Source organism: Podarcis liolepis, assembly GCF_965112155.1.
Source record: "Podarcis liolepis genome assembly, chromosome: 15".
NCBI classification, from domain to species: Eukaryota; Metazoa; Chordata; class Lepidosauria; order Squamata; family Lacertidae; genus Podarcis; species Podarcis liolepis.
Genome location: NC_139566.1, coordinates 19,033,542 through 19,102,724, shown reverse-complemented (window position 1 = coordinate 19,102,724; position 69,183 = coordinate 19,033,542). Strand labels below are relative to the sequence as shown.

Here is a 69,183-nt window from a genome sequence, read left to right as displayed (position 1 = left end):
ACACACACACACACACACAGAGTGAGGGGGGAAAGTATTTGATCCCCTGCTAAATTTGCCCGTTTGCCCTCTGACGAAGAAATGACCAGGCCATAATTTTAATGGTAGGTTTATTGTAGCTGCGAGAGACAGAATAACAACAGGAAAAACCCCAGAAACCCAGGCGACAAAAGTCAGAGATTATGGACTGGTCATTTCTTCATCAGAGGGCAAATTTAGCAGGGGGGTCAAATACTCCCCTCCCCCCTATATATATATATGAAAAAGATTTGATGCTAATTATCAATGGTAAATGTTTTGGTTCAAACAGGCAGGAATTCTGGAAAAACTGGGCATCTGCCATAGATTTGCCTTACTCAGGGCCGCGTGCCTGTTCATTCCAGTAAAGAGGGACCCAAAGCTGATCATAAAGGATCTGGATTTTGATGGAGTGCCAGGGAGGGTGTACTGGCCTAAAACATCACCTGCTGGGAAAAGGAGAGGAATCGTCTTTTTTCATGGAGGCTGTGCACTATTTGGAAGCATCCGTAAGTTCTGTGAATTGTTTTTGAAATGGTTCACTATGTTCTTTGAAGAGAATTTGGGGCGCTACTGTAATGTAAAGTTCCTGAAATGTTTGCTATGGAGGGGTGGAGGTGGTTTGTGCTGCCCTCGTATCATTTGAATAAAATATTGCGGGGGGGTCAAGTAAGCCCTGCCCTGCATATTGATCACATGATGTAGTGCACCCACACTATTGGAATGGCAATACCCATCAATTTTGGGGAGACTGGCTCCCCTAAAATATTTTATTGGAGGGACTGTAGCACCCTGCTTGTGGTTAACGCTTAGCTGGAATGAAATATTCAACGCAGCAATAGAGAAATTAAAATAATAATTTATTTGTCAGACAAATAAATGAGAGACACAGTGGTATATGGATACCAAAGCTCTGCCCACTCCAGCCCTGATGGCCAGCACTTATATTTCCTCAGCCCAGCCCCCTTGCTCCTCCTTTGGCTGCCTCTGTCCAATCAGCCTGGTTGAAATTCCTATTGGCTGTTTGCTAGAACCAATCATAAAAGATACACCCATTTCCTATTACCTTTTATGGGAGACAAAGAGCTATATTTCCTTCTATCCATAAATGGCAGACAAGTAGCCATATATCTTACATTTGCCTCGACAAGGCACCTTAATTACCAGATCATCTTTGCCCTATTGCCCTATTCACTCCAAAACAGATGGCTCATGGTTTTAAATTTTATCTTAAACAGAGATCTTGGGTTCACCTTCTCACACACCATCAATGAAATAAGAATCTAACATTTCTTACTTTCTAAATCCTTTGCATAATTACATTTAAGCCAATATATTTCATACATTAACATATATAGCTTTTTAGAACGAAAGGAACTTAGTAAAAACAGTTTCCAAAAGCAACCCCTTAAATTTACACCCCCTTTCAAGCCAGCTGCTGTTCCTATTAGCTCTTGGCCTTTAACCTTATGAAAATATGGCTCAAGTCTAATGGGAGGCACCTGGTATTATTTTAACTCTTAATTAGTGTTTTTGCAGCTTGATTGTATTCTGTAATATGTATGGTCAGTATGGCCTTTTGCTCCTAGCCTGTAATTTCCTTTTACAACTTTGAGAATATATAAAAGGATGTCACATAGAGGAGGGAGAAAGGTTGTTTTCTGCTGCTCCAGAGAAGCGGACACGGAGCAATGGAGCCAAACTACAAGAAAGAAGATTCCACCTAAACATTAGGAAGAACTTCCTGACAGTAAGAGCTGTTCGACAGTGGAATTTGCTGCCAAGGAGTGTGGTGGAGTCTCCTACTTTGGAGGTCTTTAAGCAGAGGCTTGACAACCATATGTCAGGAGTGCTCTGATGGTGTTTCCTGCTTGGCAGGGGGTTGGACTCGATGGCCCTTGTGGTCTCTTCCAACTCTATGATTCTATGATTCTATGATTCTATGAGAAGCGTGTCTCCTGCTACTGCTATAAATCAGAGGGGTCTCTGAGCAGGAAGACAAACAACTGCCAAAGCACCCAGCCAGCTGCTTTATGCCTGGCATGAAACACACAAACATCTGCAAATATATCTTTTAAGCTCATTTTAAAATACAAGTCTTGATCAGATGCCTCAGGCCGAAGGGACCACAGCCCTTAGGTGTTGGCTCCTAGTCCACTCACCCAGGGTTAGTGCTCCTTTTGAGAACTGAAGATATGGAGGAAACTGCCTTATTCACATATTTACACCGTCAGTCTGCATGGAGGGAGTCCAGAACTTACAGCATGGTCATCTGCAGCACTGGAGTCAAAGCCAGTTGGCGATTGTAGTCCTGAGCCATTTCAGGCTTTATAGGTCAAAACCTGTACTTTGGATTGGGACCAGAAACAAATTGGCAGTCAATGTAGTTGGGCAGGCATTTTCATTATATACTCAAACTGTCTTGCTGCCATGAGCAAGCTGGCTGCTGAATTCTGCATCAGCTGCAGTTTCTGAACAGTAGGTAGTGTAAGTTCAATGAACTTGGCAGGATGGGATTGTAAAAAATTAAAATTAAAAATGAGGCTGAGGCTTCCCGTTGTATGGGTGACCAGTTCTGTGGTAATCCTAGCGTCGTGGCCAATGAAAAATCTTTAAATTTTCATAGAAGGCGTTTTTGCTTCATGCGCCAAGGGACTTCTATGAAAAGTATTCCAGAGAAGGTCAGAAATAATGCAGAAAGAAGCTCAGGAATGTGGGTTGAGGTCTGTTTGGTTCTGTTCTAATTTTTACCCATTGACACTGCTTGATCTGAGCTACTGATCAGGAGAGAACAAAATCCACATAATGGTTTTCAGCTGGCGATGCCCCATTTATCAACGGTTCACTCCAACTTAGTTTTTCTCAGAGGAAACCCATTAAAGGTGGTTGTTGTTTTCTACAATCAATATTTTTTTAATAAAAAAAAATAGCAGACCAGAATTAATCATAGCTGTTAATTTCACCAAGTTTACTTTTAGTAGGACTAACACTGGATCCAACTCATAGTGATTTCAATGTGAATTGCTAAGAGCAGGGGTCAGCAAAACTTTCATCAGGGGACCGGTGCACTGTCCCTCAGACCTTGTGGGGGGCCGGACTATATTTTTTTGGGGGGGGGGGGACATGAATGAATTCCTATGCCCCACAAATAACCCAGAGATGCATTTTAAATAAAAGCACACATTCTACTCATGTAAAAACATGCTGATTCCCAAACCATCTGCGGGCCGGATTTAGAAAGTGAATGGGCCAGATCCAGCCCCTGGGCCTTAGTTTGCCTACCCATGGCTAAGAGGTTTTGTAATGGAGCCTATCAAATAATCTCTGATAGTGTCTCTGTGTGTGTTTTGTTCTTTTTTCCAGGAACCACTGAAAGGATCTGCCGTGCCATTGCCCACCAAACTGACTCAGTGGTTATGTGTCCTGAGTAAGTATCTTCACTCTTGTTGTAGCAGAAAAAAAGAGTAATTCTCCTCAGCTTCTAACTCTTCCTAACACCTGAGCTCAGAGAAAGCCTGATAAAGTTTTAACATAGTGATTTTGCCAACCATTGTAATACCTTTGTATTTAGATTTTCATACCTTGGGCCCCAATCCCTCTGGCTTTGAGCATCTCTGCTGGAGCAGGCCCAAAGGGCTCAACATGTGATTGTCATGATGGCTAGCCAGGTTGTCAATGAGAAGACCACAAACAGGTCCCAAGCACTAGACCACTACCCCCAGTTGCAATTTACACCAACTGGTATTCAGAAGCATTACTGCCTGTGATAGTGGAGGGCCACCCCCTTGTGACTAGCAGGGGGGGGTTTCAGCCGGAACTCACCAGAACTCACTTCTTTGTTGCGTTCTGGCACCTGTTTGGTGTGTTCCAGGAGCTCTGTAGTGTTGCAGTACCCTTGGAAAACCGTATCCTCCATGAGAGGATGGTATTGCTTCTAAATCCATCCCCATTTTATCTATCACAATTCTCTATATCCTGCCTTTCAGGACACAACTCCTTCCAAGGCAGCACACAACAAACATTAAACTTCATTTGCAGAAACCACCACATCAGCCACACTTACCTTCCCAAGACAGCAGTGGTAAATTGGGAGAAGTGTCATTTGCCAGAACTTCAGAGCCCTTAACAACGCAAGCCTTCCCCACAGTAATGGCCACCATCTCTCTGCCCTTGCTGCCTGAATGCACCGTTGGTGCATGATCTGAAGCCAAGATGGGCGAACTCGACTTATTGGTTTTAGAGGCCATAAGGGATACGGTGGGCAGAAAGAGAAGCCTGGTGGAACGGAGAGAACCAGTGGCACACAGTTATCTCAGGAAGGCAAGGTGGGACATTCTGGAGATGGTGTCACCCTGCATGTGAAAAAAGGGCATTGAGTCCAGGAAGCAAGAAATCCCAGAAGAGGCAGACTTCTCCACATAATCATTGTGGGTGGTCATACTGGGTCCCAAGAGGGATTTCGTACTGGGGTTGTGTTCCCATCCTCCTTGTGGCAATCACACAGGGTCCCCAGACGTTTGACGGTCTATTGATCCCTGTGCCACCACTGTGATTGCCTCTTCGCTGCCACCAACCCGTTTCTCTCGGGTACACACGGAGTCCAGACAGTTGTTAACATTAACAAATAATTGAGTTTATTTTATAGGCATGAACAACTAACAACTTCAAACTCATTATCCCACTATCTGACTCCACCTAACAGTTCCTCTCACTCTCTCACAACACAACTTGACCAACCCACAGACCTATCCTCCCTCTTCCTTCTCCAACTCCCAACTCTCAACAACCAACTGACTTCCACACACCTCCGACTCTAACTTTTACTCCTCCCCTCAGGTTCCCACTGGCCAATCACCTCACACACATTTAACCCTTTCCTTATGATCCACCTAGGAGGCAAACGCCACACTCCTGATCAAAACGCTCAGGGAGATCCTGAGATGGAAAATGAAATCAAGGAAGCATCCAAAATAGAGAAGCGTTTTAATGGCACGGAGAAAGCGGCTAGGGGAAAGTTTTTATCCCTCTCTCTTAACTCTAGAACATGTGGACATTCAATGAAGCTGAATGCTGGAAAATTCAGATAAAAGAAAGTATGGCTTTAAAAGAGGGTTAAACAAATGCACACAGTATAAGGCTACGAGTGGCTACTAGCCATGATGGCGATAGTCTGCCTCTGCAGTTGGAGGCAGTGTCCTTCTGAAGAACAGTTACAGGAAACTGCGGGAGGGGAAAGTACCACTGTACTCATGTCCTGATTGTGAGTTTCTCCAATGATTGACCAGTGGCCACTGAGAACGGGATGCTCAACTAGCATTTTATCTGGGTTCAGAACCTCAAGCACATTGGCTGGATGCTGCACTCCAGGCCTCTCCATTTCTCCCAGTGAACTCACCCCAACCCCCCACCACACATCATTGCCCCTCTTTTGCACCATCCTTGAGTGGCATCTGCCTGCCTTGCTTGCTTGGGTGGAGGATCGGGAATGGGTGGAGGATAGGGAAGCAGCCCACTTCTCAAATGGGAAAGTTCACATTTGCTTTCCATTTTTGCCTCTTCTCCCATCCACAGTTGGCATGTTGCCCCCTGGAAGGTTACATAGAATGGAAAGTGGCCCTCAGGGTGAGAAAGATTCCCAACCCTTGCAATATGTCATGCAGGAAAATATTCCTTGTTTGTGTTGCTGAATATTGAAGAGTGAGTGCTTGAGGGCCCTGCTCTTGCCACTTACCATCTGGCCTGGGGCGGGGCCTGGGGCCTCACAAGGACTGCCTGCTGCCTGCTGCCCAGGAGGACTCCCCTGTGTGAGTGCTTGAGGGCCCTGCTCTTGCCACTTACCATCTGGCTTGGGGCGGGGCCTGGGGCCTCATAAGGACTGCCTGCTGCTTGCGGCCTGCTGCCCAGGAGGACTCCCCTGAGTGAGTGCTTGAGGGCCCTGCTCTTGCCACTTACCATCTGGCTTGGGGCGGGGCCTGGGGCCTCACAAGGACTGCCTGCTGCCCAGGAGGACTCCCCCGTGTGAGTGCCTGAGGGCCCTGCTCCTTCTTGCCACTTACCACCTGGCCCAGGGAGGGCCTGACAGGCCTCACAAGGACTGCTCCTGCCACCTACTATCTGGCCCAGGGTGGGGCATCACAAGGATGGCTGTTGCCACTGATGCTGCTACTGCCCAGGAGGACCCGTAGGGGTGCAGAGTTCTTTTTAACATTTTTTAAAAAAAATATTTTCCTTTCCTTTTAGATTTTTTATATATGGAGGTGGGATGGATGTTTGGGTGGGCTTGGGAATTTGTTAGATTTTGATGAATTTGTAATTTTGGCAGTTTTATTTGTATTGTTTTATTGCTTTCTGGGTTGTTTTTGTTTTATTGTTTTAAGGTTTTATTGTTTTAGGCTGCGAAAGAATAACATTAATTGCCATCAATGGAGGCCACTATGAGGCCTGGGATTGCTACCGTGGAGGGGCGAGGGAGGTATGGCGGTGGGGGCAGATGTTATAGGCGAAGGGGATCGAGATATGGATACGCTCGTACCCCTTCCAATCTGCGCCCCATCCCGAGGGACGAGGGTAGGGTGAGCAAGGATTACTCACCTCCGTCACTGGTGCTGTGCAATGCCAGGTCTATAGGCAATAAAACCGCCACCCTGCGAGATTTCTTTATCTCGCAGGGGGTCGACCTGGCTTGTGTGACGGAGACCTGGGTGCGCGAAGGGGCAACAGTTACCTTACGAGAGATGGCGCCCCCGGGTTTCTCCGTCCTCCACCAGTCGCGGACTGTGGGCCGGGGGGGGGAGGGGTGGCATTATTAATCCGGGAAGATTGTCCTTTCAGGGCTCTACCATCGCCATCGATCCCCGGCATTGAATGTGTTGGCCTAGTGTGGGGCTCCGAGGAGAGCTTGGCTGTCTGGCTGGTGTACCGGCCACCTAGCGCACCAGCAGCCACCCTGTCAGGCCTATTGGAGGCGGTGGCCGGCTGGGCCTTGGAGTTCCCTAACCTATTGGTACTGGGGGACTTCAACATCCATGCTGATGCCACTCCCTCCTCACAGGCTTTGGACCTGGTGTCTTCCATGGCGACACTAGGGCTCTCCCAGTTTGTTTCGGGCCCCACGCATCAAGCAAGCCACACGCTGGATTTGATCTTTGGCGTAGGTATAGATGTGATCATGTCTCCTTCGATGAAGGTGCCATGGTCTGATCACTACGCTCTGAAAGCCAGGATTGACTTTCCGCCCCCACCCTGCTTAGGTGGCGAGCCGATTTGGGCTCGCCCGCGGAGGCTGATGGACCCTGATAGATTCCGTCAGGCCTTGCGGGACCTTGCTCCCCCTGGCGACTCATTGACTGAGCTTGTTGAGGGCTGGAATATCCAGCTCCTGGCAGCCATCGATGAGATCGCACCTAAGCGCCCTCTGCGACCCCGCAGAAACCGGGCTCCCTGGTTTACCGAGGAGCTCCGGAAAATGAAGCGGGACCTCAGACGGCTAGAGCGAGTATGGCGGGGTGCCCGTGACGGAGCCTCAAGAACATCTTATAGGGCTTTTATGAAAACCTACGAGATGGCGGTGAAGGCTGCTAAGAAGTCATACTTCTCGGCCTCCATTGCATCCGCTAGCTCTCGCCCAGCGCAATTATTTAGTATAATCAGGTCTTTATCGTCCCTTGTGGGACAGCCAAATTTAAATAACAATTTGACACTTAGCTGTGAGGCATTTGCGAGCTTTTTTGCGGAGAAGGTCTTGTTGCTCCGCCATGACCTCCCTGCCAATTTGGATACAATAAAGGAACTGGAGGCCCCTCGACTGTCCTCGGGTCCAGTATTGGACCACTTCGACCGGATATCCCCAGCCGATGTGGACAGACTCCTCCGAGCTGGAAAGCCCACCACCTGTCCTCTCGACCCGTGCCCGTCTTGGCTGATTAGAGCGTGTCCAGACGAGGTGCGGGCCCTCCTGGGGGATATCATCAATTTGTCCCTTGGCACGGGGACATTCCCAGGGGAACTGAAGGAGGCAGTGGTGCGCCCGCTCTTAAAGAAAACATCATTAGAGCCTTTAGATCTATCCAATTACCGCCCGGTTTCGAATCTTCCGTTCCTGGGTAAGGTGATTGAGAGAGCGGTTGCCGAACAGCTTGGTGGGTTTCTGGATGAAACATCGGCTTTGGATCCATTCCAGTCCGGCTTCCGCACTGGTCATGGGACCGAGATGGCTCTGGTCGCCCTAACAGATGATCTTCGTAGACAGCTGGATCGAGGCGGGTCGGGGCTGCTGATTCTTCTAGATCTATCAGCAGCTTTCGACATGGTCGATCACGAACTTCTGGACCACCGCCTTGCCGACGTGGGGATCCAGGGCACAGTCCTTCAATGGCTGCGCTCGTTTCTCTCTGGTCGGGGACAGAGGGTGGCGCTTGGGGGGGAATTGTCATCGCGCCACTCCTTGGTGTGTGGAGTACCTCAGGGTGCGATACTCTCCCCGATGCTTTTCAACATCTTTATGCGCCCCCTCGCCCAGCTTGTTCGGAGTTTTGGGCTGGGTTGCCATCAGTATGCCGATGACACCCAACTCTATCTGTTGATGGATGGCCATCCTGACTCGGCCCCAGACACACTGACCAGATGTTTGGAAGCTGTGGCTGGATGGTTACGTGGGAGCCAGTTGAAGCTAAATCCTTCGAAGACAGAGGTCCTGTGGCTAGGGCGGGGCGATATGGGATTGGGGGGGGCAACTCCCATCTCTTGCGGGGGCGCAATTAGTGCCAGCACCGTCTGTTAAGAGTTTGGGTGTAATCTTCGACGCCTCCCTTTCCATGGAGGCGCAGATTGCAGCTATAACAAAGGCGGCATTTTTCCATCTCTGCCAAGCTAAGCAGTTGGCTCCTTACCTCTCTCGCCCTGACCTAGCCACTGTGATCCACGCGACGGTCACCTCCAGATTGGATTATTGTAACTCGCTCTACGTGGGGCTGCCCTTGAGACTGACCCAGAAACTCCAGCGGGTGCAGAATGCCGCGGCGAGACTCCTTATGGGGTCTTCGCTGCGAGATCACATTCATCCGGTGCTACACCAGCTGCACTGGCTCCCGGTGCTGGTTTTAACCTTTAAAGCCCTATACGGCCTAGGACCCTCGTACCTACGGGACCGCCTCTCCTGGTATGCCCCACAGAGAAACTTACGGTCTTCAAATAAAAACATCTTGAAGGTCCCAGGCCACAGAGAAGTTAGGCTGGCCTCAACTAGAGCCAGGGCTTTTTCGGCTGTGGCTCCGATCTGGTGGAACACTCTGTCACAAGAGACCAGGGCCCTGCGGGACTTGACATCTTTCCGCAGGGCCTGCAAGACAGAGTTGTTCCGCCAGGCCTTTGGCCAGGGCACAGCCTGACTCCCTCCCTCGGCAATCTTCGCGGAGCTCTGGCCCAATGGTTGCCAGTGGCCTGAATTAATTAATTTTACAATGAATGATTTTAGAGTGTTGTTTATGTTATACTTTTATACTGTTTTATTGTTGTTAGCCGCCCTGAGCCCAGCTTCGGCTGGGGAGGGCGGGATATAAATAAAATTTATTATTATTATTATTATTATTCTCTTTAGATTTCGTTTAGGTCCTGAGTATCCATTTCCAGCCGCAGTACAGGACTGCTGTACTGCTGCAATACACTTTCTGAAGAATGCAGAAGAATACGGAGTGGACCCCAGCCGCATTGCCTTTGCAGGGGAGAGTAGTGGAGGCACTTTTACTGCGGCCATTTGTCAAGAACTGGTGACCAGAGAGGACCTCCCAAGAGTGCGAGCTCAGGTCCTCATTTACCCATTCCTCCAAGGAATAGACTTCAATTTGCCATCCTATCAGCAAAACCATTCAGTTCCTCCCTTGTTCCGGAAAAGAGCTGTCAGTCTTGGTTTGACATATCTCACTGGGAAGACAATGAATGTAGATGGAGTTCTGAAAGGCGCCCATGTCCCTCCTGATTTGAGAGAGAAATACCAAAAATGGATCAATGCTGATAACATTCCAGAAGAATTTAAAGCTAAGGGCTATGTTCCTGTAGAACCTGCTCCATTTTCAGAAGAACTTTATGAACAAGTTAAAAGAGCTGGTGAGACAATGTTTGCCCCCCTTTTAGTGGAGGATGACATAATCCGCCAGCTCCCAGAGACTTTCATTCTAACCTGTGAATATGATGTTCTCCGGGATGATGGGCTGTTGTACAAGAAGCGGCTAGAGGACCACGGTGTGCCAGTGACATGGTATCATGTTCAAGATGGATTTCATGGAATAATGGCCATGGCTGGTTTGCAGGCATTTGAATATCCGAGCACACAGAAATGTTTGCAGAGTGTAATACAGTTCTTAAAAGGTTTATAGAAATGAATGATTTTAATAAATTAGACTGAGTAAAACTTTGGATCAGAGTTTTTCTTTTTACTTCAGGATTGTTACAATGAGGAAAAAATATCCTCCCACAAAAGAGGAAGAATCATATCCTCATTTCTCCCTCATTCACTGGAATAAATATCAAATGATATTTGATATGTCATTATAAAATATTGTGGGTCATACCTTGGTTTTTTACCTTGGTTTTTTATCAAATGTTAGTAATACAGTGGTCCCTCGAGTTACAAACACCTCGGGTTACAAACACTTTGGGTTACAGACTCTGCTAACCCGGAAGCAATACCTCGGGTTAAGAACTTTACCTCAGGATGAGAACAGAAATCGTGCAGCGGCAGCGGGAGGCCCCATTAGCTATACTGGTGCTTCAGGTTAAGAACAGTTTCAGGTTAAGAACGGACCTCCAGAACAAATTACCGTAAGTTCGTAGCCAGGGGTACCACTGTACTTGGCCACACCATTTTCCAAAATGCTGTTTCTTTCTCTGATGATGGTTGCTGGTTGCTGTGTTCTACCCCCTGGTGTCACATTTTAATTCTCTCTCCTCCCTCCCTCTGTGTCCTTTGTTACTCCCCCTTGAACATCATTGTGGGTGGGGAACAGAGTTTGGAAGCAGAAAAAAAAGAAAAGTAAAACATTACATAGGGACATGTGAGCAGTATTTCACAAACATATCAGCATAAAATAATTAAAAATTAAGTGATTAAAAATAAAGTAGTAACACATTATGAATGTAAAAAGTTGTGTGTCCATCTATAATTATCAAAACCATTTCTTAACCCTTCCTTTACGTTAAAAACTGTGTGTGTAGATCCGCCCTTAGTTACATCAAAGGAGGCGGTTAGCCTGGAGGGCACGTCGGTGGTATACACTCAGGGTACTGTCAGATACAGCAGTGAACCACTTGGTGTGTAATCTTACAAGACACAGCAGTGATTTTTATTTAACGACTTAAAATATAGAACACCCATGTCCAGCAATGTCGAAACAAAGTTTTATTTCCCCTGAGTCAAATACCCAAATGGCATGCACACCCACACACACACATCCAGACATGTAGACCCAGTATTGATATGAAAGCCCAGTGAGGCCATAAACTTCCACTGCCCCAGATATGGCCACTTCCCAGGCAGGTGCGAGGCCAATTTGGTGTCATGCCAACCCAGGAAAACAACACACCTCCATGTCCCCTGCCATACCTTTTTTTCTTTTGTTTAGTCTGTTTTTTATTGTAATGTATTAATAAAGGTCTCAATAAAATCTTATCGGGGGGAAATGATTCCCCCTCCTTCCATCTTTCCTCTTGCTCTTTGGAGGAGCAGGCAACACACAGACCACTCCCTCAAAGTCTGCTGCATCAAAGCACCTTTGACTGGAGGACCAACAGCAAGTACTAGGAGTTGCGGTCGCGGAGAGCAAAGTGGAGAAAAATAGCAGATCATCTTTTTGGATTCATCAAGGAGGCAGCTTACATTCCAAAGGAGGGAGGTGCCTTGATCCGTTTAGCCAGCATCCCATTGGCCTGATTGAACCCTGCATCAAGGGACCTATCAACTGGGTGTTGTGGCTATCCAATCTTACCCACCCACAACACAGGGTTTGGTTGCCAGGTCCCATTGCAACACGTGCCCTCTTTAAGGGAGGACCTGATTTACATCTCCAGCATAGATTTGAAGGTAATTTATAAATTTTTGCCAATTTAACCGGGGTTATGTACTACCTATAACACATCTCCATGATATTTCTTTAATAATAGCACATGCAGAAAAAATTGTATCATTTTTCCATAACTTTTCCCACCTCTCAAACCAAATTGCATAGCCCAAATCTTGTCCCCATTTTATCATAAATTCTTTTGTTTCTTCATCTTTTAATTCCCACTCAAGTAACAAATTATACATTTTAGAAAGGTTTTTCTTTGTGTTTTGTAGAATTTCTGGTTGGAATTTAGACTCTTCCTTCAAGAAGCCAATTTTCTTATCATGAGCAAATTTATTGTTTAGTTGGTAGTACTGAAGCCAGCTAGTGCAGTATACTTTTAATTCTTCATACGGTTTAAGTTTTAACTGCCCTCCTTCTTCCTCTATTCTCAGTTGTCTATATGTTGCTCCAATTTTACCCATATTTTTCTTTTTGAATGAAAGTATATCAAATGGGGCAGCCCACCATGGGGTTTTGAGTTCCAGAAGCCTATGATATTTCCTCCAGACCTTAATTAATGGATTCCTGAAGATACGGTTAATAAAACCCTGATGTACTTTTGTCTTGTCTTCCAATAAGTAAGCGTGCCATCCATATCTTATGTCATGCCCCTCAAGGTCTAATATATCGGTATTCTCAAGCCGAATCCACTTCTTAATCCAACAGAGGCAGGAGGCCTCAAAGTAGATCTTCAAATCAGGAAGGCCACTCCCACCCTCCATCTGTAAGGAGTTTGAATCTTATACGAGGACTTATTGTTTTTAAATTCAGCGATAGCTGTTGTAGGGCGTAGCAGCAACAATCCTTGAGAGGCCCCTGCTTTGATATCGTGGGTTGGAGGGTCCTACAGTGTTAGGAAGGCTGGGATCCCATTTGAGCCCAAGTGCTGTGTTGGGATTTGTGGGCAGGATTCCATTGCAGCTTGTACCACAGGCCTCACTTGCATCCATCACAAGCATCACAAGCATTTCTGTAGGAGTGAGACAACCGAACATGCCAAGTGGCTTTTTAGATTAGAGCAAAATATATCTGAGGAGGTGGTAAGAGGTTTAAATGAGCTGATGACAGGAGAGAGAGGAATACTTCTTTCATCATGCTAAAACAGGTCACCCAATGTAAATGATAGAGCAGAAGAAGGGGATTTGGACTTTTAACAAACCATATCATTAATGTAGGGAAAATGTGATATGACCATAATAGCAGGGCTAGCAGAAAGCCAATAGCCAAAGTTGACAAATAATAAATCATATAACAATGTGGGTCAATAAAAAGTAAGAAGCGAGCAAGCTCTCTGCTTATCTGCTCATCTGCTTTTGTTTTTTGTTTTTTTAAAATGATATTTATTGAGATTTTACAGACAATAAAAAGTTACAAGATTAAAAATAAAAGATAAAAAGAATGACAATAATAAAAGAAAAAAAGATACAAAAATACAAAAACAAAACACATAAAAAGTAAGAAAAAGTTAAAAAGAAATCAATATTTTCATGTCTTATATTTCATTTGTTCACTTGTTTCCTGACCTCCTCACACCCCCTTTTTTGTATTCCAATTCTCATAATTAATTCAGCAAATCCTTACCCTCTATCATTTATCTTTACTCAATATCTTAACCTATTATGACTATATATTTTAAACCATTGTCAATCCGTATTCACATATTCTTGTTAATCTTTTTACCAATACCGCTTATTTTCAATCCAACATCCCTTTAACATTCATTGATTTTACAGTATTTCTGCAAGTAGACTTTAAATTTCTTCCAGTCTTCTTCCACCACCTCTTCTCCCTTATCTTGGATTCTGCCAGTTCCATATAGTCCATCACCTTCATCTGCCATTCTTCCAGTGTGGGTAAATCTTGTGTCTTCCAGTGCTTTGCAATCAATATTCTTGCTGCTGTTGTTGCATACATAAAAAAGTTCTGTCCTTCTTTGGCACCAATTGGCCAACTGTGCCCAGGAGAAAGGCCTCTGGTTTCTTCAAGAAGGTATATTTAAATACCTTTTTCAATTCATTATAGATCATCTCCCAGAAAGCCTTAATCTTTGGGCACGTCCACCAAAGGTGAAAGAATGTACCTTCAGTTTCTTTACATTTCCAACATTTATTATCGGGCAAATGATAGATTTTTGCAAGCTTGACTGGTGTCATGTACCACCTATATATCATTTTCATAATATTCTCTCTTAAGGCATTACATGCCGTAAATTTCATACCAGTGTTCCACAACTGTTCCCAGTCAGCAAACATAATGTTATGACCCACATCTTGTGCCCATTTAATCTTAGCAGATTTAACCTTTTCATCCTGAGTATTCCATTTTAACAGCAAGTTATACATTCTTGAAAGCGTCTTTGTTTTAGGATCTAACTGTTCTGTTTCCAACTTTGATTTTTCCACCTGGAAGCCAATTTTTTTATCCAAATTATGTACCTCTCTTATTTGGTAGTAATGAAGCCAATCTCACACTCTATCTTTTAGTTTCTCGAAGCTCTGCAATTTCAATTTGTCTCCTTCTTGTTCCAAAATCTCCCAATATTTTGGCCATTTGGCCTCCATATTAAGCTTTTTCTGAGCCTTTGCCTCCATCGGTGACAACAACCTTAGAGTTTTATTTTCAAGTAAGTCTTTATATCTTGTCCAGACATTAAACAATGCTTTCCTGACAATATGGTTTTTAAATGCTTTATGTGCTTTAACCTTGTCGTACCACGTACGTATCGTCGTACCACGTACGTATGCATGCCACCCAAAAACATTGTTAAAACCTTCTAAATCCAAAATGTCTGTGTTCTCAAGAAGCAGCCACACTTTCAACCAGCAAAAAGCTGCTGATTCATAATAGAGTTTAAGGTCTGGCAGGGCAAATCCCCCTCTTTCTTTTGCATCAGTTAGTATTTTTATTCTGGGCTTCTTGCCCTGCCAGACGAATCTAGAAATGTCTCTCTGCCACTTCTTGAAACAGTCCATCTTGTCTAAAATTTGTAATGATTGGAACAGAAACAACATTCTTGGCAATACATTCATCTTTATAACAGCAATTCGACCCAACAAGGAAAGCTTCAGATTTGACCATATTTCTAAATCCTTTTTAACCTCCGACCAACATTATTCATAATTGTCTTTAAATAAGTTCCCATTTTTAGCTGTCATATTAATCCCCAAGTATTTCACCTCTGCTCATCTGCTTTTGTAACTGCAAGCTTCACTTGCACAAAGTAGGCTGTTAGTTAAAAGGAGGTGGGGCGCTTAAAGTCAACAGAAGTTTATAGAGTGGTTAGAATATTTGACAGTGTAATAGATTGTTACATGCAAGTGTGAACTCAAAAACACTCATGGGTCATCATGACCCAGAAAAACAAACCAGAACATTTAGAGGTTTTTGTGGATTTGCATATACTCACAACTCTCCTGCCAACCTAGCAGTTCGAAAGCACGTCCAAGTGCAAGTAAATAAATAGCTACCACTCCAGTGGGAAGGTAAACGGAGTTTCCGTGTGCTGCTCTGGTTCGTCAGAAGCGGCTTAGTCATGCTGGCCACATGACCCGGAAGCTGTACGCCGGCATCCTCGGCCAATAAAGCGAGATGAGCGCCGCAACCCCAGAGTTGGTCACGACTGGACCTAATGGTCAGGGGTCCCTTTACCTTTACTATATACAGTGGTACCTCGCAAGACGAATGCCTCGCAAGACGAAAAACGCGCAAGACGAAAGAGTTTTCCGTTTTTTGAGTCGTTCCGCAAGACGAATTTCCCTATGGGCTTGCGAGTTCTTGCGAGTTTGTTTCCTTTTTCTTAAAGCCGCTAAGCCGTTAATAGCCACTAAGCCGCTAAGCCGTTAATAGCCGCTAAGCCGCTGATAGCCGCTAAGCTGCTAATAGCTGTGCTTCGCAAGACGAAAAAACCGCAAGACGAAGAGACTCGCAGAACGGATTAATTTCGTCTTGCGAGGCACCACTGTACACACAACTACCAAACCTAATGGGGTGACATACTATATAAGGTTTAAAGTAAATAGTGGGTAAAGGTCTGCAAAATGATGGTGAGGGGAGATATCAACAAAGGCAGGCTAATTGCTAATATGCTTAACTGTTGCATCTAAGAGGCTATAGGTGCGAAAACAATTAACCAATAGAAGTAAAGGGGTGGATAAGCTAAGAGCTGAGTTGTGCTTAGCAAAATGTATAAAGATGTGGCCGTCATGTCAATCGGGGCTCTCTCCTACTTTGCAGCATATGCTGAGGAGAGGTGCCCATACAGCGCTGTTTGTGAAATAAAGAAGCTTCGTTTTGCCTGGCAAGTGGTGTTTGGCTCCATCTTTTCACAGAATCCATCTGGGGAAAGATCCGAAGGGGCAAATTTGTCAAATAATTAATTTACAGCATATGTTGCCAAAAAGAGGTATAGTTGCAAAATCACTGGAAATGCTTCACCCAAGGAGTTTAATTATGTGACGTAGGGCATAGTGAGGAGACCTGTAACTGGAGGCGCGAGAAACTGTCTACAGCATTTTGCAGGATGAATCTGGGACCTCTTCCCATTTTGCATTCCATCTCTACAGGCAAACATGCCATATTCTTTCCATGGCAACTGGGTGCCAGAAACACCCACAGTAGCTCTGCAGTCAAGACGAAATAATTCTGCAAATTTGATGGAATTCCAAGTCATAGTATAATCTAATCAACAACAGAGCTACCCATCTTATTTTTCTTGCAAAAAAATAAATAAAACCAATTGAAAAAGCAGAAACCTCAAACACGGAGTGGGGGTGGGGGTTCCCAGAGGATTCCCGCCCCCCTTTGGCCCTTGGTAGGACAATAACATGTTCAGTTTCTGTTAGTTGATTCTCATGGGAACTTACAGATTCTGGCTTCACACAATTAACTCAAGGCAGTGTCAATTTACTCTTGGCAGAAAGCCAAGGTCTGCTTGACCTAGAAACTACTTACTCTGATTGGTTAACGACCAGCACTCAACTCTGTTATCTAGGAATGCTAGCACAGTTTGGTGTTAGGGGTGTGTTAGGAGAAGTGCTGTGTATGGTTATGAGAGAGAAAGAGAAAGAAAGGATTTATTTTGCTTTGTTTTGTATGCAGAAACTCTGCTGGTTTTATTTTTCCTTTTAATAAATCCTGTAAATAGTTATTCTGAGTCTAGCTGACTAGTCATTACCACCTCAACTAGCTTCTTCGCTGTGCAGGAAAAACTCTGCTACGTTTGGGCTAAAGCCATTAGGGCTATGCCTGACACTTCAAAGTTCCATGAGGTTATGGGCATTGTGCTGCCAGCCTGAGTTGTGGTGGTGTCAGCATCAACGGTGTTGGTTCCAGTAGTCCCAGAAGTTGTTGTTCCTGTCGGTGCAGCAGATGGACACTGGCTGGTTCCTGACTGTTGTGAGCTGGTGACGCAGTGGACACAAGGACAACAGCTGCAGCGTGTGAGTGCTGGGTGCTGTGGTTCCTGTTTTCTCTCTCGGTGGTCGTGAGTAGCTGGTTCCGGGTTCCAGGGACATCGCTCTCAAGATGGCCTCACAACCAGTTCAGATGGCTTTTGAGCGTCTGAATGACTCCAATTACTTGCTGTGGTCGGAACGCATGCAGGAAGTGCTGCAGAGGGATCGTCTCTGGCAAGTGGTGAGTAAGTTTCCTACCAAGCCTGATGATGAAGACCTCGATAAAGACCAAAGAGCAAGGGCCACAATTGTCTTGGGGCTGGAAGATTCCCAGTTGCCGTATGTGAGGGGAATCAAGACAGCTAGAGGTGTGTGGCAAGCACTTAAAGAACTCCATGTGCGTGAGACAGCGGTTTCCAAGCTGTTCATTCGCAAGGCATTGTACAAGGCAATGTTACAGCCTGGGGTTACAATGCAGGAACACCTACACAGTTTACAGTTAAAGTTTGCTGCGCTACAGGAAAGAGACTGTGCGCTAGACCAGCAGGAGAAGGTGGCTATTATTTTGAGCTCTCTCCCGGAAAGCTGGGATAATTTAGTTTTGTCTCTAGAAGGCATACAGGAGCATGATTTATCAATCAGTTACGTTACTGGGCGTTTGATTGAAGAATGGCAGAAGAGGCAAGAAAGGTCGTTGGCTGCAGAGACTTCTACTGGCGGGCGGTTTGGAAGGAGTTCTCATGCCGTGCCAGAGGTGAAGCAAAAGCAGCGTACTGGTGAGGAGTCAGCGTTTGCTGTTAGGCGTTGTTTCCGATGTGGGTCTTCAGCGCATCTAAAATGACAATGTCCGGAGTTGGTCAAGTCTCAGTTGCCAGTGCAGGAGCAGAGACGAGATCAGCAGCAGCAGCAGCAGCGTAAAAAGAAATTCTTCAAACAAAAACAGTCGGCTCAGCTGGTGACCACTGAGGTCAAGATTGCTGATGAGAAACAAGCTGTCTGGGTGGTCGATTCGGGAGCATCTCGGCACATCGTAAATTCAGATGAATTGTTTGTTTCCAAGAACTCAGCACAGCGCAGCCAGGTGGCTCTAGCAGATGGAAGTACTTCCGAAGTGATTTCGGGGGGTGCAGTTTTTGTTCCTTGTCTTCGTGAATGCCTGCAAAATGTACTTTGTGTGCCTTCATTAAGGAGCAATCTGATGTCTGTAGATTGTTTGCTAAAGGCTGGGTTTAAAGTGTATTTTGAAGGAGACAGTTGCATTATTAAGAAGGCTGGTGAGATTTTAGGCACTGCTAAGTCAGAGAGAGGCTTGTTTTGGCTTAAAGCAGGATCTCAAGTTGCAGCAGTAGTCAGTAAATCTCAGCCTGCAGTGAATAACAAAGCTATACATGACAACAGTGTGCACTTATTGCATAGGAAAATGGGGCATGCTTGCTGGAAAAGTGTACTAAAAATGTCTGAATTGGCTGATGGGGGTAATTTAAAGAGTTGTAACAAGTACCTTGATTGTAATGTTTGTAAAAAGGTTAAAACCCACAGAGTCTCTTACCCCAGAAGTGACAGAGTTAGTGAGTCACCGCTACAGCTGGTTCACATGGACGTAATTGGTCCATTTGCTGTAAGCAGGGGTGGAGCGCGCTTTTCACTAACAATTGTGGATGACGCCACACGTTACTCTTGGGTTTTTCCCATGAAGAATAAGGGTGACGTGTTCACTAAGTTTAAAGGTTGGGTGGCATCTGTGGAAAGATTTCTGTCCATTAAACTCCGAAGGATTCAGACGGACAGAGGTGGCGAATTTATGTCAAATGCCTTTAGAGATTGGTTACAAAAGCGTGGCATTGGGCATAGGAAAACGAACGTTTTTTCCCCAGAGGAGAATGGCGTTGCAGAGCGAAAAAACAGATCTTTACAAGATATGATGTTTGCCATGCTTGATGATGCTGATTTGCCCATGTCTTATTGGGGGGAGAGCATGCTCACCGCGTGTTATCTCCAAAATAGGCTCTTTCATCAAACAATAGGTACAACTCCGTACTTTAAATTGTTTCAGAAAAAACCTAAAATTGACCATTTGCATGTGTTTGGATCAAAAGCCTGGGTATTAATTCCGAAACAAATGAGAAAGAAGGGAGATCCTAAGACCAAACAGTTAGTGTTTGTGGGTTACCAGGAGCTGGGAAAAGGTTTCCGCTTTGCTGAAGGGACAAATGGCATTGTGATCTCCAGGAATGCCAGTTTTTGTGAACATAGTGGCTGGGAGAGACTACATGCCAATACTGAGGTTTGGTTTGAACCTTCCCAGGAGCTTCATGACTCTGAAGGTAAACACAGAGAATCAGAGTCTGAGGGGGAGGAAAGTTCAGATAAGAGCTCTCAAGAAAGTGGAATTAGCCAGAGACCAGTTGCTAAGCAACAAAAGAGAGGTCGTAGTTCTGAGGAGGAAAGTGGGTCAGAAGAAAAATTTTCTCCCAGAAGATCTAAAAGACAAAACAAAGGAGTGCCTCCGGTGCGTTTTTCTCCAGATACTGCAAATGTGTTTAGTGTAATTGCAGAACCCAAGAGTTTTCAGGAGGTGTTAAAGTTACCAAAAGAGGAGGCAGAGCTCTGGAAACAGGCAATGGAGGAAGAGATGTCCTCTCTGAATGAGCACAAGGTCTTTACACCAGTAGCAGCGCCTGAGGGGGCAAAGATTGTAGGCTGCAGGTGGGTGTACAAACTTAAACCTCTGGTGACAGGAAAGTACAAATACAAAGCTCGTTTAGTGGCTCAAGGATATTCTCAGAGGCCTGGAAAAGATTATGACGAAACTTTTTCCCCTACTGCTAAGGGGGACAGTGTAAGGCTGATTTTAACGCTTGGAGCAAAGAGAAAACTCCTGTTAAACCATTTTGATATCCAGACTGCATATTTACATGCATCAATATCAGAAGACCTGTATCTAGCCGAACCGCCTGGTTATGAGGCAGGTTCCAATAGAGTGTTGAAATTAAACAAAGCTCTATATGGTCTCAAACAGGCTGCAAGATCTTGGAACAAATGTTTCCATGAGGCCTTAGTGTCATTTGGTTTCAAGCAGAGTACAGCTGACAATTGTGTTTATGTACGTGGTACAGGCAGTGATCAAGAGTTTTGTCTGATTTATGTAGATGATGTATTGTATGCTTGCAAAACAGATAAACAAACTAAAAGGTTTGCCAAGCAATTGTCCAGTAAGTTCAAAATGAAAGACTTAGGCCCGTTTAGGACATATCTAGAGTTGGAAGTGTGCTGGGCCCAAGATGGCAGCTGCCTAATTAGTCAGCAGAACAAAGTTAAACAACTACTGACTACATACAGGATGCAGGATTGCAAAGGGGCAGCGGTGCCTATGGATCCAGGTTTCATAAAAACACTTCATATAGATGAGAGTCCTGAATTTGAACATCCTGATGTATATCATTCTGTAATTGGAAGTTTATTGTATCTAGCACAGTGGTCCAGACCTGATATTAGCTACGCAGTAGGCATATTAAGTAGATTGGTCTCAAAACCCACACTAAATGCCTGGAAAGGGGTAAAACAAGTTCTGAGATACCTCAAACAGACAATTGGCTATATGTTACAATTAAATTCTTCCGAGGATGAAATGTTGAGTTGCTACTGTGATAGTGACTGGGGAAATTTGCCAGATAGAAAATCTGTCACAGGACTAGTCATAATGGTCGGTGGAGCTTTAATCAGCTGGCGGTCACGCAAGCAAGACGTTGTAAGTGTGTCATCAACGGAATCTGAGTACGCCGCATTGAGTGAATTGTGCAACGAGGTGATTTATTTCAAGCATTTGTTAGCAGATTTAAATGTAAATTGTGGAGAACCAGTACGAGTTTACATTGATTATCAAGCTTGTATAACCTTAAGTAAAACAGAGGGTTTCAAATCACGTTCCAAACATATCTCTGTAAAATACCAAAATGTACGTTGCTGTGTACAAGACAATATAATCACATGTACTTATGTATCAAGTGAAGAAAATGTAGCAGATGTATTAACTAAACCATTGGCAAAGATAAAGAACAAGCAAATGTGCAAGGGTTTAGGTTTGCTGGAAAAAAAATCTCCTACATAGGTGTTATTTGATGTTCATTGTCCAGCAGAATCTGTGAGGGGGTGTTCAGTTTCTGTTAATTGATTCTCATGGGAACTTACAGATTCTGGCTTCACACAATTAACTCAAGGCAGTGTCAATTTACTCTTGGCAGAAAGCCAAGGTCTGCTTGACCTAGAAACTACTTACTCTGATTGGTTAACGACCAGCACTCAACTCTGTTATCTAGGAATGCTAGCACAGTTTGGTGTTAGGGGTGTGTTAGGAGAAGTGCTGTGTATGGTTATGAGAGAGAAAGAGAAAGAAAGGATTTATTTTGCTTTGTTTTGTATGCAGAAACTCTGCTGGTTTTATTTTTCCTTTTAATAAATCCTGTAAATAGTTATTCTGAGTCTAGCTGACTAGTCATTACCACCTCAACTAGCTTCTTCGCTGTGCAGGAAAAACTCTGCTACGTTTGGGCTAAAGCCATTAGGGCTATGCCTGACACTTCAAAGTTCCATGATAACATTTGTCATTTGTTTATTCATTTGAAATATGTATAAAGTACTAAAGATTGGGTGTATGTGGTGTTAGGGGAGGTTTAGTACCTCTGGTGGGGACGTGTCATGCTCCATGTGTGGCAGTTTATGAGGGCTGTCATACGTCTGAATTTCCCCAGACTTTACTGGGATTTCAAAGGCAGAAATGATGTCGGGGGGGGGGGATTTGTGAAATGTGCTGCTTTGTCTTGTATCCTAGGCAAGTTTTTGTTTTTTAAAAAAAGCTCAACAATAAAATAAACTCAGAAGGAGCAGCTCTCAGCAAAACATTTATTAGATTTCTTAGCTGCCCTTCATAAGATTATCGGGCAGGTCGCAACAAGGAAACCTATAATTGTACAATATCAGTTCCTGCCTACTCAAACTGGGATTTATTTTTGTTGCAGCATCTGCTTGTTATTGAAACCTGTGTAACTTTAGCAGACTATTCACAGGTGCTGAAGGACCTAGTCAGAGCTGCCAAGGCATGGGTAGGCAAACTAAGGCCTGGGGGCCAGATCTGGCCCAATCGCCTTCTAAATCCGGCCCACGGACGGTCTGGGAATCAGCATGTTTTTACATGAGTAGAATGTGTGCTTTTATTTAAAATGCATCTCTGGTTTATTTGTGAGGCATAGGAATTCATTCATTTCCCCCCCTTCATAATATAGTCCGGCCCCTCACAAGGTCTGAGGGACAGGGGACCTGCCCCCTGCTGAAAAAGTTTGCTGACCCCTGTGCCAAGGCATCACAAGGAGATCCCCTGCCTATGATGGCAGTGAACTGGCATGTTTATTGGGCCTAAGGTGCTGCTTCTGCCACCTCAGGACAAGATGGCAGCCCAGGAAGGGACAGGTCAGACCCCAATGGCTTCTTCTCTGACAGGGCCCAGTGTTTTGAGCCAAGGACTTCTCATTCACCCACTTATGCTACACGTGAATAAGGAATGCTTCTTTCTGTGTCAACTGAGTTTTTTCTTCTTCTCATGGGTAAAGCCAGCATTTACAAAGAGGTAAAGGACTCACTCCCTCATAGTAAAGACAAAAGGGGGATGTCCTCTTCATATGGGAAAGAGTTGGCATCATCCAGAAGGCATATGAGAAGGAGATCATGGCTACCCAACATGGCCAGTGCTCAAGGATGATGGGAGTTGTAGTTCAAGAACATCTAGGGACCCAAGGTTGAGACCCAAAGAACACCGAGGGGCCCAAAGTTCTCCTCCCCCCAAACACTGAAATTGAAGAGTGCTAGTAAAACAATCCCCTCTGATTCAAACAAGGCCTGTCACAAGGGAGCTCTTCTTCTGTGCCCTTTCCCCCACAGCAATGTTGGCTTTCCATCCTTGCCCTCATCACCTCCACCCTATGGTGCCATGGCATTAGGTGGTGGCCTGCAGCATTATCTTGAGGACAAATCAACACTTGCAACCTTTCATTTGGGTTACTGCAACATGTTATGCATGGAGGTGAATTTGGAAATGGGCTGGATGTGAAAGGTCAATTAGTGCCAGCAATGACTGTTGGGACATAGATTGGCACTTGACACCATAACAACATCTAATCCATGTCCCAACCTCTTCAGTAGATCCCATTCTGTCAAATGTAATTTATGGAAATCCAAAGGGCTTGGTTTAGCTTATTGCACACATGCTCCTCATTGCTAAATATTCAAACTCAAGCAGATATCATGCAACAACGTCTGCCTGGAGTCATGCTGCAACTATTATTGTAATTCGCATTGAGAGAGAGAATCAGAGAATGTGTTCCACATCCATTGAGCTGTATCCAATGTTAGTCCAACTCAGACATGACCGATTGGGTTCCTATAGCTCCTGCTCCATTTTCAAAAGACCTTTATGAACAAGTTAAAAAAGGTACTGAGGCAATGTTTGCCCCCCTTCTAGCAGAGGATGACATATGCCGCCAGCTCCCGGAGACTTTCATTCTTGTACAAGAAGCAGCTAGAGGACAACGGTGTGCCAGTGACATGGTTTCATGTTCAAGATGGATTCCATGGAATAATGGGCATTGTTTGCTGTTGGCCACTTGAATTTATGAACACACAGAAATGTTTGCAGATTGTAATATAGTTCTTAAAGTGTTTATAGAAATGAATGACTTTCTTTGTCTTCTTATGGCAGTCTTCCCCTTATGTGGGGGAATCCCCCCCCCCAATTGTGCCAATCCTGGCTAAAGGTAAAACCCTGATCCAAAGTTTTACTCAGTCATCTTTCTCCACAAAGCAATAGCTTAACTCCTCAAGAGTGCACTTAATCATATGGGTGTTATGCATAACCGAAAGTGGATGTGGGGAGTGCTTTTTTTTAAGGAAAAAATGGTGCTGGCACTCACCATGAAGTTGTTACAGTAAATGCCAAACTTTTAATACTGGGGGAGGTGCCAGTAGTGCATACTCTTGAGTGCCTCCATTAAAAAAAAGCACTGGATGTGGGGAAATGGATTTATCAGTTCACATTTCAACTCCAAGCCATTCTTAGCGATCTCTCTCTTCCACTTCATGTGTATTATTCATTTGGGGGATATTCTCTGTATGTAAAAGAAAAAGGAAAAAAAGGGGATATAAGAGCAGTTAAAATACCCCAGCCCAAAATCATGTACTGATTGTCAGGAGCTGGTCCTACACTTGAGTAGGACCCTGGCAGAGACACATGCTCTCCCTCCTGGTCATTTGTTCGGGAGCTTCAAAAGCTTTCTTCTGCCCGAACATCACAGCGACCGATGCCAACAGACATTGGCACACTTAGGGATCTGCAGAGTCTTTGCAGCTTGCGTAACAGAACTCAGCAACTCAGCATTTTGGCTAATCTACGTTTATTTACATATAAACACACGCGGAGCACTGCAACATGGCTCCCTCTCTCCCTAGCATCAGACAGCAAAGAGAAAGAACAAAGGACAATAGTTCCACTTCACGGAACACAGTAACACAAACATCCTGTCCCCGTCACTTCCCACTCTGTGGAGTCAAAACATACACCGTCATGTGATAGACAAAAATCCCATGACTGCAATCATGGATCAGGAATTCTAACATCCTCCCCATTTCATGCACTGTGTTGCAGTCATCAATGTAACTGCAACAACCATACAGATGTCATACACACAGTATACCCCTGTATCACCCATTCCACCCTTGGAACTACCTGCAACTGGATTGGCTTTGGGCCTTGTCACGGCTAAAATGGCCGCTGTTTCTTTAATGTGAATAAAGCTGGGTCAGCATGACTCAGCGGCCTGCAGCAGGTTGTATATATAAGTGAGAAATGTTAGTTTGTGCTGAGGCTGGTGTTTGGGTTGGTTGGTGTTGGTGTGTAAAGTTGTTCAGTCGGTTTTGCACAAAGACGTTTAAGAATAAAACTGTGCAAGAATATTCTCGTGGACTCTTTTATGCCGACAAGGGTCCGAGGACCAGGCTGAGGAGACAAAGGGAGGTCAGAACCCTTTCCTCCTTTTTGCTTTTTACAAACACTGACAGGCCTTACCATCTTGCACTGTTGATTAGTCTTGGTGTCATTGCCCTTCTGACTATCAGGAAGCCTGGCTTTGTTGGGATTCAAACCCTAGCCTCGTTCCTCTCTGAGGAATCAGTGTTGGCACACACGGCCTCTGGACGTGGTCCAGCTTCCTTCTCCAAGGAAACAGTGTCTAACCTTACAGCCTTTGGGCGTGGTTTTCCATCCCTCGAGGACAAACTCTGTACCCCTTTCAAGACTCCGGGTTTCAAGACCTGTGTCGAGCCACTAACCACAGCTAAATCTGCAACAGCTGTGTTAGCAAACTCCTGAGCATACCTGGTGGGCTTCTCACCCTTCGTAGCTCCTCCTGATCTGTGCATCTGGCATATCTCCTCCACTGTATCAGTGGAACTCACCTCAGTGCACCTGCTGTTTATAACAGCAACAGACTTAGCATCTAAGTCTCCAGCAATGGGGTAACTTAGGAAAATACACACATTTCAGCAAGTTGTATGTGGATTGGCCGAGCTCTGCTACATACTATAGTATTTACTTGTCTGTGTCTCTGTTACTTGCTGGCAGGCTCTGTAGGAATAGTGAGAGAGATTTGATTAATGGCTTTGTAAAGAGAGTGTACAGTTCTATATGTTTATTACTGCTTATTTTAATAAACACAAGTTGTAGTATTCATGTTGTTTTCCTTCATTGTCTGGAAGACAATATCCAGTCTTCAAACGGCTTCCACGATTTGCGTACTCTGCTAGGCTCGTGCTGAGGAAGCATGTGGGCACAGAGATTTATTAGCAGTCTTCGCTTGTAATAAAACTCTCATAGGTTCTATGCGTGAAAACAGCATATAGTGATATTAATCCCTGTCCACAAATATACTTATGAGGACATGAAAGTCAACTGGGTTTTTAATATTCAAACGAGGAAACTTAACTGTGGTTTGGCACAAAGTCTGGGCAGCAAAAGCAGGACTTGGTGCCATGCTCTATAATCAGTTGGCAATTCAGAAACCATGGTGTGAAGCACATTTCTAAACCATGGTCCATGCTGACTATAGTGTGGCACACCAAGATTGGCAAACTAAGGTTTACAAAACATGATTTGGGTTGGCTGATTTTCAGTGCCTGGGAAGCCTCGCCTGCAACACTTCCAAAAAGGGGCTTTTCAGGCACTGTTTATCAGCACATAAATACAGATACTGATTATCTGAAAAAGTGTGCATGCACACAAAAGCTTATACCAGAACAAACTTTTTTGTTGTTTAGTCGTCTTAGTCGTGTTCGACTCTCTGTGACCCCATGAACCAGAGCATGCCTTGGAGAAACTCACTTTCCTCTCAAAGCTTTTCCTTTTTTATGTCCATGGAGTTTTCTTGGCAGAATACTGAAGTGGTTTGCAAGTTCCTTCTCCAGGTGGATCACATTTAGTCTAAACTCTCAGCTATGACCTGTCCATCTTGGGTGGCCCTGCATGGCATAGCTCATACCTTCTCTGAGTTATTCAAGCCCCTTCAACATGACAAGGCAGTGATCCATGAAGGGGAGAACAAACTTAGTTGGTCTATAAGGTGCTACTGGACAATTTATTTATTTATTTATTTTATTTCGACCACGTCAGACCAGCATGGCTACATACCTGAATCTATTTATCAGCAGGTCATCAGTGCCTGCAAAGCCCCTTTTCATCCAAGCCCCACCTTTACCTACTTCACACCCGATGGCTTCTATGTCATCAGATGTAGGGCAGTTGGTCATGGCTCGGCCAAAACAGCCTGGAGGACCCAGTGAGGCCTGGGCGAGTGCCCTCCCCAAGCCACTAGCCCCAGCAGGAGTGGTCCTTAGTGAGCTGAAGGGTCTTTTTTGCCATCAGCGAGTGCGTTGTTGCTGCCTCAATAGTCTTTATTGGAGGTTTGTCTCTTTTGCCAGCAGCTGCAATTCCCTCTCAGGTGCTTGAGCATTTTATGAGGAGAAAATGCTGCCAGCCTGATGGGGCCTTCGGGGTCACTTTCACTCTCCGAGGCTGGACCGCTTGTATTCCCTTGGTGGCCCTCTCTGGTTGGAGGCTTTGAAGGCCCACATTCAGGAGAGCTCGTGGGGCCGGACCACTCTTCTGGGCTTGCAGGAGGACCAGAAGGCCTGATCTCAGGAGAGTCCCCATTCCCAGCAAGACTTGGAGAACCAGAGCCACCAACCCATCCTTCAAGTGCTGAGCTGTAGTCAGGGGAACTGGCGGCGTCCCTCTCCAATCTTGAGGGACCACTTTCGAAACCTAAGGAGCATTCGCTTAAGGAGCTGATGTGCCTAAAGGCTGAGGGCTCAGGGTGCTCCAAGGAACCTTTCGCCACCAGAGAAGCTGAGGAGGCGCTCCCGTGTCCAGAGCGCGATGGACTGGTGCTGTCTGAGGTGGTGGTGGATTCTGATTCTGAAGAACTGTTGTACTGAAAGCCAGGAGAACTGGCCGATTCCGTGGAGGGTGAGAGACTTGTGTAGTCATAGAAGGAGGCGCTGCTGTATCCAGACGGCTGCCTCGCTGGAGGGAAAGAAGGCACTGGCTGGGCTGCTCTCCGCAGTTCCTTTTTCTCCTTGAGATGGTTCTGCATCTCCCTCTGTGGTGTGCCTACATGGGCAAAGGAACCAATTGATTAGGGAAGTAAAAATATGGTTAGCCAAGGGAGAGGAAATGCAGGGAGGAGGAGGGGTGGGGTGGGGACATGCACAAATACAGCCACATAGGAGAACTACCCCGCTTGGGGGGGGTGTTGTGGGTCTAGACCAAAGGCCCCTGTTTTATCCAGCATCCCATTTCAAGCAGTGGCAAGGCAAGAAGGTGATAGACCGTGGGTAGGCAAACTAAGGCCCGAGGGCCGGATCCAACCCAATAGCCTTCTAAATCTGGCCCACGGACGTTCTGGGAATCTGTGTTTTTACATAAGTAGAATGTGCCCTTTTATTTAAAATGCCTCTCTGGGTTATTTGTGGGGCATAGGAATTTGTTCAATTTCCCCCCCAAAATATAGTCCGGCCCCCCCCACAAGGTCTGAGGGACAGTGGACTGGCCCCCTGCTGAAAAAGCTTGCTGACCCCTGTGATAGACCATCCTCCTCTAAAAATGGAGGTCCTATTCTTGGGTATCATGGCTAATGCCTGCTGATTCCACCATGATTCCACCCTCACCCGGCATTTTATTCCCAGCCAGAGGTGTCTGGCAATCCCACGAGCAGCCCATGAAAGCAACCGCCCTCCCCAGGAAGTGTGTGTGTGCTTGTAGGTGCTCGGCACAAACACACACTGGTTTTGCTTAGGTGTGCTCCACTCGCCCTCCAAAGTCACAGAAGACACAGGTGGACAGGAATGCAGCTACGTCTGTGCCTTGGGCCTGAAATCCAGGCCTTGCACTGTGCAGGGGCTCACAAATGGCAACCCAAAGAGTGGCAGGTGATAGGAGCAGCGACAAACAGGTCTGGGATCGGTGCATGTGTGTCACTATGGGCATCTCATTGCCCATCGGAATGAAGCTGGTCTCCGCTGCATGATTCCGTTTTTACTTTAAAAACCAAAACATTTTTTTTTAGTCAGGAGACAGCCAGCTGGACATGCACATGGTTGCATTACCCTCATTTTATTACTTATACTTTATATTTTAAAATGTTATTATTTCCTACAACCAAATACTGTAGTCCTTTCCCCCAAATAAAGGTGATCAGCAGCAGGGCAGCAGAAGCAAACCCCAATTTATTCGTTGGATATAATTGTGCTACGAGTTAAAAATGTGGAACTGCACATGCTCAGAGTATGCCTTTACATCCCCATCAGAATGCAGTGTCTATTGGTGAATTCTCAGGAGGGTATGAAAATGTGCTGAGGTGGGGTGTGGGGTAGACCAGATCAGGACTTCCCCACCCCTCTATCTTTCCCTAGCTGCACCACCATTGGGGCAGCTGGGCAGGTTACTTAATACAGGGAGGGCCATGCAGTGAGCCAGTGTGGTGTAATGGTTAGAACATGGGTAGGCAAACTAAGGCCTGGGGGCCGGATCCAGCCCAATTGTCTTCTAAATCTGGCCTGCGGATGATCCAGGAATCAGTGTGTTTTTACATAAGTAGAATGTGCCCTTTTATTTAAAATGCCTCTCTGGGTTATTTGTGGGGCTAGCCTGGTGTTTTTACACGAATAGAATGTGTGCTTTTATTTAAAATGCATCTCTGGGTTACAGTGGTACCTCGGGTTACAGATGCTTCAGGTTACAGAATCCGCTACCCCAGAAATAGTACCTCGGGTTAAGAACTTTGCTTCAGGATGAGAACAGAAACTGTGTGGTGGCAGCGGGAGGCCCCATTAGCTAAAATGGTGCTTCAGGTTAAGAACAGTTTCAGGTTAAGAACGGACCTCCAGAACGAACTACGGTAAGTTCTCAACCCGAGTTACCACTGTATTTGTGGGGCATAGGAATTTGTTCAATTTATTTTTTTCAAAATATAGTCCGGCCGCCCACAAGGTCTGAGGGACAGTGGACCGGCCCCCTGCTGAAAATGTTGGGCCAGTCATTTCCTCTCAGTCTAACCTACCTTACAGGGTTGTTGAGGGGATTAACTGAGGAGGGGGGAAGACCAATGGACTCATTAGCAGGTTTTGAGTAAACATTTACAAATAAGAAAATTTATATAAATTATAAGATTAAATATAAAAAAATGAATCGAAAGGAAATAAGCAGGATTTGATATTGTGTTAAAATAAACAAGAAAAGGAGGTTGAGGGAAGTCTGGGGGAGGAGGGGAGGGGAGGGACAATTTGGGATTGGTGAATTTATGATATATGTTATAATGTAATTTGGGGGGAAGGAAAATGTAATAAAAATTATTTACAAAAAAAATTAAAAAATTGAGGGGGGGACGGACCATGTATACTCAGTGCTGAATGACTCAATAGGCAGACCAAAGAAGTGCTTAGGCAACCAGAAAAGTTAAGGACACCCTCCAAAAATGAGTACATTTTTTTAAAAGTATCAAATCAGCCATTATGTGGAAAACCAGAACTTTGTTAGATTTCCTTATCCTCTGCTGCACACTCGTTCCCCATTTCCTGTTCTTTTAGTTACTTATACCCACCTAAAGAAAGGGTCATGCTACTGATATAGGTAGAAAAAATATTTTTGGGAATTATTATTTTTTAACCATTTAGTACATGGTAGGGTTGCAACCCTAGTATACTGGGGGTCACCCTAATCTTTTCTGTGATTAGGGTCTTACTCCATATGCACCCACTTAACCACTTGGATTGGCGAAAATGGCACTGTTGCAGATACCACCTAATGCCCATTCTGCCTTTCTTTGTAAGCTCCCTGGCTATTGACATCACCTTCACTTCCCTGTACTCTTTCTGGCGCCTGCTAGAAAAGAGTTTTGTTTAGGCAAGACTGCCTAGGTGTTTAGAAATTTGGTGTGAGATTCAACCTGTGGCTATTTCAGCTTCTCCAAAGTCAAAATTATTAGTAGCAGTATTTTTATTATTGATAGTTTCATTGTCCCATCTTTATTTGTAAACCACTTTGAGGGCTTAAGAAAACACCAATGAAGCGGTGTTTAAATTTTATAAAACAAAGTTCTCACTCTGGCCTTGTATATACACCACCATGAGCTTTTTGGAGAAAAAGGTGGAGAGATAAATAAAGAAGCTAGATTGAATTGCCCATTCCGGCTCGGACTCTGCTGGGGGGCTGAGACTTATTCAATCCAGCAGGAGGAGCAGCAGCAGCAGCAACAGGGCCGGAGAGAGGGCGGCGCTTGGCAGCGGCAAGCCGGAGCGGCCCAGCGAGCGCGGCTAGGCTTCCCTCTCCGTCGGGGCGAATGTCCTCCGGGCTGCGGCGGGCGGCTCTGCTGGGATTCGGCCTGCTCCTCTGCAGAGCGGCTCGAGCGGGGCGCTGCCCGGCCCCGCGTTGGCCGCCTTCGCCCGGAGCCATGCAGAGCGCGGCGGCGTCTGGGGCCGCGCAGGGGCCCAAGTACCTCGGGTGAGACTGGAGGGGAGAGCCGGGGCCCAGCGGCTTTTTCCTGGAGGGCCGGGTTCGAGCCGCGGCCCCGCGTACCTCTCGGACTGGTTCGGAGGACCGTCCTGGAAAAAAAGCCCGGGGAGGGAAGGGAGAGCTAGCAGGAGAAGCAGCAGCACGCGCTGCTCTTGCAACCACCAGCGGTTTCGGTTCAAGGGGGATGAAGGCCTGGGGGTGATTTGCAAAGACCTGGTCAGTGGACACGGAAGGAGGCCGAGGTTGAGCCCCACCCGCCGCCACCACCTGTGCTCAGCTTCAGGATTCCGGAGTGCAACTTGTAAAGGACTGGCAGTGCCGTCGAGCATGCACAGAGCGCACTTCCTGGCTGCAGCCTCGCTCATCCGATTAGCGAGCCTGTGACATCAAGGCGCCCTGCGTTGTTGTTGTTGTTGTTGTTGTTGTATATTTAGACTAAATAATTGATTTCTTATTCTGCTTTCCCAGGGTGGGTGGGTTACAACGACATGAATTCACAAGATTAAAATCGGTTAAAACTTTTTTTTTTGGGGGGGGGGGTTGGCTGGCTGAAGAGCGGGGTAAGATCTGTCAAAGTATTGTAGCAATATGAAATCGTGTGCAGGATTCCAGATATTGGGGGGGGGGGAGCTTAGCAACCAATATAATGCAGCAAGTAAGGATAAGAATAAAAACATCAGGGAGGGAGGGGTGAATGATATATTGTATGTGAATTAAATTTGTTAAAACCTTTGAAAATCTAATTTAAAAAATCAATATTTTAAAAAAGAGTGGGGTACAAATGCCACAAAAAATAAATAAGCAAGCAAACAGAATAGGGTAGGGCTTTATATGTTTGTATAGATAGCTACTGATCCATCTGGGGTGGTGGGACCTGTGGTACTCCAGATGTTGCTGTTGGACTCTTGACTCCTGGCCAGTGGCCTGGTTTTGATGGGATTTGTAGTCCAGCAGCATCTGGAGGGCCAGAGGGTCCCTGCTTCCTGCTGTGGGTGCCACCCATTCTAGTCAATTCTTTCCCCCAGATCAAGAAAGCACAGTCACACAAACTTCACTTTCCCAAGCAATCTGGGTAAAACTCCAGTCCATGAGACCTGAGCCTTGGAAAACACACAGAGAGCTGAAAAAGGACGCGGGAAAGGCGGTCACTCTTCCAACTTCCTCCTCCGGCTCTATTTGCTTTTCAAGCAGGTGGGGAAATAACCACCCTCCCTGCCTCATGACCCAGGGGGCAGAGAGTGGGCAAGAACTAGAGGCACCGTTGTGTCCATAGATGCCTAATAATAATAATAATAATAATAATAATAATAATAATAATAATTTATTATTTGTACCCCGCCCATCTGGCTGGGTTTCCCCAGCCACTCTGGGCGGCTTCCAACAAAGATGAAAAATACACTAAAATGTCACATATTAAAAACTTCCCTGAACAGGGCTGCCTTCAGATGTCTTCTGAATGTCAGGTAGTTGTTTATCGCTTTGACATCTGATGGGAGGGCGTTTCACAGGGCGGGCGCCACTACCGAGAAGGCCCTCTGCCTGGTTCCCTGTAACTTGGCCTCTTGCAGTGAGGGAACCACCAGAAGGCCCTCGGAGCTGGACCTCAGTTGTCTGGGCAGAACAATGGGGAAGGAGACGCTCCTTCAGATATACTGGACCGAGGCCGTTTAGGGCTTTAAAGGTCAGCACCAACACTTTGAATTGTGCTCGGAAACGTACTGGGAGCCAATGTAGGTCTTTCAAGACCGGTGTTATATGGTCTCGGCGGCCACTCCCAGTCACCAGTCTAGCTGCCGCGTTCTGGATTAGTTGTAGTTTCCGGGTCACCTTCAAAGGTAGCCCCACGTAGAGCGCATTGCAGTAGTCCAAGCGGGAGATAACCAGAGCATGCACCACTCTGGCGAGACAGTCTGCAGGCAGATAGGGTCTCAGCCTACGTACCAGATGGAGCTGGTAAACAGCTGCCCTGGATACAGATGGACAGCTGTGAGTCCAAAATGACTCCCAGGCTGCGCACCTGGTCCTTAGGGGCACAGTTACCCCATTCAGGACCAGGGAATCCTCCACACCTGCCCGCCTCCTGTCCCCCAAAAACAGTACTTCTGTCTTGTCAGGATTCAACCTCAATCTGTTAGCCGCCATCCATCCTCCAACCGCCTCCAGACACTCACGCAGGACCTTCACTGGTTCTGATTTAAAAGAGAGGTAGAGCTGGGTATCATCCGCATACTGATGAACACCCAGCCCAGACCTCCTGATGATCTCTCCCAGTGGCTGCATGTAAATGTTGAAAAGCATGGGGGAGAGGACAGAACCCTGAGGCACCCCACAAGTGAGAGCCCAGGGGTCTGAACACTCCTGGCCATGTCGCCAGCACCTGCCTAAAGGTTGTTATGTGTGATGTGTCGCCAAGGGGGTTTAAAAAAGGATAAAGGGGACCCCTGACCATTGGGTCCAGTCATGACCGACTCTGAGGTTGCGGCACTCATCTCGCTTTATTGGCCGAGGGAACCGGCGTACAGCTTCCAGGTCATGTGGCCAGCATGACTAAGCCGCTTCTGGCAAACCAGAGCAGCACATGGTTTAGGATCCCGCTTTAAACCGTCATGGCTTCTCCCAAAGAATCTTGGGAGTTGTTAGAATACAGTTATTCCCTTCCCAGAGCTGCTGTTCCCAGAGTTCCCTGGGAAGAGAAATGGGATGTTAAACAGACCTGTTCTGTGAGGGGAATAGGGGGTCTGCCAGCAACTCTCAGCACCCATAACAAACTACACTTCCCAGGTTTCTTAGTGGGAGGCCATGTCTGTTTAAAGTGGTACGATTCTGCTTTATATGTATAGTACAGATGAGACCTGCCCCTTCCCTCTGCCTCTGCCTGACCTTCTTCATAAAGCTGTTGTGTACAGGAAAGGTGTGTGGATAAAGGATGAAAGTGGGGATACAAGACTTAAACGTATCTCAGGCAAAAATAATACGAGGATAATGTTGTGCTAAGAGATTCTGTCTTCTCCTTGCCAGCCAGAAGGAAGCTCAAGCCATAGACCAAGAACTGTTTGATGAGTACAAATTCAGCGTCGATCAGCTGATGGAGCTGGCTGGGTTGAGCTGCGCCACAGCCATTGCAAAGGTAGGGGTTGCGGGCATAAAGAACAAGTCGAATGGTGCCGAAAGGTGGGGCTGAAGGGATGGCCGTGCCTGAGAATGACCTGTGGAACTCCTTGCTGCAGGATGCTGCAGAACAGGGATGGGGAAACCTATGATCCTCTGCGTGTTCTCAGACTACAACTCCCACCATCCTTGGCCATTGGCCTTTCAGGATGGAGCTGATAGGAGTTGGACTCAAAAAACCTGTGGAGGGCCACATTAGGATGAAAGGGGCACAGCACCACCAACCTCAGCCTGTGCTCTGCCAGCCCCCATTTGCCTGCCTTCTTAGTTACAATGGTCCCAGGGGAAGCTGTGGCTGTCACCTTCCTCCTCTGTAGTCCCAGTGCTGCTTTTGTAGAATTCAACCGCGAGGCGGATGGAGACGAAAGTGGAATTAGCTGGCTCCATGCGCCTTTGGCTCTGGTTCTGACTGCTGTTGGGTTCCTTGGCTTCCACCCCACCAGCCCCATTGCCCTTTCCAGTTTATCCCATACTTCCTCCACGGAGATTCCTGATGCATCTTTGTGAACTCATAAGGACTAGAAGAATGCACTTAAAAAAATAAAAGTGAGGTGCTTGAGATACTGAATTCTCCATCAGATGATGATGATAATAGTAATTCATTTCTTATACCACACCCATCTGACTGGGGTGCCTCAGTCACTCTGGATAGCTTCAAACAAAAATACCAATTAAATTGGTGCTAACCTTTAAAGTCCTAAACAGCCTTTGCCCTGTATACCTGAAGGAGCGTCTCCACCGCCATCATTCAGCCTGGACACTGAGGTCCAGCTCTGAGGGTCTTCTGGCGGTCCCCTCACTGTGAGGTTACAGGGAACCAGCCAGAGGGGGTAGTGGCACCCACCCTGTAGAATGCACTCCCATCAGATGTGAAAGAGATAACCAATTACAAGACTTTCCAAAGACATCTGAAGGCAGCCCTGTATTGGGAAGTTTTTGATGCTTGATGTTTAAGCTGTGTTTTTATATTATGTTGGAAGCCGCCCAGTGACCAGGGAAACCTAGCCAGATGGGTGGCCTGTTGTTGTTATTAAACAAAGCAACAACGAAAAAGTCAAACAAATGAGAATAATACTTCAATTGATACTTCTATCCACGGGTTATTTGCATCATCACAGAATTCATCTCTCCACAGAAAACACTTATGTTTGTCTTCTCCTTTTCCCACAAGGCCTACCCAGTCGACTCCACCATTAACCAGCCAACCATCCTGATTGTTTGTGGCCCTGGAAACAACGGAGGAGACGGCCTGGTTTGCGCCCGGCACCTGAAAATGTTTGTGAGTGTCCTGCTCCTTTATCCCTCAGTAGAAATCTAGGCGCCTGTTTGCAAACGGTGCTTCATTCTTACGCAGAATTGGGCTGGGGGTTGAGCTTGTGGATGTGGTTAATGTGGCATGTAATGTAGGAACTGGCTGTTTTCAGTGGAGATAAGAAAAGCCTGCTAGATCAGGAAAATGGCCACCTGCTCCAGTATCCTGTTCTCACAGTGGCCTGTAGGAAACCCACAAGCAGGACCCAAGCACAAGAGCACTCTCCTGTCCTGTGGTTTCCAGCAACTAGTATTCAGAAACATTACTGCCTCTGACCATGGAGGCAGAGTGTAGCTTTGGTGGCTAGTAGCCATTGATAACCTGAAAGGACATGTCAGAAACATAGCTCTCTTAGATGATCTAGTGATAAGTCAGTCGACCTTCTACAGCCCTTCAAATCACATTTTCTTGCCACGGTACAAGTATTCTACTGGCAGTTGACTGTGACACTATTCCTTCCCCCAGAGAATTCTGGGAGCTGTAGTTTGTTAAGAGAGTGAGAATTAGGAGATTGCTATTCCCCACAGAGAGCTACAATTCTCAATCCATATTCACAGGAACTCTTAAGAACTGTTGCTCTTTGGGGTGAAAATGGTTCTCCTAACAACTCAGTACCCTTAATGAATTACACATCCCAGAATTCCTTGGGGGAAGCCATGACTATGTAAAGTATCATAGTGCTTAATATGCATTGTGCGGATGTGGCCAAAGTATGGACTGTTCAAATCCAATGGTTTGTTGTCCATTAAGTGTCACCACCTTGGGGAGGTGACCAGTGACGTCCCTGCAGATGCTCTCAGTGATCAAGCTACGATACCAGGTGTCAGATGGCTCCTGAGGTAGCTTGGACATAAGTTGTTTGGGGCTTTGTCAATCAATACAGTTGTGCAAATCTTCGTAATTTGCGTTGAGGACCTCTTCAGGTTATAACCCAGGATGCAGTGGTACCTCGGGTTAAGAACTTAATTTGTTCTGGAGGTCTGTTCTTAACCGGAAACTGTTCTTAACCTGAGGTAACACTTTAGCTAATGGTGCCTCCCGCTGCCGCGCAATTTCTGTTCTCATCCTGAAGCAAAGTTCTTAACCCGAGGTACTATTTCTGGGTTAGCAGAGTCTGTAACCTGAAGCGTCTGTAACCCGAGGTAGCACTGTATAAGTGTTCCAGATAAATAAATGAATATCATGTCTCTCTTGCAGGGCTATGAGCCAACACTGTTTTACCCTAAACGCCCCAACAAGCCACTTTTTGAAGGTTTAACCACGCAGTGCAAGAAAATGGACATCCCGTTCCTTTCGGAGTTCCCATCAGAAGTAGGTAGACCACCACCTCTAAAACCCAGAAGAATAGGTGTTGGATCAGGTTAAGAAACACCATAAACCCACATCTTTATGGGCAGTAGCCAAAATATTAAGGTCAGCAAATAGGGGAAATAAACTGGAACGCAATGTAAACTTGAGGTGGGGAACCCCGAGACTAGCTTTGTGCGCCCATATGGAAATTACGGGGAATGAAACTCCAACTTGTTTGGTATGATATACAGTGGTACCTCGGGTTAAGTACTTAATTCGTTCCTGAGGTCCTTTCTTAACCTGAAACTGTTCTTAACCTGAAGCACTACTTTAGCTGCGCTGCCGGAGCACAATTTCTGTTCTTATCCTGAAGCAAAATTCTTAACCTGAAGCACTATTTCTGGGTTAGCGGAGTCTGTAACTTGAAGCGTATGTAACCCGAGGTACCACTGTACTGCTGGCTCAACTAATAGTGCCAGATATATGCAAGAAATGATTTATGTGTGCTGTTGGTAGTTTGTGACTCTGTGCAGGTCAGTTGAGGAGTGGGGAAGAAGGCAAATGACATCCCTATCAGGAAAGGTTTAAAGCTCTCTGCCTACACCAATGTGTGTCTTAACTTTTCATTCCTTTTTTCCTGCTACTGTCAAAATTGGTTGGGTTTGGTAGGAGGGGGTGGGTCTGATCTGCGCCTGGGGTGGGTGTCACAGAATGTGAAGGTCAAGAGTTGAAATTATATTTACGATTCGGCAAAATCTGCATTAAGGCACCTATATAACCTCCTTGATTCTAGCCACATTTTACACACCTATCGGCTCGTTTGCAGCCCTACTTCCCATGTTCCTGTGATTTTTTTTCTTTGTCTGGAATGTTTCCTTGAACTCTTGTTAGTGCCACCTGGTATTCTGGAGGATAGAGGTTTGGGGGAGTTGCACAGAAACTAGACTACTCTCCAAAAGCTAAATTTGCATTGACTTTTTGGACCACTTTTGTGTTTTGTCTCGTCACACACATACACCCTCCCTGTTATCTGAATGAGAATTTGGCCTTTGAGGCCATTGGTCATAGCCCATGTATTACACTAACCTGTTGCCTCTCGTTTCGTTGGCAGGCTGCATTCATTGACGAGCTCTATGGCCTGGTGGTGGATGCCATTTTTGGGTTCAGCTTCCAAGGGGCTGTGCGAGAGCCCTTTGGCACCATCCTGAGCACTCTGGAGAAGGTCACTGTCCCCATTGCGAGCATCGATATCCCTTCTGGTATGTTGGGCCAAGGATGCTCTCTGAGCTGGGTACCCAAATATTCTTTCAGCTTCCGTGTAATGTAGCACATGGATTTCTTTTTTGCATGCTCCATCTCCAGCCCCCCCTTCAAATTCTGTAGCCAGGACTGAGCCCAAAGGAAGCTGAACTCTTAACCTGCACAAGTTTAGGCAGATTTGAGCTTTGTGTTTTGCAGTAACTCATTTTGTAAATAGAAATAATAATGATACTTTGCATAATGTATATCTAGTTACACAGATAGAAGCAAGGAGTAATTCGCAGCCTTGGGGACTAGAAGCCACCAGCAAGTTTTGTTTTACTTTTTTAAAAAACAGTTCTTAATGAACTCTCCCAGTCCCATATTCTGTGCCTTGTGCTTATATTCAGGGCTGCTTATGGCACTTTGCACCACTCTTTGTGGATGAGTTACCTGGCTTTTATAAAGATTATGCAACCATGTTTGGAATTCTCAGTCAGCGAAGGTTTCCTTAGCCCTCGGGCTGCAGCACTTTCATCCCCCTGCCACCATTTTGAAACATTTATTTACAAAATAAATTTTTTTGGGGGGGGGGGGGGGAGAATTAAAGCTTCCAGTCTGCTCTGGGTTTGATGGCAAATGAAACCAATTTTGTTTGGGGTCTCCAATTTGGAGGATGGCCGTTTGCTGCTTGAGGGTTGTTGACAATTAATGGATCTAAGTTAGTACTTTTATTTTAGGTAGCTGTATTCTTTGATTGTATATCGAATCTGAATAGTACGGCTTGGGGACTTTTTGGTTTTATTCCAGATTTGTTTTGTTTAGATGCCTTAGGGCATTTTAGAGTATGAATATTTTAATTCAATACAGCAATTGCAGAACGGTGTGCGATTTCATGACACACCCACATGGAACCTTGGTTTGAGCCCTGCCCCCCATCTGAATGCTGTTCCCCAGCTTTCTGGGTGGGACCTGGTTAGCTGCCCTTGCATTTCACATTCCAAAACTGGGGTGGAGAACCTCAGAGAGATAGTTCTTGTATTGCTGATTTCAGGGTGCTAAGAGGTAGTAAGGAATAAATGTTTCTGCAAAATTTGGAGAACATGCTACCACCATTAGGCTGGCTCATGGAAGCACCAGCCGCAACTTCAGAGTAAAATCAGGCTTTGGGGCTTTATTAAAATGTTTGTATGTTGCTGTGCAGTCATTAATCATAGATTCATATAGAGTTGGAAAGGACCACGAGGATCATCTAGTCCAACCCCCTGCAGTGCAGGAATCTTTTAGAGACCAGAATTTTGAATTCTGCCTCATGATACCGGTTTTGCAGAAATGGGTCCAGCCAGCCGTGGATCAATTTGGCAGCCACTTAACAGTCAGCTGTTGGATTTGTAATTTGGAACATACTGAATTAACCAGGGTTTTCATTTAGACATTGTGGCTTTGTATCAAAACTCCCTACGCATTAGATCAGGCATAGGCAAACTCCGGCCCTCCAAATGTTTGGGACTACAATTCCCATCATCCCTAGCTAACAGGACCGGTTGTTAGAGATGATGGGAATTGTAGTCCCAAACATCTGGAGGGCCGGAGTTTGCCTATGCCTGCATTAGATCCTTATTTTAAACATTTGACGACTCCAGCCCCATTATTTGTTTCAGTTTCAGTTCTTGTTAAAGAACCTCATTTTTACCCTTCTGTTGAGATCCCACTCACTCAGCCAAGCACAGCCTTTCCCTCCCTACAATAGGGAGATAATTCTGACCTACCTTACAAAGTTGTTGTAAGAGAATGTACATGGGAGCACCTTAAAACATTCAAAAAGCCACTCTATGAATGCTGAGGTGGTGTCAGAGACTGGCTAGACAAGGAGGAGTGGTGGCTACCAGTTGTCCAGGAAGTACCACTGGGGAGGAGGGAGATTTTGAGTTTGACTCAGACTGGTCCACAGAGGGAACCATCAGGAAAGTCTTGGAGCCAGAGAGTAGGGGCGAAGGGGAGAGGCACAGTGTGGGCACAGACCCTGATAGGGAGAGAGCAGAAGATACATCTTCCGCGTTGCAGGACAGTCCTCTTCCGGCCCCTTCTCTCCCCCCCCCCCCAGCTCAAGAAAGGAGAGCTAAAAAACAGAAAGGGCAGATAAGAAAAGCTGAATGATACCAGAAGAATGTACAGAGAGAAACACTTAAAGGACGGGAAAGGTTTCCAGCTTCTGCAACTTTCATACCTTGAGAGCCTTGGTGTCGGGGATCTCTGGTTGCGAAGCAATAAAGTTCTTTGCCTTCAAGCCGCGTGCCTCTTCCTGATTTGCAGCCTGGTCGGCAAGGCTATTCTGGCAACCTGACAGGTGGTAAGCATCTTCCTTCTACGGCAGGCATGGCCAAACTGGGCCCTCCATGTGTTTTGGGACTACAATTCCCATTATCCCTGACCACTGGTCCTGTTAGCTAGGGATGATGGGAGTTGCAGTCCCAAAACATCTGGAGGGCCAAGTTTGGCAATGCCTCTTCTACGGAATAAAGGACTACTTGCACACCAAGGGAGTTACAAAGAAGTTTGATATTGGCTGCTGCGTTGTAGCACATTGATAAACCACATGTCTCTATGTAAACCAACCTTCCTTGACCCGATTCTTCCTAGACGTTTTGGACTGCAACTTCCATCGGTTCCAGCCAGCACACCCCTGGAGTGGGGGCTGATGGGAGTTGTAGTCCAAAGCAGCTGGAGGGCACGCCAGGTTAGGGAAAGTGGCTGTGAACTTATTTCTCAAGCACTTGTCCTTCTTTGATTTCAGGCTGGGACGTGGAGAAAGGGAACCCCGATGGGCTTCAGCCAGACATGCTGATCTCTCTCACTGCGCCCAAGAAGGCTGCAAAGCAGTTCACTGGACGCTACCACTTCCTAGGCGGCAGATTCGTGCCTGCAGCGCTGCAGAAGAAGTACTCCCTTAACCTCCCGGAGTACCCAGAGACAGACTGCGTCCTACGGCTCTCCTAGCCACTGCACCCCAAGCTGGGGAGACATCTGGATCAGAGGAGGAATTGAAATTAGGTTGGGTTAAGGTTTGGTGGTTCATTATTTGGAGTTACAAGTTAGGCCTTAAGAAGTAGCCTTGGATCGTAAGTGGACGCACAGCAATTGAGAGCAATATGGGAAGAGATCAGAAGACTTTTGCGACAGCTTTAGACCAAACAAACCAAAAAAGGCTGCCTTCCATCACATTGTAAAGTATGATTAGTGTCTGGGAAAAGGAACAACAGTGCAGATGTGGGGAGCCTTTGGCCTTCCAGATGTTGCTGAACTAGAACTACCACTACCACCTTCCCTGGCCGTCGGCCATGCTGGCTGTGGCTGATGGGAGTTGTAGTTCAGCAACATCTGGAAGGCCCCTTAGGAGAATCTCATTCTTTTCCTTTGTGCAAGGAAGAGACTGTTTTATAGACTGTAACGAACTGAGAGAACTTTCATTTTCCTTCAATAAAAATGGTGTGATTAAAAAATAACTTTCATTTTCCTTCAATAAAAATGGTGTGATTAAAAAATAACTTTGCTTAAAAAAACACACCACCCAACTGTTGTTGTTGTCCTTGTGGACATGCTTTAGGGCAGAGCTGGGCAGCCAACCGTGCATGGACCAACCCAGCCCAGCTCCTTAGGTTGGGGCAGCTCCATGGCGGAACTCTATACTTGCTGCACACAAGAAATGGGAGAGCAGAAACACTGGACTTGTGCATGGAGGAAAGTGCCTCTGCTGGATATTGGCTACACCAAATGTCCCTGTTGGGCTAATGCCCTGATAACCTACTTCTGGGCTTCTTAGCAGCCAAGAGTTGGGCTTCTTAGCAGCCAATTATGAAAAATGGGGGTTGTAGCCAACATTTGTCCCATTCGGAGCAGATTCATTTAAATTAGTAGACTGTTGTGTCTGTTGATCTTACTAGGATTAACACTGGATGGAACCCGTATTCACACGTTTAAAGCACTTTAAACAGTCATGGCTTCCCTCAAAGAATTCTGGGAGTAGTAGGTTGTCAAAGGTACTGTGCGTTGTTAAGAGACCACCATTCCCCTACCAGAGTTCCCATGGAAGAGGGATCGATTGGTTAAACCACTCCGGGAACTGTAGCTCTGGGAAGGGAATCTGTGTCTCCTAACACCCAGCACCCATAAAAAAAACCTACAACGTCCATGATTATTTGTGGGGAGCCAGCAGGACTGTTTATAGTGGTATTGTGGGGCTTTAACTGTATGATGTGAATGGGACCGATGTTGGGACTTTTGGTGTGATGTAGCAGTGCTGTTTCTTCACCTTCAAGCAAAATTGAGCCATGCACTGTTTTATTTTTAATACCCATTTACCTAACCTCCTAGAGCAGGTTTTGACCAGACCCAGCGGAGGTCTGTTCCCTTTGCAAAAGGGATTCACTGGATACAACCCCCTGATTCTCTCTGTGTTTTTGCCACCTTACTCTTCCAGCTGCCGATTCTTTACAAGAAAAAAATTAAGCAGCCAGCCTCCACGACACAAAGTGCGCAAATGAGCTTAGGCTAGAGCAGGGGTCAGCAACCTTTTTCAGCCATGGGCCGGTCCACCGTCCCTCAGACCATGTGGTGGGCCAGACTATATTAGGGGGGGGGGGAATGAATTCCCATGCCCCACAAATAACCCAGAGGTGCATTTTAAATAAAAGCACACATTCTACACATGTAAAAACATGCTGATTCCCAGACCATCTGAGGGCCAGATTGAGAAGGCGAATGGGCCACATCCGGCCCATGGGCCTTAGGTTGCCTACCCCTGGGCCAGAGGGTGCTGTTGACGCAGCAAGTTTCTAATGTGGGACAGCAGCGAGATGGGATCCAGCAGGAACTGGGCTCTAAGAATTTCAGCGAGCAGAAGACCACCACCACAATTCCCTTTGCTATCGTCCCACTTTCATTTTGATTTCCTCTTTGGCTTCCCTCTGTGACTGGCCATTTCTGGCCATTTCTCTGCAATTTCTACCAACGGTCCTTTCTTGCTTTCTCCATCCTCCCGGTGCTTCCTTTTCTTCTTCTTTTTCTTCTTGTTGGGTTTCTCCTCCTCTTGTTCTTCCCAGGGATCCTCATCTACTGTCACTTCCAAGCTCTCATGAATCGCAGCCTCGCCTTCTCGTTCTTTGCGTTTCTTGGCTTTCTTTTGCTGTGGGCTGCTGCCATTCAAGGCAGCCTCAGTTGCCTCCTGCTTTCCTCCCTTTTGCTGGACGTAGCGAGCCAAGAAAGCTTTTTCCTGTTCCTCCAGCCGTGCCAGCTTTGCTGTCATGGTTAAGCCATGCCGAGCCCCTCTGGAGAGAGCACAGAACAGACATTGGGAATGTCAGTAGCAACTCCAGCCACCAAAACATTCTTAAGATTCTGAACTTTGCTCATGACTTCTCCAGGTTCTCCAACTGGTAGACATGGGCCAAATCTGGCTTGTGGAAAAGTGTCACTTAATCCACCAGTGGCCAGTGTAAGAAAATAGGAGAAGAGTTTCACCTGCCCCCATGCACTTAATACCACCCACTGCACATCTAGCTGCAGAGAGGCCTTAATCTGAACTACAACTCCCATCAGCAAAGGGAGGGGGGAAGAAGAGGGTGTAGTAAAAAATATCTGAAGGCCACAGGGTTGGCAAAGGCTGTTCTAAACACGTTATTTATTTCATAATATTTATATACCACTTGACAGTAAAAACAAAACCTCAAAGTGATTTACAAACAGAATAAAACAATAAAATTATCAGTAGAGCCAGCCATTTAAAACATGCAAATCTGTTAGCTGAGAACAGATTAAAACACATGTAAACATTCTACGTATCTAGGTAGGCTAGTCTAAACAAATGTGGTTTTAGCTGGCGCCAGAAAGAGTATAGCGAAAGCACCCACCTGGTGTCAATAGGAAAAGAGTTCCAAAGTGTAGGTGCTGCCACACTAAAAAAACCTGATTTCTTACAAACGCAGAATGGGCATTAACATGAGACCTGTAATTCTGCCAGTTCCGCAGATCAAAGTGGTGGTCAAGTGGGCATATATGAGATATGACGATCTCACAGGTAAACTGGCCCAAGTTGTTAAAACTCAACCCTCCCCATAAAATTGGGGGCGCATCAGCTAACTCTCATACCATACTCACTTATGGGCTGTTCTTCCTCCACAGGCCTGGACCAGCTCTTCATCAGTCAACCTGGGAAAGAGAAAAGCTTGTGTTAAGGAGTGACCAGCCTGCAGCTAAGGAGAATACACACACAGCCCCTCAAGGCAAAAAAAAGGGGGGTGGGAAGTGTGGTTAGACCTCTTTGCCAACCAAGTGGATCTAGGCCAACCCAACCCAATCTCAACCCCTGGTTACCTCCTGGCTGTAGATAGGTCCAGTTGCTCATCTTCATCCTCTTTGTCGCTGTCTGAAGAGGAGACGACATATACAGGCTCTTCTCCACCAGATGTCAATGTAGCTGCCTGGAAGTGGGGCATAGATGGGTCAGAGGTGGCCAAAAATGTATCTTTACTCACTGTTAAGCCACATTCTGAATGGAAATGGCCCTTCCATAGGAGATCCCTTTAAACTGGGAGTGTCTGAGCCCAAAACTTCCTGCATGCAGCTCAGGGGCTCTTCCAGTGAGCTACAAACCATTCCAAACACGCCAAGCCCCACCATCAACACCACAAGTCTGAATCTTTAACATCTCACTACCTTCACAAAGCGCCCATAGACCAAGTTCTTCTCCCCATGCGCTTTACGGGGCTTTTTATTCGTTATCACTCCATCTTGCTCAGATACCTTTTTCACTTTGACACCATCCTAGAGGGGAGGAAGAAGAGAGGAGCAGCTGTATTCAGAGCTTAAAGCCTGAAAAAGAACAATCACCACATGCTGTTGGGAATAGGCAGTGTGAGGAGGCACCTCTCTTTGGGGCAGGGGGGCAACTCAGAAACCAGGGGCGGCAGCAGTGGCTGACCAGAGGACAGGGAAGAGGAGGAGAGGGGAGAGGAGGCTGATCAAAAAAGGGCGAGAGGCTGCCAGCTCTGCAGGCAAGGGGTGACATAACTGGGCTCCTGAGGCCCACAGGGGTGATGCAGAAAGAATGTAGTTGGTCAAGGGAGCAGTGGACTCAAAAAAGTTGAAAACCTCTGACCTACTGTATAAGTTTCCACACCATGACAAAACCCTGGGCCTTCCAACAATGCCAAAGCCCAAAGTTGTATGTCCTCTTTACCTGCCCAGTCTCCACAGCAATGTTAGCAGCAGATGAATTGAAGAGGTGGTCCCACCAATGGAAAGTGAATTGCTCAGCTGGGTTGTGGCCCACCTGTGTTGGAATGAAACAGAAGTTATGAGCTGTAGACTCTCCCAAAGTAGTGACAGCCACTTTTGCCCACAACTTCGCAGGGCCCCAAAGGCTGCCAACACCATATCCCAAACCAAAGAGACGATTACACAGTAGCCCACTGCCTCCCTTTTATGACTCCCTCTCCTGCATTTTGAAGCTATCTGTGTTTTTTAAAATTTTATTCTTGTTTTGGCCAGGAATTCTACACCTATAGACACTTCTCAACCGATTTTAGCTAAAACGAAATATATTCTATGATCAAGCTCCTTATTTAAATCAGTCAAGTGTCCGTTGCCTCTGATGAAGAGTACTTCATACCCATAATATGTTAATCAACAGGGAGCACTTTTAAAGACCTTTTTTCCAGCTCCTTCCTTCTCCACTGAACTTGCTGATCAAAGATTCAGCCTCCCTAATCTTTTCTAAACCCACAGGCTCAAGACTTTCCTTACCCCAGCTGAGTCACACTTGACTTTGACCTTTATGGCTTCAGAGATCCCATTTTCTCGCTTCCCAAGTCCTTTGCCTAAAATAAAGTTTGCGAAGAATGGAGTCACAGTTAGGAGAAAGAACAAACAGGAGGCAGAGTTCTTTGCAGCCAATGAGTTCCAAATATCATTCCAAAAAAGCAAGCAGCTAGAACACTGATTAGTATTTAACTGGCACATGGGGTCTGACCATAACGAGAGCTGAGTGCATGCCATAACACTACACACACAGAAAAAGAATATGATACTGGACCGACAAAAGCTTTAAGGTCTTTAGATAAGCACTTTCCTGCTTCTCACCCTGCTAGTGTGTGTGAAGTTGAAACACAGATTTTGACTAGTATTTCTCCGCATCCCACCCCATCCTTTTGCCCCATGCTGTGATGAATCTAATGTTGCTCCAGTTCTATACATATACATTAATGGGGGGGGGCCCTGAATGTATCCAAAAGATCCCCATGAACAAGCCCCACCCACTTACCTTTCTTCCAGCCATGCTTCTTCAGTTGCTTCTCTGCAAATTTCAGTCCTTTGCTTTTATTCTCCTGAGCAGTGTCATTCATGATAGAAGCTGGATAGACACATATGGAACATAAAGAAGCTGCGAAATAAAAGAGTGGCAGACCTGTGCCTAGAAACACGGCACAAAAGGAAGTCTGAATGAGCCCTGACTGGCTGTCCCTCTCCAGGATTTTAGGCAGGGAGTCCTACCCCAGCCCTACTGGGCATGCCAGGGATTGAGCCTTCTGCATGCAAGGCAGATACTGTGCTACTGAGCTACAGCCTTTCCCCAGAAGAAAAAGAAAAATTACAGCCCTCACGGTTCTGAATAAAGGACTGATTTAAATAGAAGCCGAGGAAGCTGCCTTATACTGAATCAGACTCTTAGACCAGCTACCCCAGTATTACCTACACTGACTGGCAGCTGCTCTCCAGGATTTCAGGCAGGGAATTCCCCCCAGTCCTGCCTGGAGCAGCCAACTTGGGACCTTCTGCACGCAAACCAGTTGCTCTACCATAGCCCTACACAAGAAAGAGAATTACTTAGCTCTCAACAACCTTAACCCTGCGGAAGGAAACTCAAACGCTCTCACCAGCGACCCTCCACTCTGCCCAAAGGTGGAATAGCCTCGGACTGCACTCCCGCATCTCTCCAGCAACCCCCGCCCACAATAAAAAGCACCCAGCTCACCACTCCTCCAGAAAACGAAAAAGCTCCAGTTGCGGATCACTCGGAATTGCGGCGCTTCACTTTTGATGCAGACACGTGATCAACACGGGCGCGGCCATCTTGACCGGAAGTAAGATCCTTCCCCACCCACGCCCTGGCTGCAAAGGATTGTGGGTGAATTGAAGAGAGGGGACCAAAGGGACCAGCGAGTAGGGTTAAAGCTGCTTGTTTAGGGGCCGTATTGTATTTAGCGCTGGGTTGCTGCGCGTTTAAAGGGTTTTTTAAATAAATGATTTTTGCTAGTGGCTTTTCTCTGATTGGCATTATTAAAAGCTTTATCGCTGTTAGACAGCAGCCCAACCTCTGCAACTATACACCTGTCGGGGGACAGTTGCAAACACAAGCGTTGCTTTTTAACACCTTTATTTTTTATTGTTTCATGAAATCTATATACACCTTGATTGCAAGGGGGAGCCTCAAAGCAGTTTGCAAGAGGAACAAAACAACAAAATTATCAGTAACAACAGCTGTTTAAAAGATTCAGAAAAGAGTAATGAAATCAACAATGAGCTTAAAACATATATCAACATTATTCATACCTGGATAGGCTGGCATTAACAACAATTTTAGCAGGCACCAAAAAAAGTGTAGGCAGGGAGTTCCAAAGTGTGTGTCCTGCCACACTAAAAGTTCGATTTACAAATGTGGAGTGAGTGTTACGAAATGAGTATTTTGCTATAATCTAAGGGTGTAATTAAATGTGTTTATATCACTCCCGTGGGCTTAGCTCAGTTTGGCTTAATACACAGAAGCGCCTTCTTTATTGCTAAATATATTCAAATATTATGGAGCAACAGTTAATGGAATAAGCTAACCTGGTGACCCGGTAGGATGGCTTTGAGAGGATTAGGCCCAATTCCTGGAGGAGGCGATAGCTATGTTCTTCCTCCACTATTGCAAGCTGTATGCTGCTGAATGCTGCAAAAGTTTTCTTGCACCCAGGTACTGCTTGCTGGCATCTCAAGAGGCCTCTGCTTGGTCACTCTGAGAACAGGATGCTGGATGAGGTGGACCAATGGCCTGATCCAGCAGCGCTTTGCTTATGAACTTACAAATGTCATGGTGATTCTAATCAATCAGACTGGGTAGAATTTTGGATATGAGTTTCTCGTCTTACTTTAGGATTGGGACAACAGGGAGAGGGGAATGTTCAGCCACAACAGGGGAAGGCTGCCAATGGAAGACAAAGAAGGTCATTCATTTACTCAAGTCTAATTTATTAATATCATTCATTTCTATAAACTTTTTAAGAACTGTACCACATGCTCCATACATTTCCTTGAGCTCGGAAATTCAAGTGGCCATAAACCAAAAAAGCTAATTGTTGCATGGAATCCATCTGGAAGATGATGATGTGTCACGGGCACACTGTTGTCCTCTAACCGCTTCTTGTACAACAGCCCATCATCCCGGAGAATATCATACTCGCAGGTTAGAAGGAAAGTCTCCGGGAGCTGGCGGATTATGTCATCCTCTGCGTGAAGGGGGGAAAACTTTGTCTCACCAGCTCTTTTAACTTGTTCATAAAGTTCTTTTGAAAATGGGACAGGAGCATTAGGGACATAGCCCCTGGCCTTAAATTCTTCTGGAATGTAATCAGCACTGACCCATTTTTTGTACTTCTCCCTCAAATCAGAAGGGATATGGGCACCTTTTACAACTAGGTCCACATTGATCTCCTTCCCAGTGAGATGTGTCAAACCAAGTTTGATAGCTCGTTTTCTGTACAAGAGAGGAACTGATTGGTTTTGCTGATAGGATGGCAAATCAAAGTCCCCTGATTGTAGAAATGGGTAGATCAGGACCTGAGCTCGCACTCTTGGGAGGTCCTCTCTGGTCACCAGTTCTTGACAAATAGCTGTTGCAAATGTGCCTCCGCTACTCTCCCCAACAATGGCAATGCAGTTGGGGTCCACTCCGTATTCCTCTGCATTCTTCAGAAAGTGTATTGTAGCAGTTAAACAGTCCAGTACAGGGACTGGATAGGGATGCTCAGGAGCTAAACGAAATCTAAAGAGAAAACAAGATATCGCCCACAATCAACACCATACACTTCATGGAAAAAGACCATTTTCTGTAATGGCATACTGCAAGTGCTGAGAATCTTTTTCACCCCTGGGGCCACATTCCTTTCCATGCAACCTTGTGGGGGGCACATGCCAGCTACAGGTGGACCTGAGGCAAAAATGGAAAGCAAATGCAAACTTTCCCTTTGGATGAATAGGCGGTTTCATTACAACACACCTTTCTCTACCCTCCAGCTCCTTCCTTCTTGCATACCCCCCTCATTTCTCCGATGAAAGAGGCATTCTATTCCATAATGATAATAAATTAGTTATACCCCACCCATCTGACTGGGTTGCCCCCGCCACTCCGGGCAGCTTCTAACATATATAACAAGGTAATAAAGCATTAAACATTAAAACACTTCCCTATATAGGGCTGCCTTCAGATGCCGTATCTCTTATCTCTTTGGCTCAGGGGTTGCATAATTCCAAACACTCCCAACATTTCTCAATGAAAATAGGGACATCCTGAAGAAAAGTGGGACATTCTGGGATCAAATCAGAAACCAGGATGGCTTCTGAAAATCTGGGACAGTCACTGCAAATAGGGGCACCTGGAGGGTCTATTCTTGTTTTCCTCTGTCCATTAGCAGGTTCCGGTAGCATCCTGTGCATCAGTGAAGTTATAATCCCACTACTAGGTATCTACCTGTCCTCCATCCACAGCTCACCTGAGCAGGTTGGCAAGACTCCTAGCAATTGCTAATAGCAATGGATACTAGTCACAAGGATGATGTGCTACCACCACTATCAGAGGCAGTAATGCTTCTGAATACCAGTTGCTGGAAACTGGACCTGGGGAGAGAGCTCTTCTCAGGTCCTGCTTGCGCGTTTCCCATTTGGGCATCTGGTTTGCCACTGTGAGAACATGATGCTGGACTAGATGAGTCCCCTTTGGCCTGATCCAGCAGATTTCTTACTATGTTCAAAGTCAAAGGGATTTGAGCTAGAAATCTAAATACAAAAATGAACACCCATTCTAAATGTTGGCAAAATCACTATGTTTACAACTTTATAAAGCTGGATGGCATTTCACCCACTGAACTTGAGTCCCAACAAGACAGAAGTACTGTTTCTGGGGGACAGGGGCTGGGTGGGTGTGGGGGACTCCCTGGTCCTGAGTGGGGCAACTGTGCCCCTAAAGGACCAGGTGGGCAGCCTGGGAGTCATTCTGGACTCACAGGTGTCCATGGGGACACAGGTCAGGTCTGTGTCCAGGGAAGCTGTCTACCAACTCCATCTAGTAGGCTGGCTGAGACCCTGCCTGCCTGCACATTGTCTCACCAGGGTGGTACATGCTCTGGTCATCTCTGGCTTTGACTATTGCAATGCGCTGGATGTGGGGCTACTTTTGAAGGTGACTTGGAAAGTACAACTAATCCAGAATGTAGCAGTTAGACTGGTGACTTGGAGCAGCCGTCGGGAGCATATAACTATGGTCCTAAAAGAACTACATTGGCTACCAGTACATTTCAGAGTACAAATCAAAGTGTTGGTGCTGACCTTTAAAGCCCTAAATGGCTTCAGCTCTGTATACATGAAGGAGCATCTCCACCCCCATCATCCCGCCAGGACATAAGAGATCCAGCTTTGAGGGCCTTCTGGATGTTCCCTTACTGCTAGATGTAAAGCTATAGGGAACCAAGCAGATGGCTTGGTTAGTGGTGTCCGCCCCATGGAACACCCTCCTCAGATCCTCCAAGTGAGTCTATTTTCTAGGGACAGTCCCGGATTTACAGAAGCTGTCCCAGTTTCTGATTTGATCCTGGAATGGCCCACTTTTCCTTATGATGTCCCAATTTTAATCCGATAAATGTTGAAGAGTATGGTAAGACATCAGCATTTTCATCGGAGAAACATTGGGTGCTATGGTAGGAGGTCCCTATTTTCATCTGAGAATTGTTGCTGGGTATGTCAGATGTCAAGGAGATGAGTAACTATGTAACCTTTAGAAGATATTTGAAGGCAGACCTGTTAAGGAAAGCTTTTTAATGTGCAATGTTTTATTACGTTTTTATATATGTTGGAAGCCACCCAGAGCGGCTGGGTGGGGTACAAATAAATAAAATAAAATAAAATAAAATAAAATAAAATAAAATAAAATAATTCCTCTGGGATCAGGTCTTAGAAAAGGTTAGAAGCTGAGGGGCATTACACGGCTACCAAGAGAGTGAAACCACTTACCCAACACTCACAACCACTGAATCACTTTGGTTGGCCATGAAACGGCAGATCTTTTCAGAGGCTCCTGAAAGAAAGCAAAAGCCCCCCCAAACCTCCATTACAATTTTTCCTGGTCAAGAACACTGATATCATTGTGAGCTGAAGTCTGTGTCAGTCCTACTAAAAGTAAATCTGTTGAAATCAAGAGATCTGCTTATTTATTTATTTTTATGTCATAAAATGTAGATGCCACTTGATTAGAGAAAACAACAACTTTTAATAGAGCTCAGTTGGGAAAAACTCAGTTGAACTCTTTGTAAATCACTAGCTAAAAACCATTCTGTGGGTTTTACTCTCTCCTGATCAGTAACAGAACAAGCAGTGTCACTGGGTAAAAAACAAAACAAAACTTCCACCCACATTTCTGGGCTTCTTTCCAGTTATTTCTGATCATCTCTGGAAGCCATTTCATAAAAGTCCTTTGCGGCATGAAGCAGATAACATCTTCTTTGACATTTTAAGGATATTTCATTGAGTGTGATACAGAACTGGTCACCTTTGTAACAGGGGGCCTCTCAGCCCCATTTTCTTACCACACGATGACATCCTACATTAATCTTAAACTGTCAACAGCAGCAGTATGAAGCACCCCACCTCTATGTAGCAAACATTTTGGGAGCTTTACATTAAAGTACCGCCCCAAATTCTCCACAAACCATTTGGTAAACCTTTGTGAGACTGTTTCAAAGAACTTACGGAAGCTTCCAGTGAGTCCAGCGCCTCCATGAAGATAGATGATTCCTCTCCTGTTCCCAGCAGCTGGTGTCTTGGGCCAGTACACCCTCACAGGCACCCCATCAAAAACCAGGTCCTTACTGATCAACTTTGAGTCCTTCCCTGTTAGTATGGCATTGAACGCAATCCTCCAGATCATGTATCTATGGCAAATGCCCAGTTTTTCCAGAAACAATCCCTGTTTAAATCAAAACATTCAGCATACATATATGTACATAAGAATGTAAAAAGAGCCTGTTGGACCTGGCCAATGGCCCATCTAGTCCAGCAGCCTGTTCTCACATTACCTGTGGGAAACCTTCAAGCAGGATCTGTGCACAGGAGCCCTCTCCCAGCAAAAGGTATTCAGAAGCATTGGTGCCTGTAGCTTTAGAAGCAGGGTATAGGCATGTAGACTAGCAGCCACCCAAAACCTCCTCCTCACCGAATTTATCTATTCCTCTTTGGAAGCTATTCAACTTTGTTTGATGTATTACAGTATTTTAATATTTTTTTGGAAGCCGCCCAGAGTGGCTGGGGAAGCCCAGCCAGATGGGCAGGGTATAAATAAATTATTATTATTATTATTATCATCTTGGTAGCCATCACTGCCCCCTGTGAAAGAGACTTCCATAGTTTGAATATGTTTGGTGTCAAGAAGTCCTTTCTTCTATCTGTCCTGAATCTTCCAACATTCAGCTTCATTGGATCTCCACAAGTTCTAGTGTCATGAGAGAAGGAGAAAAGCTTTTCTCTATCCACTTTCTCCACGCCATCCATAATTTTACAGACCTCCATCATGTTGCCAGTTGCTTGCCTTTTCTCTGAACTAAAAAATCCTGAACATTGTAGCCTTATTGATAAGGAGGGTGGGTCACTCCATCCCTTCGATTGTGATATATTCAAAACAAACTTACCAGTCCAAGTGTATATTCCATTGCAAAACTGAAAACTCGTAATTTTATGCCCTGGCTGATTCCTGGAGGAATGTGGGTCCTTTTAAAATGATAATAGACTCCCCATGCAAACAGCAAGGAATGAATGAATGAAAATGTATATAATATCAGCATCCACAGAGTTCCACCAAATGCCATTTCCCTTACACTCAGAAGTGCAGATGTAGGGACTTCGCCTGAGCCGATGCTTTTGTAAGGACTTTGTCTGGGACAATGCTAATTGTATGAGACTAGTTTCTTCATGTGCAAGAGAGCATCCTCGGCCAACCCACATAGCTTTCAATTGAGAAAATATTTTATTAACCTGTTCAGATTGCAGTCTAGCCTAGATTACTGACTGCTGCGGTTGTTCCTCACACAGGGTGTGGCTGTAGCTTCCCACTCCTCCTCCAGAGAGAAGAGGTGCATGGGATTTCCATAGACTCTGAAGGCCAAGCAGATCAGGCCAAGCACCCTTCTCTTATGATAGGCACCACCCTTGCAACACATCATTTTTATGATGCTTCCTCTCCCACACAAAATACTTCAGCATCTTTCATCCCCCATGAATTGGGCAGCTCAGGTGATCAGGGATGGCACATCTATGCAGGTGTGGCCATGGGCGCAGATGCGGAGGAAGGGGCTGCGGTGGGGGCAGACCGGCCGGGTGTCAAGACTGAGGGGGGTGACAAAACGGCACAAAGGCGCAAAAAGTATTCCGCCTCGGCGCTTTCCCCCGCCTTCCCACTCGCCCGCCCGCCCCTCGCGCCTTGTCTAGTCCTTCCTCTCCCTCCTGCGCCCGCCCAGTACGCAGTTCCTACCAGACTCCCCTGCTTTTGCTTTCACGGTGCATCCGCGTGCATGAAAGGGAAAGCAGCCCAGGCCTTGCATCTTGTTTCCTTTTATAGACAGGCAGGTGTCGGGCGGCAGACTAGCCTTGCAAACGGAGAGGAGCTTTCTGCAAACCTCGGGGGACTTTCCATACATCCACACACCCTCCCTCGGGGGCGAAGTTGCCGGCCTCGTTGCCTTAAGGGTTAAAGCTAGAGAGTGCGAGCTGCTAGAGAGAGAGATGCTGGATACTGACTTGGGAAAGGGGGCGCGGCCTCAGAAGAACAGCTGACCCGTCCCCTCTGCCGTCGGATGCAGCGACGAGTCGGGTGAGTGCAAAGCACTTTGGGTTGCAGCAAGCTTTGGGTGTGTGGGTGTGTTTGGGTGTTTGTGCAATGCAATGCAATACCCGTGGAATTGGGGTTAGGGGTGGAGAGAGAGCAGGCAGGGAAGCTGTGGGTCGGGGGGGGGGTTGCAGCTGATTCATCCTAGTTGCAAAGAAGAGACGAGCTTCTGAAGGTGCGCCCTCTCTCTCTCTCTCACACACACACACACACGTGCGTCTGCGTGAACACGTGAAGAGCCCTGTAGTTTGATCAGGCCAACGGCCCATCTAGTCCCGCACCCTGTTAGAATCATAGAATCTTACAGATGGAAGGGAACCCTGAGAGTCATCTAGTCCAACCCCTGCAATGCAGGGATCTCAGTATCATCATCAAAATGTTTATTCGGCTTTACGCCCATCATAAAGCACAACACACAAAACAAATCAAATAAAACAGCGGTCTCGTACAAGCCACAAGTAATATAACACAATTCACAGCTCACAAGGACAAATATTGGCAATTCAAAAGAAAAATTTAAGATTAAGATTAAAAATTTAGGCACTACGCTAAAATCAATATCTGGTGTCATTATCAAAAATTCTTATAACTATCAATAATCAGCTAACATTCCATTCCGTCTCTTGTACGAGAGGACGGCTGTTAGGAATTTAGCAACCTGTAGGGTAATATAAGGATCCACATCTTGAAGAACCCAGACAAACTGGTTTGTCAGCCATAGGCTGGATTATGGAGTTTAGTATACTAGCACGAGCTGAACTGTACATAGGGCAGATAAACATAACATGATGTAGAGATTCAGATGTTTTCATTTCACAAGCACACAGTGAAGGGACTTGGCCCTTAGTGAATCTATGTCTCAGCACGTTTGTTGGAAAAACATTGAACCTAGCTCTAATGAAGGCATATCGGTGAGATGCGGCCATAAGCGATGATAAGTAGGACGGAGCACAGTAGATAGGGGTTATGCCGAGATTTAACGGCGAGCAGGACGATCTCAGTATCGTCTCCCCGCGGTGGCCAAGCCTGCAAGAAGGATTGGAGCCCAAAGGCATCTCTCCCCTCCAGAGGCTCCTGGCAACTGCTATTCAATTAAGTGTAACAATAATTTAACAACAACTTGGGCAGCTCCCCACAGAATATTTTTAAAAAACCAATGAAACATCAAACATTAAAAGTTTCTCCATACAGGCTGCCTTCAGATGTCTTGTAAAAGTCAGATACAGTGGTACCTTGGGTTAAAGATGCTTCAGGTTGAATGTTTTCAGGTTGTGTTACACGGTGACTTGGAAGTAACGGAACGGGTTACTTCCGGGTTTTGCCGCTTGCACATGCGCAGACGCTCAAAATGACGTCATGCGCAGAAGCGGCGAATCACGACCTGTGCAGGTGCGGGTTGCGTTCTGCTCAGGATGCAAACGGGGCTCCAGAACGGATCCCATTTGCATCCAGAGGTACCACTGTAGATGTTTATTTCCTTGACATCTGATGGAAGAGCGTTCTACAGGGAGGGCGCCACTACTGAGAAGGCCCTCTGCCTGGTTCCCTGTCATTGAGTTGATATAGAGCATCTATCCTAAACTGTCAGCTTCTCAAAAAGCAGGATCAGGAAGTTTTTAATGTTTGATGTTGCTGGAAGCCGCACAAAGTGGCTGGGGAATAATTTATTATTATTATTATTACTACTACTACTACTACTACTACTACTACTACTATTATACCACCTGTTCAGTCTGAAAATTTATTTGTACCAGTGCATTTGGAAGCATCAGAATAACTTGAGGTAATATATTCATACAAAACCTTTGCTCCCAATTCATCCTTTGCAATCCTACCGGCAGAATTTGATCTGAGTCCTGGGCATAGGCGCCGACTCTATGGGGCCTGAGGGGGCCCGAGCCCCCTCAAAAATTCGTTTGGGGGGGCTCCGCCCCCCCAATAATCTCGGGCGCCCCTCCAGCAGAGCGCCACCGCCGCCCCTCCCCCAGCCCAAAATGCACAGGGTCGGGCTGCATGCCTCCTGCCCTTCCTCCCGAGCAAAAGCTCCACCCAATTTCCTTCGGAGCTGATTAATAGGCGCAGCACGCTCTCCCCTATTCGCTCACGAGGAGGCGGCGCCACTTTATCTGCATATTCATCAGCTTATTTATTATTCATGAGCTTTCCCGGGCCCCCCCAATATTTTTTATAAGCCCACGCCCCTGGTCCTGGGATAGCTTAGTTGGTAGAGCATGAGACTCTCGGGGTTGTGGGTTCGAGCCCCAGCTTGTCAAAAAGATTCCTGCATTGCAGGGGGTTCAACTAGATGACCCTCTTGGTCCCTTCCAACTCTGTGATTCTATGGCCAATCAACCTCACTTATTTGCAATGAGGGAACCACCACAAATTTTTTTAAAGCAACATTTTATTAGACGTTCCGCAGCCCACCTTTGCATAATAGGAGTTTGCCTTTGTAAAATTGGAGAGCGAAAGGAGAAGGAATCTCAGGGTGGGAACATGATCACACGTATACCTGCGCCAAATATGAAATCCAGCATGTGGCCTGCTTGATGTGTGGGGCCCGAAACAAACTGGGAGAGTGTCGCCATGGAAGATACCAGGTCCAGAGCCTGTGAGGAGGGAGTGGCATCAGCATGGATGTTGAAGTCCCCCAATACCAATACGTTAGGGAACTCCAAGGCCCAGCCGGCCACTGCCTCCAGTAGGCCTAACAGGGTGGTGAGGCGTTCACAGAGTAAAGGAAGGATTGAACTCTGATTAATAAGAATACACACAGAGGCTTGAACCAGCAAGACTCTGGGAAGGGTGCGTATAATAATCTCTCTCTCTTTCTGTGTCTCCAGCCCCCGGCCCAGGTCATTTTATTCACAAAAGAACTTTTTACAGAGTGTTCGTAAGAACCAATCAGATTTCTTCTGAGCATTTCAACAAACCCAAGTGGGGAAAAGTTAAACTACCAAAACTTAATTAAGCATGGGGTAAACAAAGAACAGAACTACAAAGGAGAGCATTTGGCACCACCAGAGGTGATAAACAAGCAATATACGTGATAAGGAGGATGGCCAGGAGGACAGCGATCGTTATCACCTTCATGTGAGATCTGTTTCATGGCCCTAAGATTAACATCCTAAGATTAACATATTAGAAAGCTACTTCAAAGAAGCTTGCCCACTATCTTTGATGACCCAGAAAGCCCGCCTGGCTGTGTGACTTGTGAAGAAAGAGAAATGGAACAGGAATGCAGAGGTGCGGATTGATCAAGAATCATATCAAAATAGTTTAAACCCAGTCAACGCAATGCTTTCATTGCTGACCCAGATGGCTTACTCTATATTTGTTATAATTCCTCATAGCAATCCCACCTGATCACTACAGGGTGGCTGCTGGTGCACTAGGTGGCTGGTACGCCAGCCAGACAGCCAAGCTCTCCTCGGAACCCCATTAGGCCAACACATTCAGTGCTGGGGATTGATGGCGATGGCAGGGCCCTGAAAGAACAATCTTCCCAGATTAATAATGCAACCCCTCCGGCCCACAGTCCGTGACTGGTGGAGGACAGAGAAACCCGGGGGTGCCATCTCTCGTAAGGTAACTGTTTCTCCTTCACACACCCAGGTCTCCGTCACACAAGCCAGGTCGGCCCCCTGCGAGGTAAAGAAATCTCGCAAGGTGGCAGATTTGTTGCCTATAGACCTGGCATTGCACAGCACCAGTGACGGAGGTGAGTAATCCTTGCTCACCCTACCCTCGTCCCTCGGGATGGGGCGCAGATTGGAAGGGGTACGAGCGTATCCTTATCTCAATCCCCTTTGCCTATAAAATCTGCCCCCACTGCCATACCTCCCTCGCCCCTCCACGGTAGCAATCCCAAGCCTCATACTAGCCTCCATTGATGGCATTGATGTTGTTCTTTCCCAGCCTAGTTATTCTGCTTATAATATCAACAACTCGATAAACTCTTAATTAGTCGAGTAGGACAAACCAGCTAACCATCAGCTACCTCTCTGATTATATGAAAACTATTATATTATTTGTCAACCTATTATTATAATCTTAGACTAACCAATTAATTAAACTGGAGAATAAACCACAAAACATTCCACAGCTAAACAGAACTACCATATAACATACATTCAGGGAAGAAAAACCACCTAAATAGCAGGAAAACAACAATCAAGCATCTAACAGTAGACAAGCAGAACTTAAATATAATCATAAAACAATGGACTATAAAGAACTGAAACAGATGGCAAAGGAAGGGGGGAGGGGGAAAGAAAAGAAAAAATGGTTCTTGTAGCAGACAAGGTTCTTGTAGCATCATGTGCCAGCTCGAGTCTACTCAAATGATCTCCGAATCTGCCAACCTGGACAACCAGGCGACATCGGGGGATGGGCAAAGGAAGGAGGGGCAGGCTCGGTAAATGCCCTGTTCAATGTTGATGCCGTGCCCGATAGTCTCAGGGAACCCTCCCTTGCTGTTGCACTAGCACTTGTGGTGGCAGAGAAAGTGTTCCTCTTAGCATCAGGAGTCCTCAGGTTTCCCCCCACAGCTGGTGTTCTCATGGCCACGGGGTGATACCTCCAGGGGGGAGCCTCCATTACATCATCCTTCTCCGTGCCAGGGCGGGAACTGCCAGGGTTGCTGCCTCCAGGACCGACCGTCCCCCAGCTGCCACCTGGGTAGGTTCGATCGCGGGTGTCACGAGACCTGAGAGGTTCAGAATTGGCCTCATCCTAAACTCCACCTGCCACCTGAAGAACGGATGTTGACTCACCCCCAGGTGGAAGGCCCTCACCACAAAGGCCCCTGAGAGCCTTGGCCTCACGTAAGTTCTGTTGGTTACCACCTCTGCTATGGCCAGCTGCCAGCCCTGTGGCTTAAGAATCTCTGGTGTCTTGAGAGTGGAACCCCCCTCTCCAACTTCCCTAGGTGCCTTTCAGTTGAGTCATCTGCAGAGTAATATATCTTGACCCAGGCTCCATGCCGAGCATTTAATCAGTTTGTTTCAGTTTAGGAGTACTGCTGGCATGCAGGCAGTTGGATTCACAACTGGGAAGATAGAGGCAAGGCGTACAGCACAGTTGGATTCACAAGCTTAAGAGGGTAGAGGCAAGCCCAAATGGAACACTCTTGTAACATAGCGTCTTTGGTAGCAATAACTGTTCTCCACCTCCCTTAGTTCATATAAAACACAGAATCAAAGCCTGAGTCAGAGTCAGTTCGGAAAAAAGTTCAGAAGATTAATTAAAATTGTTTAGAGTTACGAGTCCGTGAAATAGGCTGGGTGGTGACTGTTAAGCTGTTTGACTTCATGAGATCTGATTTACTGCGCCAATGTCACAAGTTTTCTGATGTAAGATCCCAGGTTGCCAAACACATAAAACATACCCTACTTTTGATAAGAACAGGGTTTCAAAGTTTAAAAAGTGAAAAAGGAGTAGGAGTCCCCAATATATAATTGAGGAGAGCTCTAACAAGCGCATCTTACCTCAGCGCTATCTTCTCCTCTTTACCTTATAACAGGCACTGTATGGAGCAGAAATCTCAGTATGGTGCCTATCTTATTCTGAGATGTGGGCTGAAGAAGTACTAAATACCAGTTTGGGGGCAGCCTGGGCCTATTCATATTTATTTAGGAGTCCCTATATTTTAATGGATTTACACGCATTAGTAACTGTGCATAAGAGTAGAGCATTACCTGTGTTAAGTTGGAAAAGACTTGTTTGTTTATGATCTGGGGTTCAGGGGTGTCAATGCAGTACCGGATTCCCTGCTTATGGAATCGTCCACATGCAGACAGATCTAAAGACAGACACTAGCTGTTATAAATAAAGCCTGATTGGATTTATTCTGATGACTTTTGTAGAGAATACAGAAAAAAAGCAATGAACTAGCTGAAAAACTAATTTTAAGGAAGTCAATCTGTTTCAGGTCGCCTCATCCACCCCTCCCAGACATGCTTCCCTTGTCTCTTTCTCGACAGAGGTCATCATACAGGGCGACCAAAGCAGTTTCTGCGCCAAAACCAGCCCTAAACCCCAATAGAAATGGATCCAGAAAATCAGCTTCTTCCAAAAGCACCTAGAAAAATGACCTTTTAGTAATGAAGTCATACTCTCGCCAGCGGCGCAGGAAGGGGGTGCGGGTCTCCTCAGGTGTCATCACTGGGGGAGGGGTGACAAAATGCCAAAAATATGTGTTTTTAAAATAAAATTTAAAAATTTGGGCTCACAACGTTTTTTGAAAAAGTAATATTATTTAAAATGAGTTTAATAACTTTGTCTGACAATTAATTAACCTCAACAAGTCATTGAAACCTTTTAGATCAGTCAACAAACGCAACGAAACGCGGCTGAACTCGACATAGTGGAGAACCTATGAATAAGGAAGGGGAGTGGGTGTTTCTTTCCACCGAAAGCAAAAGGAATTGATTTTGATGATGTGATTCAAAATTTGCAGAGAACAAATTTAGGGGGAAAAGGTTTTAAGTGCTTATGCTCACAATGTTAAGTAAACCAGAAAATCTTTAAATCATAACTTTACATCTTACCATTAAACATGTTTTTGTTTTCAAAATGTATTTGGTGACTATTATTGTCATCATTCTTAAGTCAACCTATATTACTAAACACAAATAGAAAAAGAAAAGAAGATGTAATTTTAAAATCATAATATCTTTCATAAATAAATGGCTTCCCATCTCTTCCATTTTGTACTAATAAACTTGTTGCCTATATTGTCTATTGTCTTTTTATTAACAGTATTGTCTTTTCTATCGATTTTCCTTTTATATTCAGTGTCTACAGAAATTACTCAAAGGCTGTTACCGTTTTCAGATTGCAACAATTACTTTTTAAATATTCCTTAAAACAATTCCAATTTGAGATAAACTCCTGTTTGGATTTATCTTTAATTCTTTCTGATAAATAGTCTAGCTCCACATGTTCTGTCAGTTTTAGTGTCCAGCCCGATCTAGTAGGTATATATTCACTTTTCTAATGTGTAGCTATTATAACCCTTGCAGCTGTGGTGGCATACAAAAAGATTTTCCTTGTTTTTTTAGGGATATCCAGACCGGTAATGCCCAATAAGAATGATTCCGGTTTTTTCAGAATATATACTTTTTTAAAAAATTTAAGTTCGAGAGAGATGTCATTCCAAAATTGTTTAATCCCTTTGCATGTCCACGACATATGTAATGTAGTCCCACCAGGTTCTCCGCATCTCCAACAATTCTTAGAGAGGTTTCTATACATCTTAGCAAGTTTAGAGGATGTCAAGTGCCAGCGATAGAAAACTTTTTGGAGGTTTTCCCTTATAGTGCAACCCTTATAGTAAGCTTCCAATTAACCCTCTGTAGGAGTGCAAATATCCAGAGTGTGGGGTCAGGTGGGATTACTATGAGGAATTATAAAATATGCATCAAGCCATTGTGTCCACGATGAATGCATTGTGTTGACTGGGTTTGATTCATTGACAATAATTTCTGATCAAATCCCACAACCCTCTGCATCTCTGGCCATTTCCTCTACTGCCCATCTCTCTTGCTTGACAAGTCACGTACACAGCCCAGTTGCTTAGACAGGCAGGCTTCTGGGTCATCAAAGACAGAGGGCAAGTTTCTTTGATGTAGGATGTTAATCTTAGGGCCAGGAAACAGATCTCACATGAAGGTGAAAGTGATCGTTGTCGTCCTGGCCGTCCTTCTTATCATATGTATTGATTGTTTATCACCTCCGGGGGTTGCCAAATGTCCTCCTTTGTAGTTCTGTTAAATTAGTTTTGGTAGTTTAACTTGTCCCCACTTGGGTTTGTTGAAATGCTCAGAAGAAATCTGATTGGTTCTTACGAACACGGTGACAAAAGTTCTTTTGTGAATAAAACGACCTGGGGCCAAGGGGGCTGGAGACACAGAGAGACAGAGATTATTATATGCACCCTTCCCAGAGTCTTGCTGGTTCAAGCCTCTGTGTGTATTCTTATTAATCAGAGTTCAATCCTTTAGTTTGTGAATGCCTCAACCCTCCAAAAGTTTTCCCACTGGGACATCTCTGTATTATGGCCAAGATCTTGAGCCCATCTAATCATAGATTAGGCCAATTCATGGAGGAGGCTATAGGTATGTTTGCACTATTGTGGGTTGTATGCTGCTGAATACTACTTGCTAGGACTCACAAATAGGAAGACTTTTCTTGCACCTAAGTACTGTTTGCTGGCATCTCAAGAGGCCTCTGCTTGGTCACTGTGAGAACAGGATGCTGGATGAAGTGGGCCAATGATCTGATCCAGGAAATGACAAAGACGGTCATTTATTTCTATAAAACTTTTAAGAACTGTACCATATGCTGCAAACATTTCTTTGAGCTCGGAAATTCAAATGGCCCCCAACCAAAAATGCTAAGTCCTGCATGGCCTGCATCTGGAAGATGATACCATGTCACTGGCACACCGTGGTCCTCTAGCCGCTTCTTGTACAACAGCCCATCATCCCGGAGAACATCATATTCACAGGTTAGAAGGAAAGTCTCTGGGAGCTGGCGGATTATGTCATCCTCTGCTAGAAGGGGGGCAAACATTGCCTCAAGACCTCTTTTATGTTGTTCATAAAGTTCTTCTGAAAATGGAGCAGGAGCATTAGGGACATAGCCCCTGGCCTTAAATTCTTCTGGAATGTTATCAGCACTGATCCATTTTCGGTATTTCTCCCTCAAATCAGGAGGGATGTGGGCACCTTTTATAAATGGGTCCACATTGTTCTCCTTCCCAGTCATATATGTTGAACCAAATTTAACAACTCGTTTCCTGAACAAGGGAGGAACTGATTGGTTTTGCTGATAGGATGGCAAATCAAAGTCCACTGCTTGTAGAAATGGGTAGATCAGGATCTGAGCTCGCAGTCTTGGGAGGTCCTCTCTGGTCACCAGTTCTTGACAAATAGCTGCAGCATATGTGCCTCCACTACTGTCCCCAGCAATGGCAATGCAGTTGGGGTCCACTCCGTATTCCTCTGCATTCTTCAGAAAGTGTATTGTAGCAGTTAAACAGTCCAGCACAGGGACCGGATAGAGATGCTCAGGAGCTAAACGAAATCTAAAAAGAAAACAAGATATCGCCCACACTCAACATCATACACTTCACAGAAAAGGACCGTTTGACTGCATTACATACTGCAAGTGTTGGGAATCTTTTTCACCCCTAGGGCCACATTCCTTTCTGTGCAACCCTATGGGGGCCTGAGACAAAAATAAAAAGCAAATGCAAACTTTCCCTTTGGAAATCTACACTTGTTCCTACACATAGCCACACACCATTCTCTCCCCTCCAGCTGCTTCCTTCTTGTTTTCCCCTGTCCATATCTGGATCTACACTGACTTTTTAAGTGTTCTTAGAAAGATATTTTAATGTCATTCTAAAATGTAAAGGCATTTGGTTTCTCCTTCGCATCCTTTTCTACAGCATATACCAAATTATTTGACAGGAATGACTCTGCACTGCCCCCTGGTGTCATGTTTCAATGGCACATTGCTTAAGTTCTTCAACTGGATATCCTAACCCGTTTAAAACTCATTTTGAGTGTTAAAAACCACAACTGTAAATGAGTCCATTAGCAGGTTCCTGTAGCACTGTCCAGCATCCTGTGCATCAGTGAAGTTATAATCCCACTACTTGGTATCTACCTGTCCTCCATCCACAGCTCACCTGAGCAGGTTGGCAAGACTCCTAGCAATTGCTAATAGCAATGGATACTAGTCACAAGGATGTTGTGCCACTATGAGAGGCAGTAATGCTTCTGAATACCAGTTGCTGGAAACTGGACCTGGGGAGAGAGCTCTTCTGCTCAGGTCCTTCTTGTGCGTTTCCCATTTGGGCATCTGGTTTGCCACTGTGAGAACATGATGCTGGACTAGATGAGTCCCCTTTGGCCTGATCCAGTAGATTTCTTACTATGTTCAAAGTCAAAGGGATTTGAGCTAGAAATCTAAATACAAAAATGAACACCCATTCTAAATGTTGGCAAAATCACTATGTTTACAACTTTATAAAGCTGGAAAGCATTTCACCCACTGAACTTGAGTCCCAACAAGACAGAAGTACTGTTTCTGGGGGACGGGCTGGGTGGGTGTGGGGGACTCCCTGGTCCTGAGTGGGGCAACTGTGCCCCAAAGGACCAGGTGGGCAGCCTGGGAGTCATTCTGGACTAACAGGTGTCCATGGGGGCACAGGTCAGGTCTGTGTCCAGGGAAGCTGTCTACCAGCTCCATCTAGTAGGCTGGCTGCACATTGTCTCACCAGGGTGGTACATGCTCTGGTCATCTCTGGCTTTGACTATTGCAATGTGCTGGATGTGGGGCTACTTTTGAAGGTGACTTGGAAAGTGCAACTAATCCAAAATGTAGCAGCTAGACTGGTGAATGGGAGAAGCAGCCAGGACCACATAACACTAGTCCTAAGAAAACTACATTGGCTCCAATGCCATAGTGAGCTCCATGGGGCATGCAGGTTGCACTTTTTCGGGAAGTGCTGGGCCTGGGGGTGCCCAAGGTGGCGCATCCCTCCTGGGCACCCACCAGCTGAGGGGGACATAGTGGGAGTGTGCTGCCCCCATGCTGCTTTTTTGGGCAGCACTGGGCCTGCTGGGCGCCCAAAACGTGTCCCTTCCAGGGGCCCTCCTTGTGTGGCCAACACATCCCCATTGTTTCTTTCTCAGCCACCAGAGGGTGACTGGGGGGATGCAGCAGCTCTGGTGTCCTGTGGGCCAAGCCCCTGGCCGCACTGACTTTCCTAGAGGTGCGCTGGGCTCTTGGGGCGCTGGTGTACCACCCCCAAAGGTAAGTGCTTCCTGTGGCAAGTCACCCCGTACACTTCTGCCTAGCTACTCCACTGATTGGCTCCCAATACGTTTCTGTGCACAATTCAAAATGTTGGTGCTGACCTTTAAATCCGTAAACGACTTGGGCCCGGTATACCTGAAGGAGTGTCTCCACCCCCATTGTCCAACCCAGACTCTGAGATCCATCTCCAATGGACTTCTAGTGGTTCCCTCATTGCCAGAGGTGAGGTTACAGGGAACCAGGCAGAGGACCTTTTCCATAATCGTACCCACCCTGTAGAATGCCCTCCCAGCAGATGTCAAGGAGATAAGTACCTATGTAAATTTTAAAATACATATGAAGACACCCCTGATCAGGGAAGTTTTTAGTCTTTGATTATTTATTGTGTTTTTACTATTTTTTGTCAGGAGCCGACCTGAGTTGCTGGGGCTTGCCAGATGCGTACCATATAAATTATTATTATATATATATATAATTAATATTCCCTAGGAAAGGTTAGAAACTGAGAGGCATTCCATGTTCTTTCTGATACAATGAGAGTGAAGCCACTTACCCAACAGTCATAACCACGGAATCACTTCGGTGTGCAATGAAACGGCAGACCTTTTCATAGACCTCTGGAAGAAAGCACAAGCCCCACAACCCCTTCATTACAATTTTTCCTGGTCAAGAACACTGATATCATTGTGAGTTGAATCCAATGTTAGTTCTATTGAAAGTAAAACTGTTGAAATATAGAGATAGATGGATATATCTGCTTATTTATTTATATGTCATAAATTGGATGCGCTTCTTGACTGTAGAAAACAACAATTTTTAATGAATTTCCTCTGGGAAAAACTCAGTTGCATTGAACTCTTTGTAAATGGGGCATCGCTAGCTAAAAACCATTCTGTGAGTTTTACCCTCTCCTGGTCTGTAACAGAGATCAAGCAGTTTCAATGGATAAAAAACAAAAACAAACTTCCACCCGCATTTCTTGGCTTCTTTCCAGTTATTTCTGATCACTTCTGGAAGCACTTACAAAAAAGTCCTTTCGGGCTTGAAGCAGAAACACCTTCTTTGACATTTTAAGGATTTTTCATTGACTGTGATACTAGGAATTAATACAGAACTGGTCACCTTTGTAACAAGAGGTCTCCGCCTGTTTTCTGACCACACAATCCAATCCTACACAAAACTTAAGCTGCCTACAGGAGCAGTACAAACCACTTCCACATCTCACATAGCAAGCATTTCAAGACCTTTACATTAAAGTACCCACTCAAATTATCCTTTTCAAAAACATTCCAGAGAGCTTACGGATGCTTCCAATGAGTCCAGCGCCTCCATGAAGATAGATGATTCCTCTCCTGTTCCCAGCAGCTGGTGTCTTGGGCCAGTACACCCTCACAGGCACCCCATCAAAAACCAGGTCCTTACTGATCAACTTTGAGTCCTTCCTTGTTGGTATGGCATCGTACATAACCCTGAGGAAGACATGCTTACGGCAAATGCCCAGTTTTTCCAGAAACGCTCCCTGTTGAAACCAAAACATTCAGCATTTATGATCAGTCTTAGATAATTTTGCATTTTTAAAAAGTGCATACATGCACTGCCTATGGAACAAACCCCTCACTTGTGAGGCACCTACACTGTATATCCTTTCACTCACCACTCTCCACTTAGAGATTGGGATGTTGTGAAGGTATCTATCTATAGATCTAGATATAGGTACACATATATACACATATATACACATAAGAACGTAAAAAGAGTCTGTTGGACCTGGCCAATGGCACATCTAGTCCAGGAGCCTGTTCCCAGTTCCTGTGGGAAACCTTCAAGCAAGATCTGAACACAGGAGCCCTTTCCCCTTTCCATATCTGGTGTTCAGAAGCATTGCTGCCTCCAGCTCTAGAGGCAGAGCAAAGGCATAGAGGCTAGTAGCAACCCATAGCCTTCTCCTTCGTGAATTTACCGTACCTTTGGAGAAGTATTCAATTTGGCAGCCATCACTGCCCCTTGTGGGAGTGACTTCCATAATTTGAATATGTTCGGTGTGAAGAAGTACTTTCTTCCATCTGTCCTGAATTTTCCAAGACTGAGCTTCATTTGATTGTCCACAAGTTCGTGAGAGAGGGAGAAAAACTTTCTCTATCCACTTTCTCCATGTTATGCTAAATTTTATAAACTTCTATCATGTCGCCTATTACTCGCCATTTCTCTAAACTAAAATATTTGAAAGGTGACAGCCCTTCTAGTAGAGGGGCCACCTCATTCCTGTGACATATATAAAATAAACTTACCAGTGCAAATCCATATCCCACTACGAAATCAACAAATATTAAATTTGCACGACCGCTTATTCCTTGAGGCAGGTAGGGCCTGGTAAGACGATAATAAACTCCCCATGCAAGCAGCATGAAGTGAATGAAAATGGTCATATATAATATCAGCATCCACAGGGTTCCACCAAATGCCATTTCCCTTCAGCTCAGAAGCACAGAGGTAGAGACTTCGTCTTAGCAATTGCTAAGTGGCTTTTGTACAAGAACAGTCTACAGCATGCAAGAGAACATCCTGTGGCCAACCCACACAGTTGAGAAGAAAATAAACAGTTTACTAATCAGTTCAGAATTTGCAGGCTATCCATAGCCTCTGAATTTTCATATCCTCTGAAGGATAATCAGATGGGCAAGCACCCTTCTCTTAAGTCAGGCTTTGCCTATGCAACACATCTTCATTTTTGTGGTGCGTGCCCTCCCACACAAAATACTTTGGCATCTTTCATATCTCATGATTCAGAGAGCGCACGTTATCAGGGACGGCACATCAATGTCAGCGTTAACCTCCTGCCAACAGCAGTAGCACTGCCCCTGTCAGGTCAGTGTGTTGAGCAAAGAGGTTGGCACTGTGCATGCACACAATGGGAGCCAACCCTGCTCTTGCACAAATTTGATTGCTGCACATGCAACTCCGCTTTTCAATTATTTATTTCATTTATTTATAAAAAGTGGCAGCATCCAGCTTTTCTCTGTGGACAGCTGTCAAGCACGGCACAGCTGAGGACTGTGTAACTCTCCTCACTCTTTTTCTTGATGAGGAGAGGGACATCATTGAAGGGGAAGGTTTAGGTGTTCTCACACTGTAAGACATTTCCAAAGAAATCTCCCTCTTCTGCCAGGGGCAGGGAGGGTCCCTCCCAGCAGCCACCAGAAGTAGAAATCAGCAGGACGTTCTTGATTTTTCTGAAAGCCACCTGCTTCAGAAATGGGCACATTTATTTTGTCTTCTAAATTGTGATGGAGTTTTGATACAAGTCCTTCTCTTTCCTAGCGAACGAGAGGCATTTATTGAAGTTCAAGGACACATTCTAGCCAGAAAACAAAGGAGCCAACGCCTAGGGGCCAAGGGGTGTTTCCCCCACCGGGAAAATATTTGAGGAGGCCTCCCTCCCCCAAAGTTGACAGGCATTGCCATTCAAATGGTCTATATCTTCAAACATTGCTCTGATAAAAATTGGGGTGTCCTCTTCATCATCATCAACAACAACAACAACAACA

General features: G+C 45.6%; 6 protein-coding genes across 12 annotated transcripts in view; 2 read left to right on the top strand and 4 right to left on the bottom strand.

The window, feature by feature from the left end:
* The window catches only part of LOC310694779 (arylacetamide deacetylase-like 4), a 14,866-nt gene extending 4,443 nt beyond the window's left edge, over positions 1-10,423 (top strand). The window contains exons 2-4 of one of the 2 annotated variants that reach the window (XM_083478331.1): positions 311-527; positions 3,382-3,445; positions 9,614-10,423. In XM_083478331.1, the coding sequence (XP_083334457.1) occupies positions 311-527; positions 3,382-3,445; positions 9,614-10,388 (1,056 nt within the window). In that variant the 3' untranslated portion in view covers positions 10,389-10,423. The remainder of the gene's footprint in view (positions 1-310; positions 528-3,381; positions 3,446-9,613) is intronic. The other variant, XM_083478332.1, reaches the window with a different exon arrangement.
* Positions 10,424-27,436: 17,013 nt separating this feature from the next.
* LOC310694790 (uncharacterized protein) lies at positions 27,437-32,084 on the bottom strand. Its single transcript, XM_083478363.1, has 2 exons — positions 31,600-32,084; positions 27,437-28,217 (listed from the first exon to the last, which is right to left on the bottom strand). Exons 1-2 carry the CDS (start codon positions 31,979-31,981, stop codon positions 27,490-27,492), a joined length of 1,110 nt encoding a protein of 369 aa, XP_083334489.1. The 5' UTR covers positions 31,982-32,084; the 3' UTR covers positions 27,437-27,489.
* Positions 31,370-42,128, top strand: NAXE (NAD(P)HX epimerase). The gene is made up of 6 exons (XM_083478381.1): positions 31,370-31,604; positions 34,635-34,743; positions 35,956-36,063; positions 37,294-37,407; positions 38,498-38,645; positions 41,420-42,128. Exons 1-6 carry the CDS (start codon positions 31,444-31,446, stop codon positions 41,620-41,622), a joined length of 843 nt encoding a protein of 280 aa, XP_083334507.1. The 5' UTR covers positions 31,370-31,443; the 3' UTR covers positions 41,623-42,128.
* Positions 42,129-42,946: 818 nt separating this feature from the next.
* On the bottom strand, positions 42,947-47,881 carry GPATCH4 (G-patch domain containing 4). 3 transcript variants are annotated; one of them, XM_083478377.1, is made up of 8 exons: positions 47,654-47,881; positions 46,943-47,092; positions 46,426-46,499; positions 45,860-45,952; positions 45,337-45,444; positions 44,995-45,101; positions 44,779-44,829; positions 42,947-43,949 (listed from the first exon to the last, which is right to left on the bottom strand). In XM_083478377.1, the coding sequence occupies exons 2-8, from the start codon at positions 47,022-47,024 to the stop codon at positions 43,562-43,564; spliced, it is 903 nt and encodes a 300-aa protein (XP_083334503.1). In that variant the 5' UTR covers positions 47,025-47,092; positions 47,654-47,881; the 3' UTR covers positions 42,947-43,561. The 3 variants fall into 3 exon arrangements, with proteins under 3 accessions (XP_083334503.1, XP_083334502.1, XP_083334501.1); XM_083478376.1 differs by having other exon boundaries at positions 46,943-47,062; XM_083478375.1 differs by having other exon boundaries at positions 46,943-47,032; positions 47,654-47,868.
* Positions 47,882-48,038: 157 nt separating this feature from the next.
* On the bottom strand, positions 48,039-54,714 carry LOC310694781 (arylacetamide deacetylase-like 4; the record flags this gene model as incomplete). Of its 4 annotated transcripts, none has more annotated exons than XM_083478343.1 (5): positions 54,452-54,714; positions 52,678-52,894; positions 51,943-52,006; positions 48,936-49,702; positions 48,039-48,903 (listed from the first exon to the last, which is right to left on the bottom strand). In XM_083478343.1, exons 2-5 carry the CDS (start codon positions 52,853-52,855, stop codon positions 48,890-48,892), a joined length of 1,023 nt encoding a protein of 340 aa, XP_083334469.1. In that variant the 5' UTR covers positions 52,856-52,894; positions 54,452-54,714. The 4 variants fall into 4 exon arrangements, with proteins under 4 accessions (XP_083334469.1, XP_083334467.1, XP_083334466.1 ...); XM_083478341.1 differs by having other exon boundaries at positions 48,039-48,896; positions 48,929-49,702; positions 53,613-54,709; XM_083478340.1 differs by having other exon boundaries at positions 53,613-54,709.
* An 8,385-nt stretch (positions 54,715-63,099) lies between these two features.
* LOC310694785 (arylacetamide deacetylase-like 4) lies at positions 63,100-68,307 on the bottom strand. The gene is made up of 4 exons (XM_083478352.1): positions 67,927-68,307; positions 66,941-67,157; positions 66,192-66,255; positions 63,100-63,896 (listed from the first exon to the last, which is right to left on the bottom strand). The coding sequence occupies exons 1-4, from the start codon at positions 68,101-68,103 to the stop codon at positions 63,122-63,124; spliced, it is 1,233 nt and encodes a 410-aa protein (XP_083334478.1). The 5' UTR covers positions 68,104-68,307; the 3' UTR covers positions 63,100-63,121.
* Positions 68,308-69,183: the final 876 nt, after the last annotated feature.

Bases quoted from the DNA above. Each gene is read 5' to 3' on its own strand.
- NAXE (XM_083478381.1), top strand. From the start codon at position 31,444: ATGTCCTCCGGGCTGCGGCGGGCGGCTCTGCTGGGATTCGGCCTGCTC. The intron at 34,744-35,955 runs GTAGGGGTTGCG...TTTTCCCACAAG, and splicing joins GCGCCACAGCCATTGCAAAG to GCCTACCCAGTCGACTCCAC. The intron at 37,408-38,497 runs GTAGGTAGACCA...TTTCGTTGGCAG, and splicing joins TTTCGGAGTTCCCATCAGAA to GCTGCATTCATTGACGAGCT.
- LOC310694790 (XM_083478363.1), bottom strand. From the start codon at position 31,981: ATGAGCGAGGCTGCAGCCAGGAAGTGCGCTCTGTGCATGCTCGACGGC. The intron at 28,218-31,599 runs GTACTTGGGCCC...TTGCCCATGTAG, and splicing joins CCCCTCCAGTCTCACCCGAG to GCACACCACAGAGGGAGATG.
- GPATCH4 (XM_083478377.1), bottom strand. From the start codon at position 47,024: ATGAATGACACTGCTCAGGAGAATAAAAGCAAAGGACTGAAATTTGCA. The intron at 46,500-46,942 runs GTAAGTGGGTGG...ACTTTATTTTAG, and splicing joins GAAGCATGGCTGGAAGAAAG to GCAAAGGACTTGGGAAGCGA. The intron at 45,953-46,425 runs GTAAGGAAAGTC...ATTCCAACACAG, and splicing joins TCAAGTGTGACTCAGCTGGG to GTGGGCCACAACCCAGCTGA.
- LOC310694785 (XM_083478352.1), bottom strand. From the start codon at position 68,103: ATGGCATTTGGTGGAACCCTGTGGATGCTGATATTATATATGACCATT. The intron at 66,256-66,940 runs GTAAGCTCTCTG...GCTTTCTTCCAG, and splicing joins TGGACTCATTGGAAGCATCC to AGGTCTATGAAAAGGTCTGC. The intron at 63,897-66,191 runs GTAAGTGGCTTC...TTTTCTTTTTAG, and splicing joins TCCGTGGTTATGACTGTTGG to ATTTCGTTTAGCTCCTGAGC.